We start from the raw sequence: 66,859 nt of genomic DNA on the forward strand, positions 1-66,859 counted from the left end.
GTATTTGTAGATCCACTGTGATCTGTAAGTTGTAATGTACATGTGTAAATGATAAACTGAGACATAATATTGTTAAAATCACATTTATTTTTTCAGTTTGTTCATGTTATTCACAGCTTTTGAAAGGATAGTTTGTAGATGTAAACCTTTTTAATAATATAAATTTGCTTTTTACTCTCTAAACTAGAAGCACTCGGAGAGCACAGAGCTCCGCCAAGGCTGATCAGTGGCCCCCCCCGATCACCACCAAAATTTAATCATTTCTTCCTTATCCCATTTCCAACAAACCCTGAAAATTTCATCCAAATCTGTCCATAACTTTTTGAGTTATGTTGCACACTAACGATCAGTGCCCCCCCCCGTGGGCCCCCCCACCCCCGATCACCACCAAAATTTAATCATTTCTTCCTTATCCCATTTCCAACAAACCCTGAAAATGTCATCCAAATCTGTCCTTAACTTTTTGAGTTATGTTGCACACTAACGGACAGACAAACAAACAGACAGACAAACAAACAAACCCTGGCAAAAACATAACCTCCTTGGCGGAGGTAATAAATATAGAAAAGTTTGGAGTTGATATTATTTATATATTATTATCTTATTATTTTACTTGTTCGGCCCTCTTCAGATCAAATTTAGCTGAATGTGGCCCCTGAACTAAAATGAGTTTGACACCTCTGCTCTAAACATTTAGTAACAGACAGAAAATTGTTAAAATTGTGCTTAATTTTCTTTAGACATTTCAGGTTATTCATATTTGTTCAGGTTATTCACATTTTATTGTGAAAGGATAGTTTGAAAAAGTAAATATTTTCATAATTTAATGTTATTTTTTGCACTAAGACAAAGACAAAAATTTGAAGTTGTCATTATTTATAGGCATAGTGTAATATTTTTTTTCCACATGAAATTGAGAAGAAAATATGGACTCATTATTTTTTGTAGGTTATTATGTTATTATTTGACTGTAGATCATATTGGTCTGTATGTGGAACCTGAACTAAAATGAGTTTGACAGCCTTGACTGTAGAATTTTTGCACTTTGTAAATTCATCCCACAGGCCGGATTGGAACCTTTGGCAGGCCGCCTTTGGCCCCCGGGCCTTATGTTTGAGACCCCTGCACTAAGTAATTGTGATAACCCACTACTCGATATCTTTGTAGCATCCTGTCTGATGTAACCGCACCATACATTCAGCTCTACTGGGATCAATTTACTTGTAACTTCAGATGACTGTCAAAACATCTCTGACAGAGGTGTACAAAGTTCTCTGCTGTCTTACTAAATGAGGAAAATATTAATATTTCATGTTTCTGAAAACGCCTCTGCAGAGACTAACGATCAAAACAAAATTCCTGTTGTGAATTGAAAATGTAAAACAACCACATGCTCTATTTATGGTGTTAAAATAATAAACATTAACTCGTTCTCTGGTCCTTCTGTGTGACGCCAATCATTCAAGTTTTAAAAGAATGCATGAATTAACCTTGATTTTTGTTTCAGATTCCAAACACCAGAGAATGACCAAAGAATACTTATGAATTTATGAAAGGCTTCTTTTTCCCTACTGACACTAAAAAAAAAAAAAAACGGCCTTTTTAAGTTTTCCTACTTTAGAAAGCGCTGCAAAGACATTTCATCTACTTGGATAGAAGACTTTTAATCTGCACTCCGCTTTTTGTCTGATGTAGGGTGAATTTGACTTTACTGAACATTGCCTTTGCAGGTTGGAGGGTAAGTTAAATTAATCTCAGCTAAAAATTAGACTCATTTGCTCAGAGACAATCATGTAAAACTGCAGAAGTTTTTAAGTGGACATTGTTGTGATAGTGTTCTGCCTGGTGATAAAGTTTTTAATGTTTTTATCTTAAAGTCCTTAAACCACTTTTAATTAGATTTTTTCAACATAGCAAGTCTCTATAATCGTATTTATTTGACTGACAGACACAAGATTAACAAACACAAAATAGTCACATATATGTATACAGCTCTGGAAAAAAATAAAAGACCACTGCAAAATGATCATTTTCTCTGATTTTACCATATTTGAGTAAAATGAGCATTTTGGTTTATTCTCTAAACTCTAAACCAACAACATTTCTTCCAAATTCCAAATAAAAATATAACTATTTAGAGCATATATTTGCAGAACACGACACAAGGTCAAAATAACAAAAAAAAAAAAAAAAAAAAAAAAAAAGGCAGGTGTTTTCAGATCTCAAATAATGCAAAGAACACAAGTTCATATTCATTTCTAAACAACACAATACTAATGTTGTAACTTGGGGACAGTTCAGACATCAATATTTGATCGAAAAACCCTGATTTTCAATGAAGGGCTAGGCTCTCCACCATTGCTGTTGGATGACTTTATGCAGCTCCTGGCAGAGAAATTCAAGAAGCTCAGCAATGTTCCATGGCTTGTGACCATCCATCTTCCTCTTGATTATATTCCAGAAGTTTTCAAAGTGGGTTCAGGTCTGGAGATTGGGCTGGCCATGACAGGATCTTCATCTGGTGGTCCGTCATCCACACCTTTATTGACCTAGCTGATGCTGGGAGCATTGTTCTGAAAAAAAAAAACAGTCCTCTGAGTTTGGGAACATTGTCAGAGCAGAAGTCCAGTAGTTTTCAATAGTTATTTTGGGGGCGGCCATGGCTCAGATGGCAGAGTGGATTGTCCAAAAACCGAAGGGTTGGCGATTCAAATCCCGCTCTGTCCTTGTCAGTCCGTTGTGTCCTTGGGCAAGACACTTCACCCTCTTTGCCTCCAGTGCCACTCACACTGGTGTATGAATGCGTGTAAATGTTTGGTGGTGGTCACAAATCGGCGGCCACACTTCTGTCAGCCTGCCCCAGGGCAACTGTGGCTACATATGTAGTTTACCACCACCAGAGGGAAAATGTGAGAGCGAATGAATAATGGGTCAATACAATAATGGGACAGTACAAATAGCACTGTTTTTGCCTATTGTAAGAGGATAGTGATGGCCACAGTAGTGGTGTTTACACTTCTTCTTAAAGAAGACATGGATCAGGTGTTTATTCAGTAGAATAAGGTGTACTTGTGTTGGAATTCAACAGACACAGGAATGAAATGGCTGTCATACATGCAGACATGCTGATTTCAGAGGAAATTGCAGTGGTCTCTTAATTTTTTCCAGAGCTGTATATATATTCACACACCTCACTTCCACAAACCATTAGGCACCGCCTTCCTTACAGTTACTGTATTTGCTCTACTGCCACTACTGCAAATAGGTTTGATTTATGTCTTTTATACACTATTTTATTGTAGCTTATATACTACTTTATTTATTCTTATTTCTTTTTTTATCTCATTTTAATTGCATATCATCTAACTAAAGTGAAAGATTAAACATCATCTCAATGGTTTATTTAGTAAATTACCAAAAAATATCTTTGAAACTCTGAATATTCATTAGATTTTCGTCATGATTTTAAAATCAAATCACCTCAGACATATACAGTATATGGTGATCCACACTGATAATAAATTCAACAGGTCAGAAAATTCTGTGTAACTGACTGTTCAAAGTCAGAGTAAAGCTTTGTGACCAGCATCTTGTATTATTTTGTTGTAGCATAAAGAATAAAGAAAATAAATATGTGTTTCATAGGCTGTTTTATTTCAATCTAGAGTAGGGGGTCATCTGAAACGACGGTACAATAACCTTGAGAACAGTTACTACTTTAAATGGAGCTTTGGTTGAACTTGTTTCTAATTACTTTGTGCACCGCCAAGAATAAATTTCCATTCTCAACACACTCAGTGTTTGAAGAAGTCATGGCAGTTGCTTAAACCATTAAATTGTTTTTTTTAACAACTTAACATCAGAAACAAAATTGGGATTTGTTTATAAATTGAATGGCCCAAGGAAGGAAGGTATTAAAAAAATAAATAAATAAATAAAAAAGGCTGGACCAAGAATTGAGCCCTGTGGGACACCACTGAAGAGACAAATGAGTTTTCAAGTGTGAAATAAAACTTTCTGTTTGGTGAATCAGTGAAGCGCGGGGCAGGTGGTACCACCCAGCGCTCACAGCGTTCAGATTTAAATTGGATGATCAACGGTGTCAAAGGCAGCTCTGAGGTCTAAAAGGATTAAAAATGAGCAATTTACTGCATCCGCTTTTCAAAGAACGTCATCATCATTATTCAGATTAAAAGCAGGTTCCCCCACTTATTGTGACAGCGGCTTCACATCAGCTCATGAGTTCACTGCACCACTTTGTGAAACCGACAGCTATTCAGCAGCCTGTGTAAGGATAATATTTGATAACTGTGATGTCAGTCCAGCATCAGCCTGTCCTGAAACGGCTGTGAGAATATTATTCGCTTGAATGGTCTCTATTCCTGCTGAATGTGGAGGAAAGGGACTGACTCTGGAGAGCTGCATGTTTAAGGAGATAAAATCCAAATAAACTGGCATCTGTGTCATCAGCAGAAAATCAGGAGGTTATATGCTTGTCACGTTTCTGGGGTTTACATACTGTGCATGCACATCAACTCCTTTCACATTTTAAGACTAGACTGAGGACTCATTATCATTAATAATTATAAAAAAAAAGAAAGAAAAAGAAAAGAAAATATTTCAGGTTCAAGAGGTTATGAGTGACACACAACAGAGGATTCAAACTATCCAAGGACAGTCTAAATAGTCATAATTAACACAACCAAAGACAATAATATCCCCAAGAGTGCACAGATGTGTTGAGCTACATGAATTATTCATAACTCAAACAAACAATAATTTGGAAATTAAAGCTTCAGTACACATCAGCTTTTTTGGCGTCACTTGGGTAAAAATTCCACACTTATTTTTCAGTGTATTGTATTTCAAATGATAGGATACAGGACTTCTGCACCTCCGTTTTATTCTGTTTACAAACTGGAGAAAATCACCAGTTTTGGCTGTCACACAATGGCCGCTGTTAAATGTGTAATTGATAGTTTTTACTATTCTTATCATTTCACTTCACTTTTTTTGCTTCACTTTTGCAAAAGTTGCATGAAATAATGTTATGTATCTATTATGTTACTACCTCTGGTCAGGGAATAGAAACCTACAGAAGGAAAGGTGCATTTACAAATTCTGCCATATTTTCCAATGATTTCTGGCTCCAGGTTTTTTCACACCAGGTTTACTTTGTAGTTTTCTCTCTGATCTTTGTTACATGTTCTGCTCTTCATACTTAGTAGAGAGCATATTTAGTCACCTCAGCCTTCAATATGCTCACAGTTCTGAGCTTTTTAGTTCAGGGGATAATAACCCAAACGTTGTAGGTAACAGTCGTGCACATCATCGCTGGTTACAACTCACCATAAACAGAGGAAGAGGAGGTCTGAGCTATATGGGATGGACTTTGTGGTGATTTTGTAGATATTTTAAGGCCACCTTTAGATTCATAGATACGTATGTACACGCTATACGAAATCTAGATGGAATGATGCGTCTGTATAATTAAACTGAACAGTACGAGACAATGCAAGATGAAATGATATGAGACAAGATGAGATACTACAATATGATATGACACGATACAATACAAAACAAAACCATATGATACGATACAAAACTATGTGATATGAAATGATATGATATGATATGATATGATATGAAATGATATGATATATGATATATGATATGAAATGATACGATATGAAATGATATATGATATATGATATGAAATATTATGATACAATACAATACGATACAATATGATATATGATATGATATGATATGATATGATATGATATGATATGATATGATATGATATGATATGACATGATATGATATAATACAATATGATATGATATATGATATATGATAGATAATATGAAATGATATGATATATGATATATGATATGATATGATATGATACGATATGTTATGATATGCTATGTGAAATATGATATGAAATGATATGATATGATATATGACATATGATATGAAATGATATGACACAATATGATATATTGCCCTCATCATCACCACTCACTTATCCTCAACCGCCTCCATGTGTCTCCCCCTATTCCCCCCTTCTCCCCCTCTCCCCCAGTCCCTATCTCTATCGCGCTCTCTTTTTCCCCTTCTCTACTCTCTCTCTTTAACCCCAACTGGTCAAGGCAGACGGCCATCCTCCAGGAGTCTGGGTCTGCTCGAGGTTTCTGCCTGTTAAAGAGAAGTTTTTCCTCGCCACTGTCACCAGTCACAAGTGTTTGCTCCTGAAGGATTCTGTTGGGTTTCTGTAGAATTAACTTAGAGTCTGGTTTTGACCAACTCTATATATAAAATGTCAAGAGATAACTTTTTTGTGATCTGGTGCTATATAAATAAAATTTGATTGATTGAGTGATTTAATTGGTTTTCCCCTGTAAGTCGCTTTGGAAAAAAGCGTCTGCCAAATGCGTAAACATAAACATAAACATAAACATGATATATGATATGAAATGATATGATATGATATATGATATGAAATATTATGATACAATATGATACAATATGATATGATATATGATATGAAATATTATGATATGATATGATATGATATGATATGATATGATATGATATGATATGATATGATATCATATCATATCATATCATATCACATCATATCATATCATATCATATCATATATTTTATTGTCCCTGTTTTGGGTTCAGCAGTGTTTCATACATATATACATTACTATCATTAAGTGAAAGCAACAATCAACAGATAAAATCAGTCAATACATAAACCATCCACAAATAAAACACACATGTGCCCTGTGTTCTACTCTTGATGATATTGCACAGAATTTAGTGGAGCATAGTATTGAACATGATCTGTCTCATATTAAGAGACCTGATCAAAACAGCACAAATACGCTTTTAAGATGATTAACTTTACATTTTATTACTTTAACAACATAACACAGATAGCGTTTAAGTATGTTCTCATCTCTCTATAACTACAATATTATAGAACATGTGGTAACTGCTCATATGTTTCAAATAAATACTAAAATTAGGTTTGGAAAATAGTGTAAACTGTAATAATTTAGAGAATGAAATCCTTTTATGAAAAACAACACTCAATCCATCAAATCATAGGCGAGTACAAAGGCGTGCTTTGTTTACACAGATGATCTTTTACTGCTGTGGTCATGGGTTTCAGTGGGTTGAACATTAGGGAGAAAATACAATCAAGTAAATATGATCACAGGATGCTTTGACAGCTGACCTCGGATCAACAAGGCTTCGACCAAAAAGGACCACAGAGCTATTGATTAAGACAACACAGCCTCATCTGTCTGTGCTCGACCCTTCGCCTTTAATGCTCGTAATGAAACGCCGAACAAAGACCCCTCCTGACCTACGCCGAGGGTCAGCCGTCGTCACTGTGTACATGTACCGTCGCCGACCACACATCAAACACACACTCATCTATAGCTTGAACTTAATGCAATTTCAATTCAAACTCAATTCTTTAAGTAACTGTTTTTCCCCTTGTACGTTAACCCTTTTATTTTAATGAAATAAATGCACACGACTGTAAGATGCAACAAGAACTTCAAAAGAATTCATCTTCAGTCACCCTGCTGATTAAATTACGCCCGTTCAATCTGCATGAATTCAATTTATCAACAAATAGAGTGCAGATGCAAAGGACGCTACGCAATTAGAGGCAGGCGGTATTATCTGGAGAATATGCACCTCCAGCTGAAAAGCAGCACCATTCTGAATAGCTACCCAGTCACTTGAGGAGACCGCAGAAATGAAAGAGAATAGTCTTTAACAAGATATGGGAGCTCAATAAACAGGCAAAAATTCCTCCAGGCGGTCAGTGTAAAGAGGAATACACAATCATCTCCTTTCTGATGCGGCGGGGTCAGAGAGGAGGGCTGGGGATCACTTCCCGGCTAGGACAATCAGATCTCAGAGGACGCCCTTAATTTTATTTGTTCCACTTGATGGTCATAAAGGAATCATACTCCCTGATTCACCATAAAGTCAGCAGGTTTCTGAGAGCTGGGCCCTGTTTTCCATCAAAGACACTGTTCTCAGAGGCTGCTCTACATTTTTATGTTGCCCTGGGCACTTATATGTGTAGAGTGGAGACATTTATTTTACATGTGATGTGCCTGATCAAGTACAAGTATGAATTCTGCCCTTAAGATTGTCAGGAATAAAGCGAACGGGCGACAATAATGCATGAATAGGGAGCGCAACTAAAATAGGCTGATAGAGTAAAATACTAAAATAGGATGATAGAATTATATTTTGCTTGCAGTGGATTTGATAAAAACACTTTATTCCAACCTCAAATATGTTGAATTTAATTGGGTTTTTGGAATGAAGAAACTATTCTTAACCTTATGTTAGAATTTCAATGAAGACAATCTTTTTTAATCTGAAACTAAAATGAACATCCGCAGGGTATTTACCTTCATTTGAAGTATTCAGATTCTCATCTTAAACACCACAACAGGGTGAGAAAAACAACATTCTCTGCACCTAACAAATACTCAATCTCACATTCTTTCACACATCCTCTAATAGCCATATGCTTTCAAACAAATGAGTTCCTGCACCTTCTCCTCCCCTTCTCCTCCTACTATCATTACAATGGCTGAATCAAATATTCATGTTTGAGGGAAAGCCTTTAACACGTTGTTGTTATCTAAGAAATCAGTCATGCAGTTAATTGTTGTTGTAAAAGGGAATTATTGCAAGATTATGAAACTAATTGGCACTATGTATTCATTGTTTTTTATACCCCAGCACCATTATGATGAATTGTTGCCGATGGATTGAGTAGTGAGGACAAATAGCCTCAGTATCCTCAGCAGTACTGGAGTTAGCCTGCCCTCCTGGCGGCACTTTTCTTTTACGAGGCAAATGATCTGAATAATAGAACCAGATTCTTGTAACATCCTCACATTAGGTCACATCTGAGGTTTCTGCGGTATTGTTGAACCTGCGGCCGCCGACCCTCTGTTTGTAGCAGCGCTGGCTTGTGGTTGCACCTGCTTTTGAGCGATGTCGAAGAGCCCCCGAGCCACCTGGCCCAATCCGGAGAGCGGTGGTGAGCACCTGGAATAGCTTGATGATGACTCACAGCGAGGAGAATCTACCTACAGGGGAGTTCAGCCCCTTGCAGCGAGCAAAACAAGTGTCTGTTTGTCAGATCACATCTTTTAGGTCAGCTGCTTGTGGGCATTAGGGCAAACGGGAACACACTCTGGGTTTGTTCGAAAGAGTTCAACTTTGACTGTATCCCTTAAGGCATTGCACTTTTTGCAATCTATCTCTCTCTGCTGCAAGTTGACGGCATATGGTAAAAGACAACAAAATGTAGCCCTAGGAAGTCTATTTAATCCTTGATGGCAAGCATCCCAGAATTCAAGGAGGTTGTCAAAGCAAATGCAAATGTGGGGTCTTTTTGTGAAAACATATTAAAATCTAGATATCTGACTGTCCCATGCCCTTGCAGTGATTGCACTGATGCAGTGAAGACAAAAAAAAAAAAAGACAAATGGTTTCCTGAAGTAAGACGTAACTTCACATTGTTTTGGTGAGTTTTGACAGTAGAAGAACTAGAACTGCACCCTTACATTTAAACTTTACACACACTTGGGTAAAGAAAGAATCATGGGTCCTCAAAGGGTATAACAAGTGAGTGCAGATCAATATAGCTAGTATGTGTTAAATTTCAAGATTGTTTGATGTCTGGACAGGTTCACAAGGAACAGGTTCAGGCCTGATTCAGAGCTGAGTCACTTCTTTCCTCATTTTTTTTTTTTTTAACATCTCCATAATATCAGATGGTGCAAGACAGATTAAATATCATTTTCTTTTGGGCAACTTATTCCGTTTGGAGTGTCAGTTAGTCTGTGAGTGCTGCTGAGTCTGGAAAAAAAATAAATAAATAAATAGCAGCAGAGTCGAAGGCCTGTGACAGAAAGAGATCTCATAATGCCAGAAATTATACAAAAAGTCATGAAACTTTATTTAGCAAAGTGTCATGAAAATATGAAAATATCAAAATCATTCAGCATCACAGTTTTCACTGTTAATATACAATCATCTCAGTCACGCTTACATTCAATATATAAAAATATAAAAGCAAACTGTTGTTGAAAAATACATATTATTGCCACGTAAACTGAGGCACTTGAAAGATTTTATTGCTATTTGAGTGCTGGCAAACTGTTTCTAATAACTGTGCAAAAGTTATAACAATTTCACCCTATAATCTAAGTTTGCACTTGTTCCCTAAGTAACAATGGCTTCTGTATCCACTGGGGGTATTTATACTGTCATTCATAAGGCTCCTCTTTGTATCGTTTCTGTGGTTCATATAAAAAAAAAAAAAAGTGGAGAACTCCATAAGAGCCGAGCCCACAGCCATCGAGAGACATCGGTACAAACACTGAAGATAACATTGTGAAGGCATATAAAACATTCTAGACATGCAAAAAGTGCATGAATAGCACAGGTAGGTGAGTACATGGCGTTACAAAGCTCGACACTGATTGCAATCACAGAAACACTGCTTGAAACAAGAAGCACGTGACAGAGCTATTTTTCACTTTGAAATGAAATCAACTGGCTGTGGACAAAAAAAAAGTCTATGTATTTGGTAAGAAAACCCCCTCAGAGTAATTCCCTGACAGTTCTCCTGGAAAAAAGGTTGAAGGAGGGAGGTTGAAAGCAAAAGGAGCTCTCTGGTGATCCCAGTTCAGTGTGCTACACAACAACCAGATTCCTCATGCTTGTGCAGAAGAGACATCCTGGAGAAGGTTTTGGAGCAGTTCTTGCATTGGTATTTTTTCACATCTGAATGGGTTTGTAGGTGAGCCCTGAGATTGGACCTGTCTGCAAAAGCCCTGTTGCAGTGAGGACAGGAGAACGGCTTCTCTCCTGTCAAGTGAGAAATGAGAAAGAGATTTCTGTCAGAGGTGGAAAACACATGATATTACTGCGACAGATTTTCAGCTGCTTGCAACATTGTTTCAACAACAACAACAACAATGAAAAAAAGGAGAAAGAAAAAACTTCTGCTGATATATACTGTGGGTGATTTATTGCCATGCATATGACATCTGTCCATTCTTTACTTTGGAGCACTCAATAAACCTTCAGGAAGTAATAAGCTTAGATATTTTTCTGTAGTTGAGGCTCACAACAAAAGTGCATCCAATAAAAGAAGGTCTACACTGCAGCTGGAAAGGCTTTAACTTGATACAATTAGTGTCTCACAGCAAAAACCCACAACACGTGAAGTGGCTTCTTCACCCTGGAGGCCCCTATGAGACTATTACTGCCCCCCCACCTCCACCACCACCTCCACCTCCACTCACCGGTGTGCGTCCTGATGTGTCCTTGGAGCAGCCACGGTCTGGAGAAAGCTTTCCCGCAGATTTTGCAAACACAAGGTAAAGTGTGAGTCCTGATGTGCATTTTAAGAGCTCCCAGACTGACATACTCCTTCTCGCAGTATTTACAACTGAAGGATTTCCTCGTTTGGGCGTCGCAGTGCAGCTGTTTATGCTTGAGCAGTCCAGAGTACGTGGAGTAGGACTTACTACACAAACTACATTGGAATTTCTCTGCCTCCACTCCGTGAGGGTCTGTCAGTTTAGGAAGCATCTGTTCGTCTTCATCACTCCTCGGGCTTTCAGAGCCGCTGTGGTCTTTAGAGGAGGTGTCGGAGAGCGATGAAGGGTATCCAGAGATGGGGGACAGGTCACTGGGGAGCGGAGACAGCGGCAAGTTGCTGGTAGTCCACACTGTGATGGGGCTGTAGGCGGCCGGACTAAGGATCTCCGGCTGGGGGATCATGGGGAGGGGAAGGCCCTTGTAGAAATGCGGCGTGATGAACACTGAAAGCACAGAAAGTTGCGTAAATAAATAAAATAAATAAATAAATAAATACATAAAATAAATAAATAAAGTTGCGTGAACATCAGGTGGAGCGAGGCGCGCAAATTTCACAGTTTTAAGAATAAAGTTAAACTGCATTGAATCAAAAACAAACAGAAAGTTGCGTAAATAAATAAATTAAAGAAATAAAAAGTTGCGTAAACATCAGGTGGAGCGAGGCGCACAGATTTCACAGTTTTAAGAATAAAGTTAAAACAAACTGCATTGAATCAAAAACAAACAGAAAGTTGCGTAAATAAATAAATTTTAAAAAGAAATAAAAAGTTGCGTAAACATCAGGTGGAGCGAGGAGCGCAGATTTCACAGTTTTAAGAAGAAAGTTCAAACAAACTGAATCAATAACAAACCTGTTGGGCTTTCCAGCTCACTATAATTTGGCTTCTTTGCAGAGTTAATGTGTTTCTTGACCAGAAAAGAGCGTGGCATCTTGAAAGAAACAACTTGCACAACTTTGGCAAACTTTTTTTCCCCTCTCTCTCTCTCTCTCGGAAAAAGTAGCGTTGAGCGTCAGTTTTGAGTATGAAGACGGAACTCCTTCTAGTCTAAGTCCAGTGAAGTGTCATGGTGCGGTGCTGCGCTCTTGGAAACAGTGCAGTGAGTAGCAGTAAAGAGCTGTAAATACTCCCTATCAGGTGCATGGGAGGAGCCTGCAGCTCCATTTACATATACTGGAAACTCAAACCAATTACATCTCACTCCGACTGTGGGGCTTTAAAAACGCGCCTGGAGCCTGTAAAAGAGGCTGGGTCACTGATATTTACTCCAAATAAACAGGTGCTTTAGACCTGGGAATCTGTGTGGATACTATCCTGCAAGTGGCACAGATTTTTTTTGATAATAACAGCTGCAGAAGACTATGAAATCCATCCGAATTAAAAGGAAAACGTGCAGTGATTTGACCCTTTCATTCATAGTGGTCACTACAGTGGACAGCTATTTTACAGCTGTTCTCTTGTATAGTCATGGATTTTGTTGTGATAGATAGATAGATAGATAGATAGATAGATAGATAGATAGATAGATAGATAGATAGATAGATAGATAGATAGATAGATAGATAGATAGATAGATAGATAGATAGATAGATAGATAGATAGATAGATAGATAGATAGATAGATAGATAGATAGATAGATAGATTTACTGTATTAATCCCCTAGGGAACATTTTATTTGTATATCAGCCAACACAGTGGATGCTTATGCACCATCTTATACATTGCAATTCATACACTTATTGTAACTTTGCTGTTCTTTATAAACCTGATCTGCACTAACATGTTTGAGTGTAAATTAATTGCTAGTCATCATTAGACTGTAATTAGCAGTTTTCATAAACAAGACGCTTTGTTTTTTTGTTTTTTGCATATAATCTCCATGGAGTGAGTAATAACTTGTATTAGAGTATGCTAAAATGTGAGAAAATGTTAGATTAGCAGCATTTCAAATGTTTTTGTTTCATAGTTTTCAAACAGTTTATCAGTTTATGTTATTGCATTTTTAATACATGTTTCTTTGCTTCAAAAATTAAACACATGGTGTCCAGCTGAGTGGACATTTTTGTGACTCCATAAAATACAGGTTTATTTTAAAAAAATTTCATTAAAAATCACACTGGTTTTTTCATGCCTAAAGAGGAATAAAAACAGGGAAAAAATCTTGACTAAGGTTCTCATAATTCATACATCAAAGGGTTAATGTAAATATTCCTGCAACCTACAGAAAGATCATATATGAGTGAAGTAGAAAGAAAGAAAGAAAGAAAGAAAGAAAGAAAGAAAGAAAGAAAGAAAGAAAGAAAGAAAGAAAGACAAGAGCTCCAGTGCTACACAAAGGTTATTTGAAATTCAATCACTAATGCAATCACTGCTCAGACTGTGCATGGTGTTACTGATGATTGTTGTGTTCTAAACCTCTTGGGACTTGATTATCCTGTATGGGTGACATATTTGAATTGGAGAATAACTCCTACCTCCACCAACACTCATAAAGATGATGGTGATGACTGCATTGCAAAGGTTTATTATATACAGTAGCACTTTTGTATGCATATTTTACATACAGCAAATCTACTGAAGTGGTAATTCAGGTTTCAGGATCTATGATAAGCCCAAACCAGTGTCTGAACCACATTGTCATTCTGTGGCTTTGCCAAAGAGAAAAGGATGGCCCTACCTAATGCATTTGTGTGTGGAGAAAGCCACACATTTCCTTGCCAATAATGCAATAAGGCATTCTTCCTTGAAATGTAAATTTAAGTGTAGTTTCCTCTCAAGGTCAGACATGGTACCATAATCAAATTTATCACTCTGCTGCTGAACTGGACAAGAAGAGGCAAACTTAGCAGTCTACGCCCCCTTGTGTTCAACATAGTTCTTCTGAGAAAAGCGTGACTTGTAGGCTACATCTGAAGTAACGAGATAGATACACACACACATACACACACTGGCACACAAAGACAAGGCTTTACCATGGTGATATTGAAAAGCAGCTCCTGGAGCAGTTTGATTGGCTAGGTCAGCAGATATGAAAAGCTCCTTATGTCTGGGGCAAGCCTTAAGTTAATTGTGAACTGCTTATCTTATCTAGAAAACATAATTGCAGATCATGAATAGTTTCCCTTTGTGCTTTGCTGGGATTATAAAGAGAAAGGAAGGTTATCTTTGCATAATAACTCCAGGCTAGCTGTCACACATTGAGAGCTGTATGTAGCAAGAAAGATGGGACGACTGGTGGTGTTTGGTGGTGATCCAGTAGAAGACATCCTGCCTGGGAAAAGATAATGCTTTGAAGTCGATGTTGTCCTCCAACAGAAGTATATCCAAGAAAAACAGAGTATGCATGGCAGGTGAAAAGTGCCTCTTTGCAGTTTTTATGCCTCAGTAGCGTTTAAAGCATGTGGATACTGTTTATACTGACAGTAATGAAAGGGGCGTGAATACATGGTGTGCTGACTCAAATCATATCAGTAATTCAGAAAAGCAAAAGCTATGCAACATAAACTCAGAATTAATGAACAAAGAGGGGACCTTGCATCCTTGGCCTTTTTTTTTTCTTCCTATAATAAGATAACACTACTGTAATGTGCTAAGTTAATGCTTTCATTTTGTGATGCTAATGATACAATATGACATATCAGTTTTAGATGCAGTATCATCTACTGCACAGGTGTCAAACATGTGGTCCGGGGGCCAAATACAGCCCGCCAAAGGGTCTAGTCCGACCCACAGGATGAAAGTGCAAAAATTAACCTGAACAGTCAAGGTTGTCCAAATCATTGGGGTTCAGGTTCCACATACAGACCAATGTGATCTACAGTAAAAATAACAACACAATAACCCATAAATAATAACAACGACAAATTTTCTTTGTGAAAAATTATGTGGAAAAAATATAAGTGAAAAAAATAACATTACACTGTGAAACTAGAAGCACTCGGAGAGCGCAGACCTCCGCCAAGGCTGATCAGTGGCCCCCCCATGGGCCCCCCCACCCCCGATCACCACCAAAATTTAATCATTTCTTCCTTATCCCATTTCCAACAAACCCTGAAAATTTCATCAAAATCTGTCCATAACTTTTTGAGTTATGTTGCACACTAACGGACAAACAAACAGACAAACAAACCCTGGCAAAAACACAACCTCCTTGGCGGAGGTAAATATTTGCATGTACAAAACTATTTTTTCCATAATAAATACATAAATATAAACAAAGATGAACAATCCGAAATGTGCAATTTGAACAATATTCTGCCTGTTACTAAATGTTTTGTGCATTTATAGATTCACTGTGATCTGTAGTTGTGTTGATAAAGACAGCTGAAATATTGTAGAAATTGTTCAAATTTTAGTTCCAAAATTTTTACAATATTCTGCCTGTTACCAAATGTTTATGGAACATTGTGTGTAATGTACATGTATAAATAATAAGTCGAAGCATAATATTGTTAAAATTGCACTAATTACCTCCGCCAAGGAGGTTATGTTTTTGCCAGGGTTTGTTTGTCTGTCTGTTTGTTTGTTTGTCTGTCCGTTAGTGTGCAACAAAACTCAAAAAGTTAAGGACAGATTTTGATGAAATTTTCAGGGTTTGTTGGAAATGGGATAAGGAAGAAATGATTAAATTTTGGTGGTGATCGGGGGGGGGGGGGGGGGGGGGGGGCACAGACCAGAAAATTTCATCAAAATCTGTCCATAACTTTTTGAGTTATGTTGCACACTAACGGACAGACAAACAAACAAACAGACAGACAGACAAACAAACCCTGGCAAAAACATAAACTCCTTGGCGTGGGGGAGCCCACGGGGGGGGCCACTGATCAGCCTTGGCGGAGGTCTGCGCTCTCCGAGTGCTTCTAGTTTTTCAAATGAAACTTCTGTTTTTTCAGGTTATTCACAGCTTTTTTGTAACATATAAATATTTTTTCATAATTTAATTGGGGGTTTTTTTAGTACTAACACAAAATGAAAAACTTGGATTTGTCATTATTTATAGGTTTTTAAGTCATTATTTTACTGGTCTGGCCCACTTAAGATCAAATTGGGCTAAATATGGCCCCTGAACCAAAACGAGTTTGACACCCCTGATCTACTGCAACAACATCCAGTAGGCTGCTGACTCATAAATCCCTATCATCATCATCATCATCATCAAGATATAACACCCTGACTGAATCCCAGTGAACACAAGAAATAGAAAATAAGAGTAAATAATGATCTGTAAGCATATATGATTTTTTTTACTTGTGTTTGAAACCTAAAGACATGAGACCTGTATAGTTGATATGCACACCTCAGTATTTGTCCATTTATCACAAGCAATATCATCATTGTAATATCAAAACATTTTATCCACACACTGCAGATTTTCCTCATATCGTCTATCAGCCTAGCATGTAGGAGGTCAGAAAGGTTAACACCACAGATAAACAACCTTGCAGATCCCCTCCGGTTATGGCTCGTCCATAGAAAACTTCAGTGACCCTATGCAAAATGTTTTAAATAACACTTTCTTGTTTACCTGCACACTGAAAAATCCACAATCTCTGAATATGTAAATACTGTTCTTTTCAAAAGTTCATGCGCTACGAGACAATTTAGAAGTTTTCTCAAGTTGTAGCTACTATGTGGCTGCCAAAAATATGTTATTGTCCTTCTTTTTTAGTTAGTTTGTTTTCTTTACTCCCATAATGAGTTTTAGTTTTGTTGTTTTCAAGGTAGATCTAAGTGTTGTTCATTATTTAGGAGCTTATACTTATTGTTTTTAGTTTTACTTTATGTTCTGACTTACCATTCCCATCAAATCTCACTTTAACACCCATACATATTCTAAAAGTACCTAACATACACTTATTATATTTAGTTTTTCTTTCTTTTTTTTACTTGTTGTCACTCATTTACGTCATATTTGACTATTTTCATGGAATTTATGCTTATTTTGGGTGAGATAATGTTACAAACCTCTTGGAGATTTTTGTCTCACCTGCAAAATTTCTTATACTTTGAGCTTTGTTTTTATCGCTTTTCATTTCTGCTTTGCAAAGAAATAAATAATAATGAAATAAATAAATGTCACAAATCCTGCTTATATGTACGAGCCTCAAACTCACGTGTTAGGTGAGCACGGAAAACCATTTCAGGTTCAGCAGATGAATTCAGACAGATAGATGAAACTTCATTGATCCCACAATGGGGAAATTCTCTGCTCAAGGCAGCAACAGGATAAAATGTGCACACAGAAGGTAGTGCAAAAAGAAAAGGAAACAAGAAAGAAACGATACATGAAATAATAATAGTAATAAAACTCTATAGGCTTTATATATATTTCCATAAGTCAACACAGATGGGAGACAAACACAGAAGAGCTACAGTGTTGTGTTTGGAGCCTCCTCTCTGCACTGTCAAACATGGAACAGTACTCTATAGAATTAGAAAGATGAATGGCATTTGCTTATGGATCACAGATGAGACAAACACATGTGCTGCTGTGAAGCCATGTTTTATCTCCACATCAGATACCTGTTATAACAGCTGATGCAGCATGTAAACCAGTGGATTTTGACCCTATAAATAGGCCTATATAAGACCTGGGGTTTGATATAAGGTAAATAAGAGCTGCTGTTTACGTTGGTAACGTGGAAACATCACAAGAGTCAACTTGCATTATGTGGGATTGTTTCAGCTGGCATAACAGGATGGAAAATAAGGCGCACCTGGTCAGCGTGTGCAGCTGCTCACGCAAAAAAAAAAAAAAAAAAAAAAGGGCCAGATACTACACTGAGTGTCTGAACGCATAGATAAGTAGGTTACTGTGTTCATTGACAAGGCAAAGTGAGTCATGAGAGTCTGACGGTGCAAGACTGAGAAAACCCACCCATGATTTATTAAAACGTTTACCTCAGGAAAGTTCTACCCACAAGAAGACAGGTTGGAGATTACTGTATCATCATCTCTGATCTATGGGCTGAAACAAATCAAATATGTTTTTTTTTTTTTTTTCTTGTGGATCTTCTGCCGCAAATGCTGTTGTAGCGCACAAACCTTAAACCGGAGTGCGCTTCCTCACGCGCACCGCAGTGCACGCAGATCCAAGCAAATGGGTGCGTTTTTTTTTTTTTTTTTTTTTTTTCTTAAATAAGGTTCAGTGTAAGATATTAGTGTGACTTTAGCGGTGGTGGTGGTGGTGTTAGTGATGGTGTGGGACAAAGCATCATCCCCTCCTGGTGATAGTGGGAGCGATCATGTAATATTTATAGATCCAGAGTTGTGCGGGTGCCTCGGGTAAACGAAGTCGATTGACGCGCGCGTTGAACCAGCCGCATGTGATTTCCAGCTTCAGTCATTTTGGCAGCACGATGCGAGAGAGAGACAGACACAGAGCTGTGAAACTGGACCCTCTGCCAGAGATGTCGACGGAGAGGAATCCCTGAAACCGTCGCTGCCGAGGAAATATGGACATATCGTATTTTGTGTGCAAGTGCGGGCTGTTTTTCTCTCGGTTTTTGCACATTGCTACAGTGTAGTGGACCAGGATGCCGTGTGGGCGATGCTGCCACAAGGGATACATTGTGATTTCGCAGAGATGTTTTAGCCACCGTTGCATATATTGAATAAGAAAAGCCGTGACGGGAGGGATTGGTTTTCGACTCTAAAGGGATCTAATAAGACATCACCACCTGTTACTAGAAAACCAGGTAAGCCCACAGACCTTTTTTCTTTTCTTTTCTTTTTTTTTTTTTTTTTGCTTTTACATTTCCATTGCCTCATGATGTAGTGCACTGACGGATGTGGGTAGTTAATTAATATGCCAAACATTTCTAAAACAAACCATTAATCATTTAAAAATGTACTTTTTGGAGATGTTTTGTGCCTTAATGTTGCGCACCAAGATTTATGTACTATCCGCCAAGCCTCATATATGATCCGATGGTTAATAAAGCATCACATACCACCACTGAGAGTCACATTTATGCAATGCACTGTGCTAAACAGTTTAGTCATGATGGGCCTCTTATGATGAAACAGCTTCATTATTCTCTGATTTGCAGGATGAATATGTGTGCTTGCAGAAACCTTTGCATTGCCTCAGTGCAGGTACACAGGCACCCGCAGTTCCTCCAGCCAGTGCAGTGGCAGCAGACCTCTTTTCATCCACAGTGCTATTCAGCAGCGTTTCAATACTCTCCCTGCACCGGCTGCCAATTATCGACAACATAACTACTTTAAATACAGCCTTATTTTACATCCCAGACGTCACGCAACTATTCATAAATGCTTGAATCCTTCCTGCGCCTTGTTTCTCCATCCTTTCTATCTTCCAGCTTCTTGGAAAAAGCATCAAAGCAACGTCCATCTGTGATAAACCTGAAGAGTAATCCTCCACAGCCTGCCACTGCTGCTCTGTTTTATTAGCCCCAGAGAAAGCTTCTGAATCCTCTGGTGTTCCACAATATTTATGTCTCATCTGTTACTATAAAGTGGTGAAAGGGTGCATAAATATACAGATAAATATATATATGTATATATATATATATATATATATATATATATATATATATAGGGAGGCTTGTTTTTTCTCATTATGGGCTGCAAGGTGACAGACAATTATTGCAGTTTGTGTCTAAGAAGCCCTGTGAGATACAGCAAGCAGACATCACATTCAATGGTTTTGGTTTTATTCCCCCCCCAGCAAGTCGAAGCAGTGGATGCCCTAGTGCTTGTACAGCATCCTGAGCTGAGCTGAGCCGTGCTGAGCTGATCCGTTGTATGGTCATAGGTCAAGAACAATCTGTTTGATGTACTGGAGGTCTCACTTCCTACAGGGAGAAAGACGTTGACATGCCATTGACAATTTTATGCCCTGGCGCACACACACACACACACACTCATACACCCTCCCCCTATTTGTGCTTATGTCCTAAATCAAATAGCAGTTTGGCTCGTTCTGTAGAACAGTGACAGAGTTACACTGCCAGAAAACCAGGACAGGAGTGAAATAGTGTCAGTCACATCTGGTCAATATGTCAGGCAGGGACAGAGCTCCACACAACTTGTTTCAATCCTTTTTCAGCATTTGCTCCACTGATAAACGGGACAAGAGGACTGTCACAAAAGTTTTATCTAACACAACGGAGATCTACAGCACAGTAACATCCATCACGATGTGGAAACAGTGTCTACTCTGCACAACAATGCGCCGTTCTCTACACTTTATCTTCCCTACTTATGCGATCAATAATCTACTGCTTGTGCTGCAGCTGAATCCCACCGGATCATTTAAAAATCGGGACCAGTTAAACGCCTTAAAGCACTGAACATGTGGGATATGTAGTCTTAAGACATCAGTAGATGTAGTCAATGTACACATCAGCATCAATTATGTATGTTAACACATTCAAAGCCACGCACGCCTCCAGCATCAGCCACTAGCTTAATATGTAATAGAGTTATTCTGAATACACTTAAAGTAGAGAGCGACTGAAGAATATTTCTTTTTTTTTTTTCATCTGGCTTTATTTCAGTGACCTATTTTGACTGCTTGAAATGAGGGATGATAAACTTGACAGAGGAAAAAAAGTAAGCAACGGCACTAAATTGGGGAAGAAAAAGATGAAAATCTAATCATGATTTTTTGCATTTTTTGTGTATGTAAACCAAACAGTCGAGCCATCCTTTCTCTTTCTCCTCTGGTTATTGTTCTTTGTAAAGGGCAGCTGGGGGAGTCTACAGTATGTCACTGTGAGGTTAGACATCTTCATTACAATCTACCCCAGGAGCTTTGCAGCGGAGAGGAAAAATACATCGCACCTGATGTTTTCTATGGAGCTTTTATAGCAACTGTTTGGTCGACCATCCATACAAAATGCTCCAGATGTTTGAGCTCGCAGAGGAGATGCCATATGCTTTTATTTCAGTTTGACATACGAGCAGCACTGAACGCAGAGGAGAAGCCATAGATATCTGTCTCTCAGTGCACTGGAATAATATTAGTGTTTGGTGTGCCACAAAATCAGTGTCATGCAACAAGACGAGCATTAGTCTTAGAGTGATGGCTAATGAAGTGAATGCACACTAAACTCTCATGGCAGGGAAGACAGAAGACACACAACTCTCATTTACATGCACCTCATATAGCAGCTCATCTGATTTAGAGGTTGAGGGCTGCAACACAGACCAAAGCACTGAAGGCGACACGCAGGTGATAACTGCCCCAAGAAAAGCAATAAGAGGTTACATTATACATAAAGATTTATGACACCGCCGCACTGCTTGACATATAGAGAGGAAACCATCGTGGATAAAGATCTGTGCATGTGTACATCGTCAGTGTCTTTGTGTTGAGGGCATGCAGTATTTCCTTCATGCTTTTACAACCCGTAAGTATAGCCCGGGCCGGACAATTTTAGGTCACATTTGATTAATGTTGAGAGTCTGCTTATTCGTTAAGCACCGCTGCCTTGACAGCATGCTACAGTAGCAGCTCAACCTTGATGGAGCACAGTCTTGTACACTGTAAATTGCATTATTGTATTTCCCTAGAACATTTGCAGTTCATTCAACTTATGAAAAGCAAAATAGCCTCGAGCAGTAATTAACCCACGTCACAGTTTTTTGCTTATGGTGACAAAACAACCCATCCTACTGTACGTTGTGTAGAGTTAAAACAGTTATGAAATTGTTGTGTGAAAAGTAAATGTGTGGCAAATATGTTTCCCGAAGCTGGATTGTGTTTGCTGCTGTAAGTAATTAAAGACAATCATGAATTTCTTCCTCATCCTCATAAGTTGGCCTTTTCATCTCCACTATAGTTTAGCAGTTGTTCAGGTTACAATTTACACAGCATCATTTAACATCCTAGATAGTAATTGGTTTCATGTCATGCAGTTTGACTTCATAAATAATGAGGATATTTAAAGCGGTCTCTATTTCTCTGCTTTATATTTAGCAAGAGAACAGATGTGTACCTTGACTGAGTAGCTTCACATCAATGTAGCATAGCCTTAAGCAGTATGCTGAGCTTTTTAATCCTTTCATGTACTTTACACGCAGCATGATGCTGGTTCCGGGCCTCAAGTCTTCCGCAATGCCTGAAATACAATACATCCTTGAAATACAAAAACAAGTATATGCATATTTATAATTGAATCGCATATTTATTATAATTTGGGGAGTGAAATTCATTATTGAAGGTATTATAAAGGCCGTGTGTATATTTTCAAGCCTCATTAACACATTCTTGTATTCAAAATGCTTACTTACCCAATCCATTTGTCCGCGGGCACTGCATCATTATATCATATTATGCTGAAGAACACATGCTAATTAAAAGACCTGTGCAGGATCTTTTCAGCCTCTAGCTGTTGGTTTTTGCGCTGCATGCACCGTGTTGTCCGTCCATACACAAGGAACCAGTTTGTAAAATCATTCTTTGAGATTAAAGTTGGCACCTACCTGATATTTGCTGGTTTTCTGCTGCCAAAAAACATGCATCACAGTCAGATGGGTCATGAGCTCAGTCTATAATGTGTCCATCACTAATTTACTTCTCTGCCTATCACTCATGAGCATATGGCTTAGAGAGTGCCGCTGGCTGCTTACTGAGCCTCAAGTATTGACTTACGAGGTAATGAAAGGACTTATATTTTTTGACAAATGCCTTAAAAGATCGGAAAACATGATGAGATACTCTTCTATTTTGACCGAATGATCGATTCTGAACATAATCTGGAAGAAGAGAGGTGATGTTGCCCCTCTAGCGGTGCATAAAGTACAGCCTGTTGAATGCCAGATATGATCAGTAAATATAACTCAGATGTAATACTGCTCAAATGGATGAAATACGAAGTGTTTACAGCCTCTGGAAGGTAAGAATTTTCTGGGGGTTTTTTTGGTTTTTTTTTTTAAATCAGGTTGACCATGAAGTTGACTAACGCTTCTGGATCCAGGGCTGAAAAGAACCAATTTTTTTTTTTCCCTTGGACACTATGAAAATAGTAATAATTGCTTGATAAACTGGTTTTGTGAAGTGCAACAATGGCATCACAAAGTCAATTAAACTGCTTTAGCTTTTGGGCCATTTGTTGGCGAGACAAACCCTCGAAATGTGACTTTTTATACGCTAAACAATTAATTGATTCATTGTGAAAATAACCTGAGGATTAGATGAAAATAATTATTATTTACAGCCCTACAGAAGATTAATCAATAGGAAAAATAATTGCTAGTTGTAGCTGTAAAACTAAGTGACAAAGAATAAGGGTGTACATTTAGAACAACAGGGGAGACTGGCAGCTCACAAAAGACATTTCATTATGTTTTTGTGTTGTTTTTTTAACTAACTGGCAGATCTGTGAAATCTCATCAACACGATGCCGTCAATGTTAAGCAGGACTCTTTTGGGATGCCATAATGTTTGAATAACATAATATCTGCTATCATCACATGCCAAATTAAAAGCAGCACTCGCAGGCACCATATGTTCCAGGTCACAGAGCAAGTGAACATACAGTAAGTGAAACCCATCTCAATTTTCAAGTAGTAAAAGTATATTTGCTGGAGCACTCTGCAGACAGCTGCTCCACCTGCGCAGAGAAATGGTCATTCATCATCCTGGATGGGCCACAGCTGTCCTCAGATCTAAGAGATGGAGATGTCATGTTGCAATCTACGAATCATCCAGACAATCTAGCTCCACTCTTCTCCACAGTGCCTGCCATTGTGTCAAAGACAGGAACATTATTTGGAAAACATTGCCCGGCAAATTGGTAGGACCGGAAATATCTGATGGCGTAGTGGTGGAAGGGGTAGCGCTGACTCGACTTAAAAGGCACAAAAGGTTCCGCGTATTTAATCTTAGATAGATGGATGCAAAAGAAAGGAGGACAAAAAAAAAAACCAAAGTGGTTGGCGTCTGACAGGATGGGCGGGAGGGCACCTGCTCATTTCAGATCTGCAGACACTTTTTTTTTTTTTTTTCCGGCCAGCCACGTGAAGACATTCATTTTTAAAGAAGATCCGCAAATGATGTCAGGATTCCTCTTACATTCATTACACAGAGCTGACTCGACTCTGACACAGACAGCTCAGAGTGTAGAGTGTGGGTGCAGGTGGAGAAAAGGTTGGAGAAAAAAAAAAAAAACCTGTGATCCTAGAATTACATCCCAAAGAGCCAAGACGTCTAAAAGGAGACCGAAGGGCCTCACAAACTGACACAAAACAACCATAGATTCAATATATCAGGCAGAGAAACACACACTCTCTTTATGTGTCTTATATTTGGCTGTAAAATGTACCGCACCATCTTTTCTAATACGTGTGAGTGATGAATAACAAGTTCTTCTCTGAACTGATAAATCTGCTCAACACTGCGTTGTCATATTTTGTCACTGATTAATTGTTTACACACACACATCACATGTTCCCAGAGCCTGAGGTGGTGACTTCAATTTGTTTGTTTTCCCAGAACACAAATGAACAATTCACTAGTAAAGCAAAGATGTCAGTAATTCTTCGCATATTGTTACCCTCATAGCATAAATGCCAAAGTCATATTTTTGGCCAAATTGCAATATCTGTGTAACATGACTCTCATAACACTGTTGCTTCATTTTTTATCATTGGCTCTGACCTGAAAAATCTGACTTTTATTATGTTATGAGGATAAACATATGAGAAGCTGAAACGGTCATATTATTCCAAATAAAGGACAGATTTTTAATGATATAAATTAGTGGACACATTGGAGTTGTAGTTAACCTCAAATCCTGTTTACAGTTTCTACTATTGTGATTCTTTAATTCAGGGGTGTTAAACATACGGCCCGTGGGCCAAAACTGGCCCACCAAAGGGTCCGATCTGGCCTGTGGGATGACTCACTGAAATGTAAAAATTACACTGAAGATATTAACAGTTAAGGATGTTAAAACCATTTTAGTTCAGGGGTCACATACAGGCCAATTTGATCTCAAGTGGGTCAGACCAGTAAAACACTATACTATATTTATAATAAATAATGACAACTCCAAATTTTCCTTTTTGTTTTAGAAGATGTAAAATTACATGAAAATGTACATTTACACATGATCCTTTCAAAAAAAAAAAAAAAAAAAAAACCTGAACAAATATGGACAACATGAAATGACTTACAAGAATTAAATGCAATTTTATCAGTATTCTGCCTGTAAATGTTTTGAGTATTTGTAGGTCCACTGTGATCTGTAAGTTGTAATGCACATGTGTAAGTGATAAACTGAGGCAGAATATTGTTAAAATTGCACTTATTTTTTAAAATCAATTTCAGGTTGTTCATGTTATTCGCATTTTGTTTAAAGTATAGTTTGTAGACGTATACATTTTCATAATATAATTTTACTTTTTTCACTCTGAAACATTGAACAGATTGAATATCATTCATTTTTAATCCATATTAATCGCGTTTCATTTTGCATGAGCAGACAGACTCAAGAAAGAAGGGAATATATATGCACTTAATGTGTTTGATGTAAGCGGGGTGATGCGTTAGCCGAAGTACTAGCAGAATCCCCGACTAACGTATGCTTCACATTAATGTGGTGTTTTAAGGTGGAAGTGCTTCTGTGAAAAGAAAACTCCATCCTGTAGAGTGTGCATAATACTTTGTGTCTGTCGACTGTTCCGTCTTGGGTTTTTTTGTCCTCATATTTCCATCCATGAGCCAATGTGATGTTTATGGTCTTCCATCTTTATGGGTTGGTTCTGCTGCCTGTCACTACCGGATCAACTGCCCATTTGTTCATGCACGACAGTATCTCTACTTGGACAAACTGCCCCAAATGCATTGGCAGAGACGTTCAGAGTCATTCTGTGCTACAGATGGGTTAATTGCGTTAAAATTTTTAATCAGATTAATCATGATGATGAATTAATCTGTGTTAACACGTTAAGTTTGACAGCCCTAGTTATTATTTTACTGGTCCGGGCCTCTGGAGGTCATAGTGGGTTTTCATGTGGCCCCTGAACTAAAATGATGTAATTGATTTGATCCATGTTTTCTTGTTTCCTTATATGAACGCTTCCCTCTGTGTTTAGACAAAGACAAGTAGGTTTGATAATTTTGGTAAAGCCACTGTGAATCTATAATCAGAAGTCAATGATTTATGCATGAAATTCAGCTTCAAATGCACACACTAACTTATTCAGAATGCTCTGACACAATAGTTGGTGTAGTTTAACAAAAAGATGGCGTCTATCCAACAATGCATCGTAACGAGGAAGATCTCTCAAGGGTGCGATACTCCAACTCAGTAAATGTTCTGAAAGCGTCATTGAGTCATTTCAGTTTGGCACATGGAACAAGAAAATGGAAGAATGCGAGTTAATTGCATTTTGGCGTTTGTGAGCTTGAATCCACAGGTTTTTAGATGCGATCTGTCATCAGACGCTGAGGAGTGGGATTCAAGCTTTTCAATCTTTTTTGAAATAGGTGCTTATTTGGGAAATAAAGCTGTGAATTGCTTCCGCTTTCACATCCCACATACAGAACATGCTGTAGTTATACTGACATCACACGTATCTGTGTTTACTGGCATCAAGAGGCTGCAACTTTTCAGGCGTAGTCACAGACATATAATCAGCGATGCTTACTTCTGTTTTGTTTTTAAAACCTTTTTTCTGGTGTTTTGTCTCCGATCGCAGCAACTCCTCACCTGTGAGTGGATCCTTGGTTCCAAAGCCGATGTGGATCAGAATGAGACCACATCCTCCTGTTACTGCAGCACTGCCACTGATCAGGGACTACCGGGAGTGAAACCTCGCTGCAGGATAGCCTCATTCTGCTTTTCAGCGGCAGCTCCACTGGGAATCATCCTGTCCCTGCCCCTGCAACACCCACCGCCAGCCAGGAGGGTTGACAGCACTGCCCCCCCCCCTCCCCATCCCCCTTTAGTGTGACAGCCATGATTCGGGAAGGCCCTCTGCTTGGGCTCAGATCAGGGAGCATTTCACTTCTAGATGGCTAGATCTCCACATACAAAGATCTGGGGGCCTTTCTACTGAGGTAAGCCTCCAACTCCCTCTGCAGCACAGGCTCCATAACTCAGATGTGAGCCTTTTTTGTACTCATTTTGTGGAGTCAAGTGGCAGTCACGTCTGATTAAAACTGAGTGGAACTGGTTTATGTAAATGATGCTGCTCCTCTCTTCTTATTCCTTGAGACTAAACCTGTGTATTTGTCTGCATAAAGCAACCTAGATAAATGACTGCAGTGGTTATTTTCCATGTTGATTACAGTAGTATTTTCAATTAGTTATTCCCAAAAGCCTCAGATGATGTCCACAGGTGTCTTCTTCAGTCCCAAAAACAAAAATACTCTATCGTTTACTAAGACAAAAGAGGACAGAAGCCAGAAATAAGCAGAATCAGAGCATTTAGATTTTTTTTCTGTGAAAGTTTTCTCACTGATTAAGATCAAACGCATCTTCTGATCATAAATGTTTAATAATATTTGAGCCACTAATCCTATCGATATATATAAATAATTCAGGCAAAATGCTCTGTTTCTCACTGGCATCAGATATTTGGACATTCAGAGGTTGTGTACTGAACATAGAAACATGCCAACATTGAGGCACCAGTAAAACCCATGTAGTTTGACAAATGACAGTGGTTGTAGACGCTTGTTGCATTCAGTTAATGATACATTTTGACGAAAAAGTCCATTTTTCTTTAAATTTACTTGAGCTTGTATGAACATCTACATCAGGGGTGTCAAAGTCATTTTAGTTCAGGGGCCACATTTAGCTAAATTTGATCTGAAGTGGGCCGGACCAGTAAAGTAATAACATAATAATATATAAATAATCTCAATTCCAAACTTTCCTCATGTGTTAGTGTGAAAAAAGTAAGATTACTTTATGAAAATGTTTACATCCACAAACTACCCTTCAAAACCATGTGAATAACATGAACAAACTGAATAAATATGTGCAATTTTAACAATATTATGCTTCAGTCTATTATTTACAGACATAATATTGTTAAAATTGTAGTTACTTCTCTTAAAATATTTCAGGTTGATCATATTTGTTCAGGTTATTCACAGTTTTTGCAAAACTATGCTGTGTTTTAGTGTAAATATGTGAAAATATATACATTTACAAAGAGAAAAATTTGGAGTTATGACTATTTATAGGTTATTACCATAGTATTTCAGTGATCCAACCCACTTTAGATCATATTGGTCTGAATGTGGAACCTGAACTAAAATGATTGTTAATATTTTAGTGATTAGTGATAGTAATTTTTGCATTTCACACATTCATCCAAAGGGCTGGATTGGACCCTTTGGTGGGCCGGATTTAGCCCCCGGACCGCATGTTTGACACCTGTGATCTACATGATCAGCAGTTTAAATACAGGAAAATACACAAATTACACTGAAAAAAAAGCAAAATAAGCAGGATAATATTACAATCAAGTTAAATATAGGAAATGACTTGATACTAACTGAAATGTGCAAAATGCATGAGCTAATTTTATATTAAAATATGATAAATGGTGATAAATCATTTGGTAAAGGTTAGGTGGAAAGAATCATGCATAGTTCAAGGTCTTTAGGGATTATTTGATCAGGAAATAGAGGGAAATTCATTGAGTAACTGAACCACTCTGCAGGTCTGCTTATATTGTTAAGAAGTCTGTGGTGTTTAACCCCTCTAGTGGCGCATACATTGAGATGTTTTCTCATATCACGAGCTCTGTCTCACAAGGCATCGGGTGTGTTAACAGTTCATTTTTCTCAGAGCACTGGATGCGATATTGAAACATTTATTAGGATACCTGGGCTCTCACCTTTGCTAATAAATTATTCATTATCTTTTAATGGGCTCCGGTTTTCTTCCTAGATTGCTCAACTGGGACTTTTTTTCTGCCGTTGAATTGAATCTAGAAGGAATGCATTTCAATGGAAAAAAAACCTCCTTCTCCCCCCACCCCTCTGCCTGTGTTCTGTATGAAAAGCCGGACTATAATGAACACAGACATACCGCTAACAGTGCCACTTTGAATCAGCTGTATGATTTTTTTTGCTGCAGAAAGTCACTCATGTCATTAAGTATTTTCTCCTGCAGTCTAACTCAATCTTGTTTTTCTCCATTGCAGTATCCTTCACTGCATAGTAGCACATGGATTTCAAGACTTCAAATGAAGAGGTTGGTTTGAATCAAATCAATGCAACATCTGACAGTGAATTGACTGTAATTATTGAAACGGCTTTGCTATTTCCAAACGGCAGAGTTACGTACATCTGGAGATGAAATGGAGCATGCCAGTATATCTAAAAGCGTGTGGCGAAGATGACGTGTCCTTGTTGAATATCTGGTGCTGTCAGCACTGTAAATAGTCGTGTTCACAGTATCTGATTGGAGACGGTGATGTAGATAATAACAGAGGAGGGACTGGGAGAGTCATAGTGAAACAAAACAGGATCTCAGATAAGGCCAATTATGTACAATGCAACCATTACAACAGGTCAAACATGACTCTGACCCACCTATGTGCATTATGGCACTGCTGCACTCATTTTGCTTCGCTAATGACTCCTGCAGACACACACACACGCACACACACAGTTGGTCATATGATTTGAATTAATTTCTCTTGGTGCAGCAGCTGGCGGAGACTCATCTCTTCGCATACCTTATTACGGGTGAAATATGCTCCATAAACCGACTTTGATTCAAGTTTGACCTGCTGTTAAGAACTCCAAGAATAGCAACGACACGCAACTGTCTCGTTAACTGATGACTGGCGTATCCCAGGTGACAAGGATGCTGACATTTTTTTTTTTTTCTATTAGCAGTCTTGTCAGGTGAAGGTGGTTCTTTTTTATTCAGACCTTTTTAAGTCAAGGGCAGGCCAGGAATGGCAATTAACCAGGGTGGCGAAGGATATGCTGAATGCAAATTTATGCGGATTAGCATGTTTTGAATGGATCATTGGAAACACACATGGTCCTCACACTTGTTTGATTTATAGGGAAATTATAATGTGGAGGGTCCAGCCACTTAATTCTGCTGGTTCTTAATTTGTCAGCAGCAGCAGCGGCTCTGTACTTTGAATAAATGAGATGATATAACATCAGCAGTGTTATATTTCCGCTTTCATAATATTGAGATTTGATGTAAATAGGGATGTAACGATATGAAAATTTCATATCACGCTTATTGTGACCAAAATTATCATGGTTATCATTATTATCGCAGTATTGTTGAAACTGTGCTCAAAATGTTCAAAAAGTACTGATACACACACTGAAATAATTTAACCAAGTTGTATTGTAGAAAAAAAAAACAACAAAAAACCCAAATAAAATAATAGTCACAATGTACCTTCTGTTGGCAGAAACATTCAAATATTAACCCTTAGTGGTCTGAGCCTATTTTGTCCATTTTTCAGTATTTTTGATTTTTCCTTCATATACTATATAAACAAATGTTTACTATACCCATGTTTAGTATCTTTTTTTTTTCAGCACAACTTTATTTATATCATCTTTCTATTATTTTTTTCACTTTAACCTACTATAAAAACATAAAAGGACAGAAAACACAAAAAAAAAATAAAATCCAATTTGAAAAATATATATACTTTATTGCATAAATAACACAAAGATGCTTAACAAACCTTTTCAAAGAATTTAAAAGTGAATGTTGGTTCCAAATATTAGGTATAGAAAATTAAAATTGTAATAAATTAAAACTATACTCAAATATTTGACATAAAAGCAGATCTTTACATAGGCGTTTTTTTCCCCTAAAAGTGCGGTACTCAAATACGTTATCATGATAATTAGAATTTAAACGGTAATACTAACCGTCTGCAATTTTATCGCGGTTTATCATTATACCGGTAATCGTTACATCCCTAGATGTAAACAAAGCGTACCTACTTTATAAAAACCACAATTCATAAGATCATGATCAAATGATAAATCAAGTTTGTGACAAATGCAGTTATTAGTTCCAATATTAATAAGAAAGTAGCAAGAAAGAAATAAAATAACAGTCATCACCAAGCACTGTATCATAATTTCCATGTTCATCCCGCAACAAGTCTCTCAATGACATTTTCATTTCATGGCCAGTTAATTTAGTCACGAAGGGATGATAAATGATTTCATCTTTCTGACTGTTCGCAGACAAAGACTGGGATTTATTTGATGCAAGAAGGTAATGAGGAGCCGTTTAATATTCGACTACACTTGGCCAAGGATATTCTGACCATTCAAGAGCAAGATGTCATCTGTGTGTCAGGAGAGCCTTTTTATTCAAGTGTAAGTAACCGGAGTCTTGCCTCATAATTGTAGTAAGACGTAGTGTACAATACTAAAGGTTACAGTGTAGAGGGAGTGAGAATGGCTGCGTTAATGACAACACCAGATAATCTAATCCTCATAAATCAAATGTCACGATTTAATAGCGTTCAACCTATTTAATCATGAGGTATAAAGTCTAATCCCTTGATCGCACTTGTTATCAGGTCTGACAACTTTTTCCTCACATTATTAAATGCACTGTTACTCATAATAAATCTCCACGAAACCCCCCCAAGTCCATGACCTTTCACAAAGTGGCATTATTCAACAGTTTACTGGATAAAAATCTTCAAAGATAAATGGAGGAAGCACTCGTGTCCTTGTGAAACATGATTACTAATTAATGAAAAGGACAATGACACGGGTTATGCAAATGCAACCTTAGCATGTCATGGTGCAGAATTTTAAGCACTGGCGAGCCATGCGATAATCCTTTAAATTATACGCCTGTAACTGAGTGGTAATGCGAGGAAAATGCAGGGAAATAACCAAGTAAGATGAAATGGGAAGCTGTGGTATTGGGATGAGAGGAAATGATAGAAATTTAAAGGAAGAACAGAGTAAAATAAAGTTAAAAAGAGAAGAGTTTGGCTGCAGTATATGAAAGAGTCTCACCTACTGTTACATTTGCTTTGACATTGCTATGGTAATGATCTGAGTCACACTGGCATCAGATCTGACACATAATACTGAAAGTTCAAGCCTAAAATGTCTAAAATATCTCTTATCGCATTTGAATTTACTGTTTTGTTTTATTTTAGTTGCATTTAAATTGGCTTATTTGGACCAAAATTAGCAAAACATACAGTCCTAGTTATATCAAACTGCAAATATATGAGATGACACATTGCATTTTATAGCACTGATGTGACTGTTTGGGGTAAAAGGCTGAATGTCTTGCAGGAGAGGACAGTAACCATCAGGAGGCAGACGATCGGAGGGTTCGGCCTGAGCATCAAGGTAATTTAGATCTCAGCTGATTAGCCCACTCCTGGCAACTTCTTTAAATTAAGTTTGAACAAGCGTAATCGATCATTTTCTTGTCAAACATAACCGTGTTCGCAGCAGGGTTGGGTGAAAATGGATTTCCTCTCAAACATCTTTGCGTTTCGTAGCTGATTTTAATCTTCTGTGTTCCAGGGTGGAGCAGAGCATAAAATCCCTGTTGTCATATCAAAAATATCAAAGGAACAAAAAGGTATATGTTTTTGTTTCAGATAAATTTTATTTTCAGCTATTCTTCTGCCCCCCTTTTTTTTTTTTTACTGAAGTCATTTTTTTCTCTTTCCAGCTGAACTCTCTGGGCTACTTTTCATTGGAGATGGAATCCTTCAGGTAAAATGCCAAAAGTCACATTATGCATCACGTCCTACTCTGCAAAATAACACACACCTTTAATAATTCATGCACCACATATCCACAAAACTGCTACATAGACTATAGGTAAATGTCACATACAGAGTCTTTGATTTGTTACAGATATTTCAGCAGTGTTCTCTGACTCAGCGTGTGTGATGCACAGGAAACATTTATAAAGTAGCAAAAAGACTTTCTGTATTCGTGGAAGCTGTGGATGTGCCCCTCTGCCGTTTACAGTTTTAGTGCAGATGCCATAACTGTTATTGTGCGTGCCTCATTAATCATTTTGGAGATAGAGCTGCAGTGATATGATGCCAAGCAGTATTATTTAGGGTAACCCTGTTACTGTTGTTTCTAGATAAATGGAATAAACGTTAGAAGCTATCGCCATGAGGAAGTGGTAAGCTGTCAGCTCATATCTCATATTTCCTTACACTACAACAGCTCTCTCAGCAGCTTATCTTGTTTTACCGTGATTTGTATCTTTTTTTTTTTTTTTTTTTGACACTGTGACATGTTAAAACCATTTTTCTGTTTCATCTCTTTTTAAAATGTAACACTAAGAATATTTGCATGGAACATAACTTTAAGTCTCTGTAAAATCATTCTTAGTGAGACATTGGTACGCAATGTGTTGCTGCAACAGAAAATCAGCAGAAACCACTCAGTGTTCCTGTAAAAAGATATTCCTGTGGTTTTGCCTTCCAGGTCCAGGTTTTGAGAAACGCTGGTGAAGAAGTGACTCTTACGGTCTCATTTCTAAAGAAGACTCCAGCCTTTCTGAAACTGCCCCTGTGTGAGGACTGCACCTGTAAGAAACCTTTACGTACTCAATCTAGCGATAAACGAAGGAATGCCTCCAAAACAATTAACCACGAGTATTCCTTCTCTGGTCAGTCAAATTTTCTGGTTGTCACGGCAACTATAAACTAGACCTATTTTTATGAAAACATTTACATTCATCTGCTACATTCTTTTATCAGTCTACAAGTAAAGAAGAGACAAATAAAATAACACATCTCAGGCTTTACAAAAGACTAATCAGAAGGAGCGGATGTTACTCGCTGTGGTGCAATTGATTGCTCTTGCAGAGGAGTCGCTCATCAGACATGAAAGCCTTTATAAAACCCTTTCATATGTGTATGTAGGCCAGGTTGACTGGCCATCCAACAGGAGAGATGAATACAAATTGACAGGGAGGAGAAGACTATAGCGAAGGAGTAACAAATAACACAGTTTAGTCGGCGACTGTGATTCACTGCATTTGGAAACGTTGAAATTGACGGAGGTGTTGCTCTAAATTTGGAAGATTCTTTTTTTTTTTGTCACTTTTTTTCACTAATTTAAAGATTCATAAAGTACGCACTACGTTAAAAAGTTTCTGTATCACCATCTGTGGAGTAAAATTATGGAACAAATTTTGTGTGGAGATAAAACAAATATATGAAACATAAGTCAGTTTAAAAAAAGAGATAAAAAATTGATTCTTGAGAGGTACAGTATTTCATAATGACAATGAGGCCTGTTTGTTTATGGATGATGTTGTATTGATAAATCTGCTGTAATTATTGAAGAAAATGGTTGAATTGTTGAGTCTGTTTGTATGACTGTACTGACATGAACATTTTGTGGTGAATAATTCAGTTACTGCATTATGGATTTGTTGTGGTTCGTTGCTAAAATTAGGAAAATTGTATTGTTTGATTCTTGTATCAAGTTAATGATAAAGGTGTAAAAGCACTGAGGGGTAGAATTAAATAAGTTTATACTTCTTCCTACTCCTTTTCAACCATGCAATATTCAAACTTGTACGTGCTTGAAGATGGATTCTGTCCATTTAAATGTTATTTTATTTTTGTCTTAATTTGCTTTGTTTTGTTTTATTTTGTTTTCTTTGCATGTTTGAAATAAATAAATAAACCAAAATCAAATCAAATCACTTTACTTCCAGGCATTCCCAGTGACCAGAGTAGCGGGACCTCCTCTCCTCTGTGTGACAGCGGCCTGCACTTGAACTACCATCCCAATAACACGGTACTTTTTCATGAACTTCCTCTTCTTCACTGTCCTCTGTGTAACCGTCCCTCTGTAACCAGGCAGGAGCCCAAAAGTTGTTTCCACACAACTGTCAACAACAGCCAATATCAGGACGAATCTGCTTCTTCTGCCGGCTCGTCCTGTCTCTGCATCTGCGAATGCGGCGGCGGCGGCAGGACTCAAGCTCTTGACGTGTCAACTGTTTGAAAAGTGCAAGGAGGGAAAGCTTTTCTAAATTGTGTTCCACACTTCTGCAGGACACGCTGTCCTGTTCATCCTGGCCCACGTCCCCAGGGCTGCGCTGGGAGAAGAGATGGGTGGACCTGCGCCTTATTCCACTTCTACACTCGCGCCTGTCGCAGTACATCCCCGGCTCTGACGTCTGCAGGTGAGCCGGCGGGGCTTTATCTTGAAGGGTGTTTGCAGAGTTTTTGCTCCTTTATGAGGATAAACAGGCTGATGGCACTAACATCTCATACCTGTTTAATAACTGAGGATTTCAAATGGAACAGACTGTCATGCTGTCAGTGAAAACGTCCTTTATTCTGCAGTTCTATACAGTCATTAAAATACAACTTCTATAGAAAAACACTCTGCTGTGCATTTTCCTTATTTATGCAGTTCACTTTGGAGTGCATTTATCATTTCATGTTTACATGGGGAAAGAAGCACCTAAATATTCTAACACACATGCAAATGAAACATAATCCATCTGCAGCAAAAGCTTAAAAACCTTGTTGATGCTACCAACTAAATTAATATTATTCTTGGGAGTTTACCCTGATGACTTCCTCTTCTACCTTAAAAGCAGGGGCTTTCAGCAGCTTGCTTTAAGTCTCGGTCCCAGTGGAAAGGGAAAGAGTTTACTCAGAGATGTTCATGACATGAAATGAAATGTGATAATGACTTAAGAAAACACAACCTTGACCTCGAAGTAAAAGTAAAATTGGAAAAAAATATTAGCACTTTTCAGACTCTGCAAGCTGTTTCTCAAATAATAAGCCCAATAGTTATTTTGTGCTTTGATAATGCCTAGTGTGAGTGTACGCTTTTAACAGCTAATGGGCTTAAAATTGTTAAAATTCTGCCCTGATTTTTTTTGTTTTTGTTTTTGTTTTTTGTTTTTTTGTTTTTCTCTCAATTCTTCTAGGAAAAACGCTTTCCAAGTCATAGCTGTAGATGGGGTTTGCAGTGGTGTTATACAGTTTCCCACAGCGGAGGACTGCTTGGACTGGCTTCAGGCAATAGCGAGCAACATTTCCAGTCTCACCAAGCACAATGTGAGTATGAAACAATAATACTTGTTAGCTGAACTGAGCTTCACAGTCCCTCGTGTACCGCAAGAAGATACTGGGCTACATGTTAACATAATAGGCTTTCAATTTGTGGATTGTCTAACAACCCCTTTGCAAATGTCACGGTATTAAGTTGACGTGCTAATGGCTTTTCACACCATGACTTAAGCACACAGTTATTTCTAAGATCCCAAGGTTACGGTAGCACTTCTGGCAGTTACATTGTACTACACTTAACTCCCCACAGCTAAACCTGTGCACTTGTACCATTTATAATTTATCATAATAAATTATAAAATAATGGTACCAAGCAGCAGAAACAAAAAAAAAGATGTAACAATGGTGCATTCTTTCTCTTACTGTGGACATATTTTCCAGCTCTACCACTAGTGATGTGGAAAATGCACAGCGTTTCCACTTGGGTGATGAAGCTCAGCAGGGGAGTCAAATATAAATACGACTAACAAGCTCGCTCATGGGTGGTGTTTATACCATACCTGACAACGCTGACACATTTCCCTATACACATGCATAGGTGAAATTCCTGCCTTCTCTACATATGTAGTCTTCATTATTATTCTCGTCCATTAAGCTGTCGTCTGGGATGATGTTGTGTCGGTCTGTCACGTGACAAGAAATCTGGTCCTGTAGAGTGGCAGTGAAAAACGGGGATTTGTAATTATCTTGTGTCCGTTGACGTGGCTGTGTGCGTATGTGTGCGATAGAGGGTCTCTGAGGAATAATGGAGCTCTGGTTAATTGAAGTGGACGAAGTCAGGGACAGACTAAACATAACACTGATGACTCACTGCCAGAATAGCCTCAACAATTCAGAGTGTATTTCTCGCTCTGGCCTTGGCATTTAGAGAGCTGGTCATGTAGATGGATGTAGGTAATATCCATTTCTACTTAAAGAACAGGACTTTGTTTGTAATATTTTACTGTAGGTTATATTAACTATTTATAAGATTCTGTAAAACAACAGCATTGTGTACGTTTTCATGTTTTCTAGTGAATAAAACAACTCCTCACCAGATTTTAGTGTAAAACACAGTCCCCCCCTGTGTCCTAGAAAGCACAGAAAGTGCTTCTGGTAAAAGAATATGAACAAAAAATGCAAACAAGCATCTTTCCCTTCAGCTGAAAACCATCTAAAAATATAAAAGCTTTTTTCTCTGAGGATGAACAGAGGCACATTTGAGAAATTTTACATCTTGACTTATGATTTCACTTCATTATTAATGCTTTAACATATGTATACTCCCATTTGTAGCCTGTAGTAGCGAATATTTTATGTGTTTTTATCACCTGTTTACTATGTATTGGTGCACATAGCCGTTAAGGGAGAAATAAAGTGACAGATTGATTAATTGATTATGCTGCACATTAGTCCGAGTCCCACAAAGGCATTAAAATAACAATAAACAGCAACAAATAACCTGAAAACAGCAGGACGTGTTGATGTTTTGTGCCATCACATTGCCGTGCTGTCAAGACAAATATTCATAGATACCATTTTAAAAACAGAATATTAAACTGAATGATCTCCGCTTACCAGTTTTTGGAAATCATGCTAATGATGTGTACAGGTGGCACACAACAATGTCCCATATGCACAAATATATATTAACATCAAGGCTATAATGAATTCTAGTCTCGTCCTCTGTATGCAGAACAGCTTCAGTCTGTCTCGGTTTGCTGTCATATATTTCCTGAACTGTTTATGGTCAAATATTGCACCATTCGTCATAAAAAAAAAATGCCTCGGGTTCTTTGCGCAATGATAGAGGAGAGAATCCAGCCTGTGCTCTGCGCGACAGAAACTCCCATAAAGGTTCGGTGATGTTCAGGTCTGGTGATCAGGGAGGCCATCCCAATGTTTACGAGACCACTCCTGAATTTGTTTAGCAGTGCATCTGAGGCATCATTGAACGGAGAATGAGCACATTATGAAGGGAAGTGTCGCTGCCATTGGTACTAATGACTCTCACTAGACGGCTACACAACAGAGCAACAGATATTCAAGACTGAAGGCATCCTTCAGCTGAATCCAAATGTGATTAGGAATCAGTCAAAATGGGGAAATTAGGTAAAGGATGACTCATGGGTGACTCACTGCTTTTTTGTTTAGGCATAGTACTCTCTCTGTCTTAAGTTTCCATCTTTTTTTGCTGAGGCTGAGGCACAGAGGTGCTGATTCAATCCTGTGGAAATTTTCAAGGATGTGCTTTAGTGGCATTTAGCGCCTCTCCTGCTAAGTATCTCTCTAGCCCCACAAGTGAAATTTAACTCACCACTCTTCTTCAGTGATGCACTTTCTTCATCTGCTACGATTTCTTAATATTGATGTTTAATAGTTTTGCTGCTCACTTGTACAGCAGCAAAACTTTTTATTATTAAAATGTGGTGTATATCCAATTGTTCATGTATTCACTCACATCCTTTACGTTCGTCACAGTTTATGAAATTCAACATTTCAACTTTAGTCTGTTATTGGAGGACATAACAAGACTTGACTACTTTTGTGAAATTTTTCAAAAAATTTTTATTATGTAGAAAATCAAGGTTAATGAAGTTACCATATTTAGTTCCTTACTCAAAAGTGCCAAAAAAAACCTAAGAATTATATATAAAACTAGAAAGTCTCTCCCCCCCCCCACCCCCTACTCACCCCGATCCCCACCAAAATTTAATCATTTGTTCCTTGCGCCAGTATCAACATTTCATGAAAATTTCATCAAAATTCGTCCATAACTTTTTGAGTTATCTTGCTAACAGACAAACCAACAGACAAACCCAGATGAAAACATAACCTCCGCTGTTCCTTGGTGGAGGTAAAAATACAAGAAAAACTCATGTAAGGTGAAAGGAACATGTATTTTAGAACATTAGAATAACGTAAGTGCTGATCCAGACCCCTGTCCACATCCACATTCTCCCTTTGAACATCATTCCTTACATTAGTACCACTACTTCATGGTACCTAACAAAGCAGGTCCACTCACTGTTCATGCAGAGGTGGACCTTACAGACCCTGTAGACCACATTGGACCTGAGATTGTTGACTCACTGTCCTCACTGTAACTGTGGCTGTCAGTGTCTTATAATGCATGCAGAAATGACCAAAAATAGTCACTTGCCTAAGCACTTATGTTGTTCTAATGTTCTAAAAGTGATGCTCTTTTCACCTTATGTGTGTTTTTCTTGTATTTTTTTTAATATATAGGCCTACTTATTAGATTTTATTGGCAGAACCAAATATGGTAACTTCACTGACTTTGATTTTCTACATAACAATAAAACATTCACAGAGGTACTGATTCAATCCTGTGGAAATTTTCAAGGATGTTCTTCAGTGGCATTTAGCGCCTCTCCTGTTAAGTATCTCTCTAGCCCCACAAGTGAAATTTAACTCGCCACTCTTCTTCAGTGATGCACTTTCTTCATCTGCTACGATTTCTTAATATTGATGTTAAATAGTTTTGCTGCTCACTTGTACAGCAGCAAAACTTTTTATTATTACAATGCAGTGTATATCCAATTGTTCATGTATTCACTCACATCCTTTACATTCGTCACGGCAGGGAATAATGCTGCGGGTCACGCAAACAATTAGGCCCGATTTAATTAAATGATAGCACCCTAGAAATTAAAAACATAAATTAATTATCCAATTTGCAATTAATGTTTGTAAGCCATAAATAAATAGTCTAAATCTGATTCAGTTAATTAATGCTTTAATGCAGGAATTATAGATCAAAAAAATCAATAAATCAACAAATTAGTTTTAAAGTTTTAAAGGGGACTGATAAATAGAGCCCCTTTTATGCAGCACTTCTGTTACGGGAATATTTCACCTTTATTCCGCAATGACGTCTGTGTAAACAAAATGGTGGGATCATTTGGTCCCACCTTTGTAACACCTCTGGAGGTAGTAACAGAGCCGAGATAAAGGTAGAATCATGATTCTGGAACGCTATGTAAAAGGAACACCTCTCAAACCACAACCAAGATGTCATTTTGATGACATATTGCATGTGTGACCAACACGCCTGGGGGATTTAAAAATTAGCGCAGGCCGTGTACAATAAACAAACACATCAGTGCGACCAGAATGATGTCGAACTGGGGAGACACCAAGATCTGCGAGCTGTTGTCACCATGGGCGGAGGCTAAGGAGGGGTCAACATGACAAATTCATGGGGCCCCATATTGGTGGGAGGCCCATAGAGCAGTGGAGGGGGCCCAGTGGATATAGAAGTTATGAAAATTTCGTGTAAAATCCGTTGTATAAGAGAGGTGTATAAGTTTCGTTTATTTATGGACCGCACCCCAACAACGTACATGTAAACCTGCTCCATCCTACAGTCCGGTGGTTCCCAACCTTTTTTGGCTCGTGACCCCATTTTAACATCACAAATTTGTAACGACCCCAGACATTCATTTAGTTACAAGATTAATATTGTTAAATTTCAAGTTTGGAATTAAAATGAGTTTGACCCCTTGACTGTTAAGATTTTCAGTTTATTTTTTACTCTAATTTTTATGTTTGACACCTGCTCCATCCTATGGTCCTACATCTCTACATGACATTGAAATGTACTTATGTAAAAGCAAATGAGTATCAGATTTGAAATGTAACCAAAATAAAACAACTGAAGTAGTCAGAGCTCCAAACATGATGTGTAATCCAAAGAGTGGAGCTTGTTCTTTGCTACTGGTTGATCTAAAACAACGGAGTCAAACTTATTTTAGTTCAGGGGCCACATACAGGTGGGCCGAAACAGTCAAAGAATAGCATAACAGCCTATAAATAATGACAACTCCAAACTTTTTTCTCTGTCGTAATACAAAAAAAAGTCCAATTAAATTCAAAAATGTTTACATACACATACTATCCTTTCACAAAAAAATGTGAATAACCTGAAAAAAATGAAATTTCTGAAGAAAAATAAGTTTAATTTTAACAATATTATGCCTCAACTTATCATCTACACATGTGCATGACAGTGTACATCTATATCTATAGATCTATAAATGGACAAAACATTTAGTTACAAGCATAATATTGTTAAATTTCAAATTTAGAATTTGGAATTAAAATGAGTTTGACCCCTTGACTGTTAATTTCTTCAGTTTAATTTTTACTTGAATTTTTATGTTTGACACCCCTGATTTAAAGGAACATAGTTAATAGTTCCATAATTTCTGTACTGTACATTCTTATTTCAGATATACTGTGATTATCACTCAACAAACCATTAGCATGTAGACCATTCAATTAAGTAAAGTGCCTTATTTTCCTCTTAAAACACTTAATCAGAGAGTATAAATTGTCACAGTGGTGCAAAATGTGCTGTAATTTTGACTTAAGTAGTCTGAAATTAAGTGCTTCATTCCTTCTGTGGGTGCAGCCATAAACCTCAGTGACATATCCCCTTCTGTGTTTCTACTTACAGCAGGAGATGCATGATTTAGTTTGTTAAATTAAAGAAACTGGACGCCACAGCTTTTCCTCATTTGTGTGGAAAGGTGGGACAGACCTGCATCCACAGTGGCTGGTCACAACAGCTCACGTCTAGAGCTGCACAAACTCTTCCGAGGCTGTTCGCATCCTGACAGTTACTTGGCTGCTTCCTCTGAGAAAAAAAAAAAAAAAATCTTGTTTTCTTCCCTCGGCACAAACTTTTTCTCACCTCCACTGGAGGACGGGAGCTGGTTTGGATGTCTCAATTTGGTGTTGTGTTCCTCAAACTGAGTTGTATTGATAGTATATTGTGGATTAGCAGCGACTGATACCTGTGATCTGAGCAGAATGTTTTAATTTAAAGCCTGACTGCGCTCTCAGTAGTTCCCCTGCTTTTATTACCACTGAGAGAATGGATTTTTTTAAATGGATTTTTTAGGAAGAGCCTCAGGACCTTGAGGAAATGACTCTATCTATCTCATTCTGTAATTTGCATACATTGAATAAATGAAGAACCAGTATTCCTTCACTGCTGCTGTTAACAAGAGCATGTTAGCATGAGTACTATGATTCATAGTTTATTTGTTCTTCTGAGCACTGTCACTGTGATTTTAAGTTCCCAAGGGCTCCCAGAACTGTTAAAACCCTGCTTGTAATTACCGCTGGATTATAGCCTCTGAATGCATTTAACAATATTTGGATTTTCTTGTCTTAAACTTAACAGGTGAAGAAGATTAACCGAAACTTTCCAGTCAACCAGCAGGTAAGACTTTTGTTCCAGCTGCTTGTTTAGGATATTTTAGCTGATTTTAACCCATAAACACACCAGTGACCAAAACCATCTACTGATCTAAAATGTTTCATACCTGTTGATCCACTAATCCACAGGTGTCAAACATGCGGCCTGGGGGCCAAAACCGGCCCACCAAAGGGTCGAATACAATCCAATAGTAGGATGAATTTGTAAAATGCAAAAATTACACTGAAGATATTAACAATCAATGGTGTTAAAATCGTTTTAGGTCAATTCAATCTAAAGTGGATCAGACCAGTAAAATGCTATCATAATAACCTACAAATAATGAAAACTGCAAATATTCATCTTTGTTTTAGTGTAAAAAAAAAATAAAATTACACAAAAATGGTTACATTTACAGACTGCCCTTTTACAAAAATGTCTGAAATGTGGAATTTTAACAATTTTCTGCCCATTATTGAATGTTTTGTGTATTTGTCGATCCACTATGATCTGTAAGTTGTGATGCATATGTATAAACGATAAATTAAGGCGTAATATTGTTAACATTACACTTTTTTGCATAAGAATTTCCTGGTTCATATTTGTTCATGTTTTGCTCAAGTACAGTTCGTAGATGTAAACATTTTCATTACAGAATTTTACTTTTTTCACTCAAAAACATAGCGAAATCTTTGGAGTTGACATTATTTATAAGTTCATATCCTATTATTTATATTATTTTACTGGTCTGGCCCACTTTATATCATAGTAGACTATATGTGGCCCCTGAACTAAAATGAGTTTGACACCCCTGCACTAATCCTATCAATACATGTAAGTAATTGGCGTAAAATGCAATTTGCCATCTTTTCATGGTTTGTTTGTTTTTTTTTTTGTTACCCTGCCCCCCCTAATGGGAGGTAAGGGGTATTGTTTTTGGTTCAGTTTGTTTGTTTCTTTGTTTGTTAACACTCTATCAGCAGAATTATTGGTTGAATTCATACCAGATTGGGTTTATAGATTGCCAGTGACCCAGAATAGATCTGATTATTATCTGATTATCTGGTATTTATCTGAGGTCATCATTAGGTACATTCTGTCTAAATTTCTCTTTCATTATTGGGTCTAAAAAAGCTGGCAAAGTGCCAGGTACCAAAATAAACCCAGTTTGATAGAAGCACCCATATCAAAAATAAACTCTCCAGTATTACACATCAAAACTAAATTCAGTCCATGGTCATCAGATATGACCCCTCTGGATGTTCAGAGGCTCCGTAGTTACCATGGAAACACCATCATCTTCTACAATATTGATTCACCAGTAAAACACATCAAGTCTGATCTGTAACATTGGATGGAGATGCTTGTTATATGTTCAGTTAATGATATATTTTACAGAAAAAGTCACTTTTTCTTCAGTTTTTTCTGATATTGATATAATAGCCCTCAACTTTCATCTGAGCTCTAATGAACATTTACATGATCAATGAATTAAATATAGGAAGAAAACCTGATTATTACTGAAAAAAAACAACATAATAATAAATGGTGATAAATCGCGTAAGAAAGGTTCAGTACAGAGAAAAATTCATTTGGGAATGCCCACAAAAGTAACTCTGGGTCTTTATAGGTTATGGGACACACTTGGTTTTATGTTCAGTTAATGATATGTTTTACAGAAGAAGTCACTTTTTCTTCAGTTTTTTTCTATTTTGATGTAACAACCTTTGAATTTACTCTGAGCTTTCTTGAACACAAACCAAATATGGGAAATTAAATATAGAAAAATACATAATATACAGTGAAAAATGTAAAATTCAGAGGATAATATTATAAGTAAAATCACTAAATCACTTAAGAAAAGTTAAATAGAGAAAAAGAAAATCATTCTGGAACTGCCATAAAAGTAGCACTGGGTCTTTATGAGTTAATTTGTTTATATCTTATGTAAATCTAAGCAGGTCAGTCCGTCAGAGAAAAAAAAAAAATACATAACTCATCTTGCCAACTATTGCAGCACATGGAGGCCGCTTGCGTCATTACAGTCCATCCTCCAAGAAACGATCGGAAAACAACTTAACTCGCCTTCAGTCGGTCAGCTTGTCAATGTCAACGTTCGGTCCGAACGTGGGGAGTTCATGTGCGGCGGGTTCTGTTGTTTGTAACTTATTTATTTGGCTGCTGAGGGGGTTTTTTACGCCTCAATAAAACGTGAAAATTCACTCGACAATTCATTTAAGGGATTAAACAGGACGAGAAGTGACTGTTCGGCCTGAATCTTTCACTTTCCTACTTTTTCCATCCATCAAAAACCTCTAAACATTAAAAGCAAACAGTTGCAATCACTGTGAGTTTAATGAATAGAGATGGTGTGGTGTCTAAAATGATCTCAAAACATTTGCAGCAGCAGCTTTGTTCTCTTTTTACTTCTTTTCCCTGTTGGTCTAGCCTGTTTTTTCTTTCTTTTTTTTTTGCCTGAATGCTTACTTTAAACCTTTTTTTGCTTTGATCCATTCTCTGGCGTTATCACCACATCTGTCTCATTCATCTCTCCTTTTTTGCCGTTTGATAGATCATCTACATGGGCTGGGTTGACGAAAAGGAGCAGGACTCCGTTCAGGACCGAATGTACTCACCAAAGTTCCTCGCTTTGAGAGGTTCCTCCCTCTTCAAGTTCGCAGCACCTCCTGTAAGTTCATCCATCTGCTTTTCTTTGTTCAACACCAACTCCTTAACCCTTTATAACACAGGTGTCAAACATGCGGCCCGGGGGCCAAATCTGGCCCACCAAAGGGTCCAGTCCGGCCCTTGGGATGAATTTGTGAAATGCAAAAATTACACTGAAGATATTAACAATCCTTTTAGTTGAGGTTCCACATTCAGACCAATTCAATCTCAAGTGGGTAGGATTCACTAAAATACTATCATAATAACATGACAACTCCAAATGTTTCTCTTTGAAAATGTAAATATGTTCATGTATTTATGCTAAAACAAAGTATAATTTTGCAAAAAATGTGAATAACCTGAAATGTCTTAAGAGAAGTAGGTACAATTTTAACAATATTCTGCCTGTTACTAAATGTTTTGTGTATTTGTAGATCCACTGTGATCTGTACGTTATAATGTACATGTGTAAATGATAAACTGAGGCAGAATATTGTTAAAATTACACTTTTTTTCAGTTTGTTCATGTTATTCATATCTTTTGAAAGGATTGTTTGTAGATGTAATGACAACTCCAAATTTTTCTCTTTGTAAATGTAAATATTTTCATGTATTTACACTAAAACAAAGTATAATTTCACAAAAAATGTGAATAACCTGAACAAATATGAACAACCTGAAATGTCTTAAGAGAAGTAAGCATAATTTTAACAAGATTCTGCCTGTTACTAAATGTTTTGTGTATTTTTTATATTATAATGTAAATGTGTAAATGATGAACTGAGGCAGAATATTGTTAAAATTACACTTATTTTTTCAGTTTGTTAATGTTACTCACTTTGTTTCAAAGGAAAGTTTGTAGATATAAACCTTTTCATAATGTAAATTAACTTTTTTCGCTCTGAAACATAGAGAAAAGTTTGGAGTTGACTTTATTATTATGTTATTATTTTACTGGTTCGGCCCACTCCACTGCAGATCAAATTTAGCTGAATGTGGCCCCTGAACCAAAATGAGTTTGACACCCCTGCTTTATATCATAGAAATTCTCTGAAATTCAACACTTCAACATTTGTGTGTTACTGAAGGGCATAACAAGACTTCATTACATTTGTGAAAATTTTCAACATTTTTTATTGTTATGTAGAAAATCAAGGCTAATGAAGTTACCATATGTGGATCCTTACCCATAAGTGGCAAAAAAAATAATCTAAGAATTATATATAAAAAATACAAGAAAAACTCATGTAAGGTGAAAGGAACATGTATTTTAGAACATTAGGCCAACATAAGTGCTGATCCAGACCCCTGTCCACATCCACATTATCCCTTTGAACATCATTCCTTACATTAGAACCATAACAAAACTTTATTACTTATGTCAATTTTTTCTGATTTTTTTTTTTTATTGTCATGTAGAAAACCAAGGTCAATGAAATTACCATATTTGGTTCCTTGACTGTAAATAGAAAGGAAAAAAATCCAAGAAGTATATATAAAAAAAAGTACAAGAAAAACTCATGTGAGGTGAAAAGAACATGTATTTTAGAACATTAGACCAACATAAATGCTGATCCAGACCCCTGTCCACATCCACATTCTCCCTTTGAACATCATTCCTTACATTAGTACCATTACTTCATGGTACCTCACAAAGCAGGTACACTCACTGTTCATGCAGAAGTGGACTTTACAGACCCTGTAGACCACATTGGACCTGAGATTGTTGACTCACTGTCCTCACTGTAACTGTGGCTGTCAGTGTCTTGTAATGCATGCAGAAATGACCAAAAATAGTCACTTGCCCAAGCACTTATGTTGTTCTAATGTTCTAAAAGCGATGTTCTTTTCACGATACATGTGTTTTTGTATTTTTTTTATATATATATAGGCCTACTTCTTAGTTTTTGTTTTTTTTTTTTTGTTTTTTTGTTTGCCACTTACGGGTAAAGAACCAAATATGGTAACTTCACTGACTCTGATTTTCTACGTAACAATAAAAAAATCCACAAAAGTAATAAAGTTTTGTTATGTCCTCCAATAACACACTAAGGTATTTTAAATTTCAGAGTATTTCTATGAGTGCCCTGTAAAGGGTTAAAAAGTCTGGAGTCTGAATTGATGGTGTTTTCATCATGCAGTGGATTTTTTATTTGCGGCTAACTTAGTGTTGAGGGAGAAAACGCTTTCCTGTTGGGGGGGGGGGCAGCTCACTCATAATCATTTGTGCTGCATTGATCTTCTTCTTGATTGATGATGATCATTAAATCTGTTTACATTCTGCGAGCCACTTAAGTGATTATGACAAGAGGGATAAGCTGTCGATGTTACTGGAGATGGGAAAAGATTGATAGATAACTGAAACTGCCTGCTCAACTTGAATGTGCAGATATAAATGGAATATGCTAATGTGAGGGGAGAGTAGACTCTAGCAGTCTGCTTGTTCAGATGTCAAGACAAGCCTTCCTTTTTATTGAAGACTACTTACCTATCAGATTTAGAATTCATGATCATTTATCAATACTTGGCTTTAACCCATGAAGACCCAAACATCCACTGGTAATTAAAGCCATCTAGTCATGTTAAATGTTTAACCAGTAAAGACCCAGTGCTACTTTTATGTCACTTCCCAAATGAATTTTTCTCTCTACTTAACCTTTCTTAAGTGGTTTATCACCAGTTATTTTAATATTATCAAATATTTTACATTTTTTCCATGAAAATCAGGTATTTTCCTGTATTTAATTTGCTAATAATGTGGATGTTCATAAAAGCTCAGATTAAAGTTGAGGGTTATTATATCAGACACAGACAAAACTGTAGAAAAGGTGACTTTTTCTGTAAAATATATCATTAACTGAACATAAAACAAGCGTCTCCATCCACTGTTATTGATCCAACTCCATGGGTTTTACTGGTGAATCAATGCTGTAGAAGATGATGGTGTTTCCACGTTCACTACGGAGCCCGGGGGACAAATCCGGCCCGCCAAAGGGTCCAGTCTGACCCCTGGAATGAATTTGTGAAATGCAAAAATTACACTGAAGACATTAATCATTTTAGTTCAGGTTCCACATACAAACCAATTTAATCTGAAGTGGGTCGGATCAGTAAAATGCTATCATAATAAACTATAAATGATCACAACTCCAAATTTTTGTCCTTGTTAATGTAAACATTTTCTTGTCATTTTACTGTATTTACACTTAAACAAACATTTCACAAAAACACGAATAACCTGAACAAATATGAGCATTTTAAAATGTTTGAAGTGTAATTTTAACAATATTCTGCCTGTTATTAAATCTTTTGTGTATTTTTTGATCCACTGTGATCTGTAAGTTGTAATTTGCATGTTTAAATGATAAACTGAGACATAATATTGTTAAAATTGCACTTAGTTTTCTTAAGAAATTTCAGTTTGTTCATGTTATTCACATTGTTTTAAAGGATAGTTGGTAGATGTAAACATTTTTAATTATTTTACTTTTTTCACTCTAAAACATACAGGAAAGTCTGGAGATGACATTATTTATATATTATTATGTTATTATTTTACTGGTTCGGCCCACTTCAGATCAAATTTGGCTTAATGTGGCCCCTGAACTAAAATGAGTTTGACACCCCTGCTCTGGACGTCCAAATGGGTCATATCTGATGACCATGAAAAGACGACAAACTGCATTTTACACCAATTATTTACATGTATTGATAAGTTTAATGGATCAGAAGTTATTAAACATTTTACATCGGTAGATGGTTTTGGTTGCCAGTGGCTGCTTGGGTTTTTATGGGTTAATACTGTTGATCCATTAATCCTATCAATATATATATATAAATAATTGGTGTAAAATGCAGTTTTTCGTCTTTTCATGGTCATCAGATATGACCCATTTGGATATTCAGAGGCTCCATAGTGAACATGGAAACACGTCATCTTCTACAGCATTGATTCACCAGTTAAACCCATGGAGTTGGATCAATGACGGTGGATGGACACACTTGTTATAGGTTCAGTTAATGATATATTTTACAGAAAAAGTCACCTTTTCTTCAGTTTTGTCTGTGTCTAATATAAGAATCCTCAATTTTAATCTGAGCTTTAATGAACATTTACATGACCAGTGAATTAAATATAGGAAAAACCTGATTTTTACTGGAAAACCCCAAAATACAGAGGATAATGTTACAATAAATGCTAATAATTCACTTAAAAAAGGTTCAATACAGAGAAAAAATCATTTGGGAATTGCCCCTAAAGTAGCACTGGGTCTTTATGGGTTAAATACATTCCTATCTGAACTACCTGCACAAATGCATATGTCAGCTTTATCCTCTGCCGTTCTGTTCCTCTGCTGTTTTCTGTAAATTATTTAACATCATTATAAAGTCAAAATCTCGTGACAAATTCTGTGACATTTTCAGGTGACAACATGGGACTGGACCAGGGCAGAGAAAAGCTTTACCGTGTATGAGATAATGTGTAAGATTTTAAAGGTAAGGCAGCGTTTTTTTCTTCTGATTCCAGCATCGTCTCACTCCGGATATAGTTTGTGAATATCAAGTAGAGGAATAATCTAAGGAACGCGCTTATGTAACTCACTTATTTATTTGCGTGTCTTGTTGTCTAATCCCTCTGAGACACTCAAGGATCAGATCGTATTGTTCATTCTCAGCAGATTCGAGGTCATTTTAGATTTGATTGCAAAACATTCATATGCAAATTCAGAGATAAAAAAAGATTCAGATGTAAGTCGACCTTAACACTGCTATACCTAGTACGCTGCACTACAAAGGTTTAAGGAAGGAAAAATAAATGAAAATACTGTTGAGTTTAGTGGGTGGGTTTTTTTTGCATTATGGCTCTTGAAAGCAGTTTGTTCTATACTTTGATGGCAGTGGAATCAGCCTCCTGCAGACTGTTGCCATGTCTACGTCTGTCACTGCCCATCTACACCTGTACTTAATGGCTGTCAATGTGAATAATAATGATAACAGTGAATGAGCACAGGCTTTCTATGGACTCATTACAATTCTGAGTTTTTCCACTTGGTTTTGAATTATTTCAATAGTTTTACTACAGGAACTGAACTGAAGGAACTACTTTTATTTTTATTAGCAGTTATCGTTTTTTATAGATCCCGAAGAGAGACTGCATATTTAATTCATGTTCATTCCTGTTTTATTTCTCTTCACCATGAGCCAAAATGAATGAAAATGTTCTGTTTTAGTTTGTTGTAGTTCTTATTCTGATCATTTAAGATACAAAGAGACAAAAATGTATATGGGTCAAAACACGGTATTCGACATCACTCTGACGGGACATTTTAGAGACAATTTGATAGACCAGTGTTGCTAAATGACCCACGTTTTTACTTTTAAATTCATTTTTGCTTTAGTTGGACCGTAAGGGATTATCCAAAACAAGGAGCTACTTTATATTGAAATAAATGTTGGAATGGCAATCAATTAAAGTTCTCTGATTACTGTGTTTTGACCCATATTTAAAAAGGTGTATAACATTTAATAACAAAACCACTTTATGAGTCAATGCTTTTTGGTGTCAGAGTTGGAGCTCAGCTGAGCATCTACAACTACATTTCCAGATTGTTACATTATTATTCAAGTGTTCTTGAAAGCACAGTTGGTGTTTGTTACTCTGTCATTATAGTGAAATCAGCCTCCTGTAGCTGCTGAGCTCTACAGGAAACTGCAGTGCTGTTAGCGTATCTGTACCTGTCACTCTGCCCGTCTGTACCTGATCAGCATGGCAGCCGTCCTCTCTTATCTTAGGATAATGACCTTCTGGATAAGAGGAAGCACTGCTTCAGCGTCCAGACGGAGACCGGGGAGGATATGTTCTTCAGCGTGGAGCTGGAGTGTGAGCTGCTCATCTGGGAAAAGGCTTTTCAGATGGCCACTTTCCTGGAGGTGGAGAGGATACAGGTCTGCACCTGAACAGTAGGCAATGTGCAATGAATTGTGATGGTTTTAATCTCGCATGTTTCCAGCTCAGTTGTTTTAGTACAAAGATTGATAATGCTCATATAACACTATGTCCTATGTAGGTAACTCCTTGTTCTTTTATTTTATAGTGTAAAACCTACGCCTGCATCATGGAGAGTCACCTTATGGGACTTACCGTCGACTTCAGCATGGGTTTTGTGTGCTTCGATGCTGCTTCTAAAGTGAGTGACAGTCCTTTTTAACGTTAAAAAATACTAAACAAAAAAAAAGAAAGAGAGAGGGAGAGAGAGTTTCCATGGTGGATTTCTATCTCATCATAACCCCTGTGCTTTCCCTTTTCTATTTTTTGGTGCTGCTAACTTATTCTGCACCGTGTGCATTCTGGGAGTATGAGCACATTTGTTTTGACGTCTGGTTCCCCCCAAGCTCAAACCTCTCACTTCTGCCTGCAGTTCATTTTGGCCTTTCCCCAAATCTGAGAGTCATGCAGACGACTCCGCTGGTGCACATTATGTGGATGAGCAGGGCACAAGTGTCGCCATATTGTTTCATGAGATTTTGGCCCTAATTTTTGCAATGTGAAGCAACAATGTCCCCCAAGGATGATAAAAACTGTTGCCAGCGTATTGTTTACAGAAAAAAAATGCACAATCCATATGTAAACTGCAATCACACACAATACTGGGAGCGGGATTACTACATAATTAAAAGCAACATTTGGCAAACTTCAAAACCATGTCAGAATTAGTTTCCGACACAAGCTGCACAAATATAACTGTGTGAGCAGTAATACACTGGCTCAGGACTTATAATGAGACATTCCACTCTGCATCTACTGTTTGGCAAAAGCAGTCTGTAAGCATGTGTTCCCATCTAAGTTTAGAATTAACATATAGAACAACAGTGAATCCCAACATTATGTTTTCATGTTTTTCACAAGTGTTTGTTCTTGGAATGATAATGGTAAAGAGCAAATGTGAAAAGGTGCACACTTTTATAACTAACATACTTGTATTTACTGAAAAATAGACTCTGTTAAAGTTGAAATAATGATTCAACTTCTTTTCTTAAGTAAAAGTGAAAAAGAGTCCATACACTGCAAAAATCAAAATCTTAACAAGTGTCTGTTTCTCATTTCTAATCAAAATATCTCATCACACTTAAAATACGACATAATCACCTAAAGATTAACTTTTCAGTGAGATATGAGGACTTATTTTTAGACAATAGATCCTGAAAATCTTATTTCAAGAAATCTTACCAAGAGAATTATCACTTGTTTCATTGGCAGATTTTTTTGCTTATTTCCAGATTTTTTTTTGCTTAATTCAACCAAATAATAATTTTAATAATAACCAAATAAATTATTTTCACTTGTTCCATTGGCAGATTTCTTTGCTTATTTCCAGATTTTTTTGCTTAATTCAACCAAAAAAAATCTGCCAGTGGAACAAGTGAAAATTATCTTGGTAAGATTTCTTGAAATAAGATTTTCAAGATCTGTTGTCTAAAAAAAATTAGTTCTTATATCTCGCAAGTTACACTTTAGGTGATTATGTCTTATTTTAAGTGTGATGAGATATTTTGACTAGAAATGAGAAAAATACACTTGATTTTTGCAGCGTTCTGTGTCAAATGCAAACATGCGGAAGCTTCTTTCATCCACATGTACTGGTTCTGTTCAAGCCTTAACAAATATTGGAGGGAAATCTTTCATACACTTTCTCAGCTGTTGAACATCAAACTAGAACCAAACCCCTTGACTGCTCTATTCGGGGTCATGGAAGGTGAAGATAAGTTACACTACAGAAAAACAACACACTTTATCCTTTGCCGTCCTTCTGGCTCGACGAGTAGTCCTGCTCAGGTGGAGGGAGGCTTTCCCTCCCACTCACGCACAGTGGATGGAAGACATTATGTCCTGCTTAAGACTGGAGAAAAATAGATACTCACTTCAGCAATCAAATGTGAAACTCCAGAAAGTGTGGGGTCCTTTCCTAAAAACATTCCAGACCCTGTAAATGCTTGACGTTTAGGTGCAGTTTAACCACGCTGCACCCTTCGTACTTACTCCTAGCACAGGTTTCTGTTGTGATAATGATCCTTTACTATACAATGACAGAGGAGGGATTATTTTATGTACAGTCTGTTGTTCTGGGTTTTTTTTTTGTTCTGTTTTGTTTTTCTATGGCGCTACCTGCAGTTGATATACACCCATGCTTACTTCAGATTTCTGTCAGGACCATTCAGCACTGCACTGGTATCATACTGAGAAAACTTCAATAAAGACCAAAAAAAGTTAAAAAGTGCAGGAACTAAAATGTACTCAAAGGCTAGAAGTTAAAAGCAGCCCTTTTTGTTGTTCATCTTTTAGGCAGTTTTTATCTCACTTTATGTGGGCTGACATTTTAAATGTAATAAACAAAATGAACAAAGCACAGAATAAAGAAATCAAAGAATACTGGTTTGGTTTTGTAATTTTCGTCTTGTTTAATCTTTTTACATCAGTTTTGTCTCATTTTGTCTTTTGCATCATTTTCTTCTCATGACAATGTTTTTGTCTTGTCTTTTGTGTCAGTTTTGTGCTGTTTCATTGTGGACAGAATGCATTGACACGAAAACAATTCACTTTAAAAGGATAAAAACTAAACTAACAAACCTGTTTTGGCAATGTGAAGAGCAGAAATGACATGATAATATGAATGATATTTGTGTTTAAATGTTTTGAAGGGAAAAAAGTAATACTAAAATAAACTCTACTTAATTTATACTAAAGAAAGCCAAAATATATGACATTTAAATATGTATTAAAATATGTAAAGACTAGAATAAAACTAGATTAGGCCTGTAGTGTGTGAGTTTTGTTCATACAGCATATCAGTTGTTTCCAACAATTCAGAGAAACCTGTTTTATTCAGTGACAGGGAACATTTTACTTCATTAAAAACAACATTACAAACAACATAAAAGGTAAATATATTAGCTCATCTGTAAACATGGTTCCATCATGTCAGATAGATTTTCATCTGCAGCACTATGAATACAATTAAACTATTAAAAAAATAACTGATAACCCACAGATCTACAGTATATTATATCGATACAGCCATGGAAAAAATTATTAGACTGACCACTGTTGTTTTCTTCAATTTCTTGTTCATTTTAATGCCTGGTACAACTAATGGTACATTTGTTTGGACAAATATAATGATAACAACAAAAATAGCTCATGAATTTAATTTCAGAGCTGATATCTAGCCATTTTCTATGTTTTCTTGATAATAAACAGAATCACTTAAGTTCTTTCATCAATATCTACGGCATTGTACTGACAAAAACAGTGCTTTTAGGCATTCCATGTTTTCTTTTCTGTCTGGTTTAGTCACATGATACACACAGGAGTTAGTACTTGATTGCATAACCATTGTTTTTGATGACTTTTGATGGTCTAATAATTTTTTTCCGTGACTGTATATAATATTATTATCACATAATATTGAAATCAGGTCAATTCAAATCAACCTGAATGAATAGATCTGATGGTTTTGGATGTGAACGCTCATCAAAACAACAGTAACAGAACTTTGACAAACACTGACACTAGTGTTTCAGACTCATCACACCTTATGATAGAAATAGGACATGATAGAGATGATGATAAAAGATTATGATTGACATAAAGGACACAGTGATTTCATCTCTGTCAATGTGACTCAGTTTGATGAACGCAGGGGTGACTCTCCTTCTCTGTCCGACACAAAATATTTCTCTATTGTTTGTCCAGGTGTAAAAACACTGCTAGACTCCCAGGTTATGTTGTATTGAGCATGATTTTTATGGCAGGTTGAATCATGTGGGTGTTGAGAGGTGAAGTGGAAGTAAGAGTTAGACACTGTTGTGGTACAGCTGAGTCTGGAAACTGACTTAATGTGCAGCTTTTGTTTATTCACTTCAACACTTAATTCAATCGCTGAAGCTCTGCTATTTCAGGCGAAATTGCAGTGACTTGTTAAATTTCCCACTGGTAAAAAAAAAAAAACAAGTTAAAATGGCTCAACAACCAGGACCTGCTTGATCTGCTGACGTGCTTCATTTCTCACTGGATCCATGTGGATTTTAACATGAATTATTCATGAGATAGTAGCACCAGGAATTCACAAATAGACATATGTACATAGATGGGTTTTTCGCTGTTTAAGACTCAAAAATCCACCAGCGACCAGAAATATTTACTGATCTAAACTGTTTAATACCTGTTGATCCGCTAATCCTATCGATATATGTAAATAATTGATGTAAAATGCAGTTTATCCTGTCGTGGTCATCAGATATGACCTATTTGGACGTTCAGAGGCTCCGTAGTGAACGTGGAAACACCGTCATCTTCTACAACATTAATTCACCAGTAAAACCCATGGAGTTTAATAAATGACAATGGATGGAGATACTTGGCTTATATTCAGTTAATGATATATTTTGCTGAAAAAGCCACTTTTTCTTCAGTTTTCTTTGTTTATACCTATTTATTCACCTAAATATCACCATTAAGCGTTTATTATGCTGTGTTTACGTCTCCCTTAATGTTGTTAAGTGTTGTTATGTGTGTGTTTTTATTGTCTAGCCACTTTTATTTTGTCTTAGATCAGTGTTTGCCAACCTTTTTTGGCCCATGACTCCATTTTAACATCACAAATTTCTGGCGACCCAAGGCATTCAGAACGGAGACTTTTTTTTTTTTTTTTGCTAAAATTAATTTGTTTTTGATCATGTAATAGTTTGCTATGCAATGTTTCAAATAAACATTAATTTTATACAACATTTAGTCTATATAATGTATATGTTTATGGACAGAGGCAGAAAAGCCAGGTGTAGATTACTGCACAAAGTGAGAATTTTATTTTTCTTGGTCAGGATATGTACAGTCAGTCCAGCTTGTATTTACAAGGCTGACAATTAATACTGAACAAACAATAACTCAAACTATGAATTATGAAAGAGCTGCAGCATCTGAAACCAACCACAATGAACATTTGACAGATAAACAGAACCACAGTGCTTCAGCTTCAGTTTCAGCTTCAGAGTTTTTCATGTCTTTTATGGATTGGGATTGTCTCTCATCTCACCATATATTCTTATTAGCAAGTTTTTCTAATTTTCTAATTTTTTGTGTTTTTTATCAATTACTAGAAATTTCAGGTGACCCCACGTGGGGTCCCGACCCCAAGGTTGAAATACACTGTCTTAGATACTTTCATTGCCTTAACTGCTTTTAACTGTTTTTAGCTACCTTTATTTTAGGTATAGTATATGTTTTCCTTTATGTTAAGCTTCATTTGCACTGACCTGAAGAGCACCTTGAATTTCGTCTTGTTGATGCCTTGTGCCAATATCATTACAATAAAGCTTTTATTCTATTTACTTTTTAACATAATAACCCTCAACTCTAGTCTGAGCTTTTATGAACATCTACAGGGTGGGGAAGCAAAATTTACAATGAACATTTAGTTGTTTTTTCTCAGCAGGCACTACGTCAGTTGTTTTGAAACCAAACATATATTGATGTCATAATCATACCTAACACTATTATCCATACCTTTTCAGAAACTTTTGCCCATATGAGTAATCAGGAAAGCAAACGTCAAAGAGTGTGTGATTTGCTGAATGCACTCGTCACACCAAAGGAGATTTCAAAAATAGTTGGAGTGTCCATAAAGACTGTTTATAATGTAAAGAAGAGAATGACTATGAGCAAAACTATTAGGAGAAAGTCTGGAAGATACTATTAAAGAAGAATGGGAGAAGTTGTCACCCGAATATTTGAGGAACACTTGCACAAGTTTCAGGAAGCGTGTGAAGGCAGTTATTGAGAAAGAAGGAGGACACATAGAATAAAAACATTTTCCATTATGTAAATTTTCTTGTGGCAAATAAATTCTCATGACTTTCAATAAACTAACTGGTCATACACTGTCTTTCAATCCCTGCCTCAAAATATTGTAAATTTTGCTTCCCCACCCTGTACAACACAGGTGTCAAACATGTGGCCCAGGGGCCAAATCCAGGCCGCCAAAGGGTCCAGTCCAGCCCTTAGGATGAAATTGTGAAATGCAAAAATTACACTAAGATATTAACAATCATTTTAGTTCAGGTTCCACATTTAGACCAATTCAATCTCAAGTGAGCGGAACCAGTAAAATACTATCATAAAAACATATAAATAACGACAACTCCAGATTTTTCTCTTTGTAAATGTAAATATTTTCATGTATTTACACTTAAACAAAGTATAATTTCATTAAAAAAATGTGAATAACCTGAACAAATATGAACAACCTGAAATATCTTAAGAGAAGTAAGTACAATTTTAACAATATTCTCTGTTACTAAATGTTTTGTGTATTTGTAGATCCACTGTGATCTTTAAGTTATAATGAACATGTCTAACTGATAAACTGAGGCAGAATATTGTTAAAATTACACTTGTTTTTTCAGTTTGTTCATGTTATTTCTTTATTTTTTATTTAACCTTTATTTAACCAGGAAAAAGATCCCATTGAGATTATGAACCTCTTTTTCAAGGGAGTCCTGGCCAAGAGACAGCATGAAACACAACACATAGTTACAACATACAATTACCTCATACAGTTACAACAAACAATAATTTACAGGACAATTCAACCTATGAAAAACATGTGCAAGTCATTGAGTTATTCACATTGTTTGAAGGATAATTTGTAGATGTAAACCTTTTCACAACGTAAATTTACTTTTTTCAATTTAAAACATTGAGAAAAGTTTGGAGTTGATATAATTTATATATTATTATGTTATTATTTTACTGGTTCGGCCCACTGCAGATCAAATTTAGCTGAATGTGGCCCCTGAACTAGATGAGTTTGATGCCCCTGATCTACACGATCATTAAATTAAATATAGAAAAATATCTGATTTTTACTGAAACACCACAAAACACAGAGGATAATATTACAATAAATGGGGATAAATCACTTAAGAAAGGTTAAATCTAGCCACAAAAGTAGCACTGGGTCTTTATGGGTTAACTCTGATCCCTCACTCCTCTGGATCGACCGCCTCGATACAACAAAACATACAACGGTGCAAGAAAAACACCTAATGAACAAGTTATTAATAAAGAAAAGGGCAGGTTACAGAAATTGGAGGAGGTGATTGTGACCTTTATTTTATTGGATTTTTTTTGCTGAACATTTACAAAGAAACAACACATTTTCAAAATGAACTGAGCACAAATGAGAAAATCATTTTGGCTCTTTGCAAATTAAGTTGATACGAGCACGAATCTGGGTTTGACATGAGCTTTACTGGATGGGTCTGAATAGCACTGGGTTAGTGTTGAATGGAAAGTCATGTAATGTGTGTGTTGTTCCACTCCAGGCAGTTCTGTGGAGATACAAGTTCTCCCAGCTTAAAGGATCGTCTGATGATGGGAAAAGCAAGATCAAGTTTCTCTTCCAGAATCAAGACTCTAAATCTATCGAAGCGAAGGTATTTAACTTTGAGCCACGTTAAAGGCTGTTTGTGAAGGAACAACAAGGTTATAGAAAAGGAATTACTTGCAAATGACCTGAGTATTGATTTTTGTTTTTTTTTTTCTCGCAGGAGCTAGAGTTCTCCAACCTCTTTGCCGTGCTTCATTGTATTCACGCTTTTTTCGCTGCCAAAGTTGCTTGCTTGGACCCGATGTTCGTGGAAAGCCAAGGCACCGCAACGACCGCTGGGATTCCTTCTCTGTCCAGTATCTCATGTAATTCACAGACACCTAAGCTCAAATACGCCACTTGACAGCTGCTGTTCTACGAGGACCTCTTCTGAAAAAAGACGCTGCTCATGACCGTGGCCTAAAACATTGGAGGAGATGACTTAAAGATCTGAAATTATGGAGGACGGCTAAGAACAACTGTGAAACTAGTGTTACAAAAGGCAAAAAGGAGATGGAGTAATATTGGAAGTAACGTGGATTTCTGGAAACATAACAGACGTAAGACTGTACGGACACAAAACGTGTAATTCAGAAATGTTTTTAAAGTAAATTTGTCCTTTTCTTGACTCTCAGACATCCTTAAAATCCACACACCACAAAGAATAAGCAGTTCCTTTCCTGGGTTAGTCTGCTTTTCTGTGTATGTGGAGTTTCAGAAAAATACAAACAGATTTTAGCTTCTTTTCCACATCACTTGAACTTCTACAAAAGGATATCTGCGAACACTGGTTATAGCATTGTTGAAGTATGGGGATGCTTTTCATATTTCCATATATTTGTGTACTTGAAGTAAATTTATTTTCCCTTAACTTTTCCTAGAGTCGAACTAAAGCTCAACGCAACACCGGTCTGATCTTGCAATACAAAAGAATTGCCATTGTGAGTCGATTTGATTAGACAGATGTTTTCTGGTAGAATATGCGGAATGAAAAACAGGATTCAAGGATAGATGGAGTGATGTACTACCGAATATGGCGTATATTCACATTTTCAGGTCTTCAGAATGATGTTGGATGGTGTTTGTCGAACAGTCATAATCTGACCGAACCACTCTGATTAGAAAAGTGCACCTTCCATAATGTTTATAACATTTTCCCCTAAAAACTTGATTATGTAAATAAACACTGACATTGAAATGAACTTGAAGAATTATGAATTATGGGGATTACTTAAGGGATTACTTGTAGGGATTAAGGCATTTGTTAATTTGATGTGCACCAGAGACTACTAGATAGCTCATATCCTCGTGCTCTTTTCATTGTTTACTCTGTGGACCAATTGAGAAGAATCAAATCAGCGATGGTGTATTTTTTGGAATATTTTATCTTTTTGGACTTGTAAATAGATTTAAAAAGTACAACTTTTCACTTAGAAACACACCGCGAGGGAAGAAATGTAGCATCGTAGCCTCCAAAGGTTTGAGATGCCCCAGTAAACTCACATTAAAACTGTTTATAAATGACGTAGAGTGACGACTAAACTCATATTTGGAAAGAGTTCAGGTCAATTAGCGCTATTAATTACGCTCTTACCTTCTATTTACACAGCCGAGTCCAAACAGAAGAGGCCCATGGGTAAGTAAACTCTAGAGGATAGCAAATTAAATGGGGTCAATAAAGTGCTTAGTTGTGTGCGGGCTTGTTAAACTGAGTGTCTGAGGGGAAAACTGATGGTGGTGCAGTCTATGCAAAGAAAGCCAGAGTGACGCTTTTGTGCTTTAAATTTATCTTGGTCGCATACCCTTATAACAGAGGATCTAGAGAGTGAGGTTTATTTAGTTTTTTGCAAATGTTTTATTAACAAATATCCTGTATAATAAATTAATAAATAAGATCTTTTATAACATGGTTCACTTGTGGCTGGTTTTATCTTTATTTTTATTTTTTTTTTTTTTACACTGTCTTTAAAGTGAGTCCTTGGTTTTTATGGTCCATATGTTTAGTGAGTTGTTTATAAATGTGGCAGATGGAAGTATTTATCAATGAAACTGTAATGCTATTTTATAAACACCTCATTAGAAATGGTCATTCTTAAAAGTGTATATATATATATATATATATATATATATATATATATATATATATATATATATATATATATAGTGAATGTTCTTGTACCTGCATAATATTACAGCACATATCCAGTTTATTTAGCTGGTAAATAAACTTGTGTCTCTACAGAGAGCTTTCCGTAGATTAACCCTTCAACCCCTGAGACATTGCTTTTTGACATTTAGTTGAACTCCAAAAAGCAGTTCTATGGTCAAAACTTGGAAAAACACTGTAAAAAAAAAAAAAAAAAAAAGTAAAATCACGACAATACTACAAACAACATAAACAAAACCAAAGGAAAACTGAAATAAAAAAAAAAAACAGTCTATTTTTATAGGGAGTCGGTCTAAGTCACTGATCTGTGTTTTACACACATACACACACACACACACACACGATGCACCGGCAGCGGGGGTTGCACTGAGCATGCTCAGATGTTTATGGAAAACAAGGTCTATTCTATCAGCACATTTGAAAACTTTTCTTATTGAGCAAATGATTGAATTTTTTTTGAATATTTTTTTTTATCATACATTCAGAACGCTCACCACAGACACACCAGGGGTTAAAATGTTAATATCATAACCCCACTTCCAAAAAAGTTGGGACGCTGTGTGAAATGTAAATGAAAATAGAATGCAATGAATTGTTAAGCTCATAAACACAAATGAACTCAGGAAACAAAGCAACTGTAATTTACCAGTTTGGGATAAATAAAGTCTATCTATCTATCTATCTATCTATCTATCTATCTATCTATCTATCTATCTATCTATCTATCTATCTATATGATTAAACTGTTTTATTTTTTTAAAAGTTTTTTTAAACTTTTAGAATGTGTTTAAAAGTTTAAAAGTTTAAAAGTTAAGTTTAAAAGTTTTTAAACTGCTTTATCATTTTAAGAGAAAAAATAATGTAATTTTGCCTTTAATGGCAGTAACATGTCTCTAAAAAGTTGAGACAGGGTCCCTTTCACCACTTTGTAGCGTCTCCTCTTTTTTCACAACAGTAAGTAAAGGTCTGAGAGCTTAGGAGTTTCTGGAGTTTTGTTTGAGGAACATTGTCTGATACAGGATTCTAACTGCTGTCCTAGTTTTCATTTCTTCATGCACCTAGTGTTTTCAGTGGGTGTCAGGTCTGGACCACAGGCCACTTCTGTCCCAGTTTGCTTCGCTGCCGTCTCCTCCCTCACCTTGCCACGCCTCATCAGCCATAATCAGTTCCACCTGTTGCTCCCAGCTGGGCCTAATCAGCTGGCTGTCTGCTTCATTTATTCATTGTCAGATAGTTCTGCCTGGTTCCAACCTCACCCTATCTGGACTACAGCCCCTCATCCCAGCCCTGGTAAACCCAACCCCGGTCTTCTGTTTCCTGGTTCTCGTCTGCCTGTGACTGCTCGGTGTTTCTTACCTTCACCTTCCTTGAGAGACATCTGAATCTTCTGTTCCCTGGACATTCCACTGAGTCAGAGTCCAGTCATCTGTCATCTTTGTTCCTCTGTCCTGTACTCAACCCGGCGTCCAGCCTGTACCTCTGGCCTAGACGCAGAATACTGGCCTGCCACGTGGAAGACTCAGGTTTGGATCCAACTCATGCACCTGCTCACCCAAGCTCTTCCTCATTTCAGTCTGCTTCTGTTAAATTCTAGATAGATAGATAGATAGATAGATAGATAGATAGATAGATAGATAGATAGATAGATAGATAGATAGATAGATAGATAGATAGATAGATAGATAGATAGATACTTTATTAATCCTGAGGGAAATTTAAGTATGCAGCACAAGACAAAAAACAGGTGGGTTAGTAACCAGGTTGACATTAGGGTTTGTATATACTCAAAAAAATTACTAAAGAATTCCCTCTAAAAAACTTCATGAACAATACTGTAAACAAAGACTTATAATTTTAAAAATCTGTAGAAAAACTAAATAGATTGTCAATGTACAGTATTTACACATTTCAGGGCACAGTGATTTAAACGAAACAGTGATTTAAAGTGATCTACAGGGTGGGGAAGCAAAATTTACAATATTTTGAGGCAGGGATTGAAAGACAGTGTATGACCAGTTAGTTTATTGAAAGTCATGAGAATTTATTTGCCACAAGAAAATGTACATAATAGAAAATGTTTTTATTCTATGTGTCCTCCTTCTTTCTCAATAACTGCCTTCACACGCTTCCTGAAACTTGCGCAAGTGTTCCTCAAATATTCGGGTGACAACTTCTCCCATTCTTCTTTAATAGTATCTTCCAGACTTTCTCGTAATAGTTTTGCTCATAGTCATTCTCTTCTTTACATTATAAACAGTCTTTATGGACACTCCAACTATTTTTGAAATCTCCTTTGGTGTGACGAGTGCATTCAGCAAATCACACACTCTTTGACGTTTGCTTTCCTGATTACTCATATGGGCAAAAGTTTCTGAAAAGGTATGGATAATAGTGTTAGGTATGATTATGACATCAGTATATGTTTGGTTTCAAAACAATTGACGTAGTGCCTGCTGAGAAAAAACAACTAAATGTTCATTGTAAATTTTGCTTCCCCACCCTGTATATTAATGACCCGTGATGGATTCAGAAAAAATGGAAGAGGGGAGGGCACTATATACATACATGTACATATATATATGTGTATGTATGTATGTGTAGAGAAAACAAAAAATGTGCACAAGCACCACCTACAGGAGTAAATGTCACATCCCGAGAAGAATGAAGACAGCCAGGTAGCAAGCCGGTCACCTGGGTGTACAAGGGGGGAGGCAGGTAAATAGGTAAATCCACCACTGAAGACTGTTACTGACTTTTACCTGCGTCTTTGAGTGTGTTGTGCTCGGTCCTCCCTTTACATTACCCGTTACAAGTTCAGCTCCTGGACTCCTCTCCAGTGAATTCAGGCTGTTATAGATGCAGAATGCAGTTCAACATTGTCTGGCTGAAATGTGCCTGGCCTTCCCTCTCCTGTGTTCCTGAGCCCATGTAGTGATTTCCATTACAGAACCAGCCTGGTCTCAGTGCAGTGCAGCATTGAGGACCTGGAGATCACAGCTTTCAATACTGGTTTTCATCTCTGTACCAAACACACACACAGATTCCTCCAGATTCTTTATTATGTAGATGATGAGATATTCAAAGTCTTTGTAATATTTTTGATTGTGGAAGGTTATTCTGGCAGTTTGTAGACACAGTTTTGCGATCCTCTGCCCATCTTTGCTTCTGAGAGACTGATCTTTTCTAAGATATTCTTTTTATATCCGGTCACGTCACTGACCTATTGCCAAACAACCTCATTTCCAAAATGTTCCTCCAGCTGTTTCCTTTTAGTAAAACTTACTAAGCAGCACGTACCCTGTGTTTCCACTGCCCCAACTTTTGGAAACATGGTGCTACATCAAATTCATAATCAACTAAAATGATAGTTTCTGAGTTTAAACATTTGATACGTTTTCTATTGTGAATAAAAAATGGATTTATCTAATTTCCATATCACTGCATTCTGTTTTAATTTACAGTGTTTCACAAATGTATTAGTCCACCTTTCCCTGTTTGTCTGTGAGACCAAGTGTTTCAATGCAATTTATTTTCAATAAGCAATGTTTTATTAATTTCAACAGTAATGAGGAATTTGCCTGTTTATTCCAAAAAATGTTAACTAACTGGGCTTTTCTGAGAAGTCCGAAATTAACCAAGCTTAACATTCAACCATTAATTTTTTTTTTTTTATTATTCAGGAATGCAACTAAATAACTAAAACTTGACATCTTATATATATATATATATATATATATATATAATATATATATATATATATATATATATATATATATATATATATATATATATATACAGTAAATGTGAAAATTCATGGATAACCATTATAATTATATTTTAGTATTAAAACGAAATTTCAGTTAAAGAGCTTCCACATTCTGGTGAATTAGCCATTACAGAAAGAAACATAAAAAATGATTTTGGTAATTATAAATGCCATTAATTTAGGGCAGCTCTGGCATAAATTTTACACTGAGTGGAGATCTAATACAGTCTGGAAAAAATTATTAGACCACCCTTGTTTTCTTCAGTTTCTTTTTCATTATAATGCCTGGTGCAACTAAAGGTACATTTGTTTGGACAAATATAATGATAAAAACAAAAGTAACTCATAAGAGTTTAATTTCAGAGCTGATATCTAGCCATTTTCCATGTTTTCTTGATAATAACCAAAATCACTTCAGTTCTTACATCAATATCTATGGCATTGTACTGACAAAAACAGTGCTTTTAGGCATTCCATGTTTTCTTTTCTGTCTGTTTTAGTCACATGATACACACAGGAGTTAGTACTTGATTGCATAACCATTGTTTTTGATGACTTTTGATGGTCTAATAATTTTTTCCATGGCTGTAAATTTTCTAAGCACTGTAGATTTTACACAATAATCTAACTTATCTGGAATTGGGATCAGAAAAATTTCTGTATTTAATCTTGAAGATCATTGAGGGTTTAGCCTAATTTGCGGTGAAGTCAAGTGATGATGAGCAACATATATAAGATACAAAAAAAAAAAAGAAATGAAAATGGTATATAAGAATAGTAAAAAAAAAAAATACACCAATCATTTGATGCACAAGCAAACAGAAAAAGCATAATTTTTAGCCTGTCAGCAGGTAACATGATGGAGTTTTATTTGTAAGAGAAAAAAAATCCCTGGACGACAAGCTGGAGATGAGGAATGTGGAAAGAAACTGGCATTTAGGAAAGAGGTAGGGGGTTTAGTGAAAGCTATTATTAAGTTGCATTATGAAAATTGCAGATTTCAGCAGTGCTGCAGTTTGACCCATATCAGGACGACCTCAGCGTGAAGCGATGGTGTTCACCGTCCTCAGTCTGCCTCTGAAACAGTGGCTTTACATTTCAGCAAATGAAAAGTTTCGATCTCTGTGAGGTCTAAAAATGGATTTTATACACCTGCTTCAGTTGCTATGAAAACCTGCATCTTACATCAATGTTCCCTACTTCCTGCAGGGAAAACTAGGGGGCATTATTACCATGAGATATTTGTAAATCACAGACGTATGCAGGTGTGTTTGTACAGAAAAAAACTGCAAAATATGTGTAAAGATTGGTTTGTTCTTCACATCCAGAACATTCAGTTAATGTATAGGAAATACAACAGCTAATAAAGTACATAAGAGCCAGAAATTTTGGAAATGTTCCCTAGCGCCAAATAAAAATGGCAGCAATAAAACCTTTGTTCTTTTAACTCGTAAAGACCCAAACAGTAACTTGCAACCAAAATTGGTTACTTCGGTTTACTTTGGTTACTAATTACTGATGTAAAATGTTTAATACCTGCTGATCCACTAATCCTGTCAAAAAGTGTAAATAATTGGTGTAAAATGTAGTTTGTCATCAGATATGACCCATTTGGATGTTCAAAGGTTCTGTAGTTACCGTAGAAACGCCATAATCTTCTACAGCATTGATTCACCAGTAAAACCCATGGAGTTGGATCAGTGAGTAGTTGTAGATGCTTATTTTTTCTGTTCAGTTATTGATATCTTTGCTTAAAAAGTCACTTTTTAGCTTTCTTTGTATTTTAACATAATAACCCTCAACTCTAACCCTTAAAGACCCAAATACCCACTGGCAACCAAAACCATCTACTGATCTAAATTGTTTAATACCTGTTGATTCACTAATCCTATCAATACATGTAAATAATTGGTGTAAAATAGTTTGTCATCTTTTCATGGTCATCAGATATGACCCATTTGGACGTTCAGAGGCTCCGTAGTTACTGTGGAAACATTGTCATCTTCTACAACATTGATTCACCAGTAAAACCCATGGAGTTGGGTCACTGACAGTGTTTTTTTTTTTTTTTCAGTTTTCTTAGTTTTTTAACATAATAACCCTCAATTTTAATCTAAGCTTTCATGAACA

At 36.8% G+C, this 66,859-nt stretch overlaps 2 protein-coding genes across 2 annotated transcripts; one reads left to right on the forward strand and one right to left on the reverse strand.

Moving 5' to 3' along the window:
- Positions 1-9,999: 9,999 nt before the first annotated feature.
- Positions 10,000-12,560, reverse strand: snai2 (snail family zinc finger 2). The gene is made up of 3 exons (XM_030159529.1): positions 12,308-12,560; positions 11,378-11,899; positions 10,000-10,937 (listed from the first exon to the last, which is right to left on the reverse strand). The coding sequence occupies exons 1-3, from the start codon at positions 12,384-12,386 to the stop codon at positions 10,756-10,758; spliced, it is 783 nt and encodes a 260-aa protein (XP_030015389.1). The 5' UTR covers positions 12,387-12,560; the 3' UTR covers positions 10,000-10,755.
- Positions 12,561-27,129: 14,569 nt separating this feature from the next.
- sntg1 (syntrophin, gamma 1) lies at positions 27,130-60,701 on the forward strand. Its single transcript, XM_030161057.1, has 18 exons — positions 27,130-27,492; positions 29,595-29,644; positions 31,633-31,767; positions 32,713-32,769; positions 32,950-33,007; positions 33,101-33,144; positions 33,527-33,568; positions 33,877-33,979; positions 35,120-35,202; positions 35,463-35,593; positions 36,356-36,485; positions 42,691-42,729; positions 45,278-45,394; positions 49,798-49,869; positions 51,166-51,318; positions 51,468-51,560; positions 58,753-58,863; positions 58,978-60,701. The coding sequence occupies exons 2-18, from the start codon at positions 29,618-29,620 to the stop codon at positions 59,158-59,160; spliced, it is 1,578 nt and encodes a 525-aa protein (XP_030016917.1). The 5' UTR covers positions 27,130-27,492; positions 29,595-29,617; the 3' UTR covers positions 59,161-60,701.
- Positions 60,702-66,859: the final 6,158 nt, after the last annotated feature.

Source organism: Sphaeramia orbicularis, chromosome 17 (assembly GCF_902148855.1).
Source record: "Sphaeramia orbicularis chromosome 17, fSphaOr1.1, whole genome shotgun sequence".
NCBI lineage: Eukaryota > Metazoa > Chordata > Actinopteri > Kurtiformes > Apogonidae > Sphaeramia > Sphaeramia orbicularis.

Excerpts from the sequence above, each read along its gene's own strand:
- snai2 (XM_030159529.1), bottom strand. The coding sequence starts at position 12,386 with ATGCCACGCTCTTTTCTGGTCAAGAAACACATTAACTCTGCAAAGAAG. Across the intron at positions 11,900-12,307 it reads TGAGCTGGAAAGCCCAACAG|TGTTCATCACGCCGCATTTC; the intron begins GTTTGTTATTGA and ends CTGTGCTTTCAG. Across the intron at positions 10,938-11,377 it reads ACACATCAGGACGCACACCG|GAGAGAAGCCGTTCTCCTGT; the intron begins GTGAGTGGAGGT and ends CTCACTTGACAG.
- sntg1 (XM_030161057.1), top strand. The coding sequence starts at position 29,618 with ATGGATTTCAAGACTTCAAATGAAGAG. Across the intron at positions 32,770-32,949 it reads GGTTCGGCCTGAGCATCAAG|GGTGGAGCAGAGCATAAAAT; the intron begins GTAATTTAGATC and ends TCTGTGTTCCAG. Across the intron at positions 33,008-33,100 it reads AATATCAAAGGAACAAAAAG|CTGAACTCTCTGGGCTACTT; the intron begins GTATATGTTTTT and ends TTCTCTTTCCAG.